Below are 72,089 nucleotides of genomic sequence, written 5' to 3'. Positions count from 1 at the left end.
TTAAAAAGTTACAAAGAGTTTACACACACACACACACACATACATACATAAATATACTAGGACATCATTCTGAAAATAGTCAGAATAGCATTCTCGGACCTTAAAACGTCGACATCTGATGAAAATTCGATTTTTGTAAATCGGACCGAAACCAATAACTTCCCGAATTTTTGAAAATTTACAATTTTCTTAGCGGGAAGTTAAAAATTTTTTTTTTTTTAGTTTTTTAGTGATTTCTCAGAAACAACTCGAACGATCGACTTCAAAATCTAATCAGCTCTAGAATTTCATAATACCCGTCGATTGCCGCCTTAGCTATCTTAATCGGATAATTCGTCCGAGAGTTATCGCGGGAGAAAGAAATGGTGAAAAACAGTTTTTTGCAAATATCTTTGAAACAACTGAACTAAACATTTTGAAAATCTAATCAACTTCAGAATTTATTGAAACGCGTCGATTGCCACCTCTACCATTAAAATCGGATGATTTGCCTAAGGGATATTGCGGAAAAAAGAAACGTTAAAAAACAGTTTTTTTGTGAATGTCATCGACACAACTGTACTTAAACAATTGCAAAATCTTATCAGCTCTCGAACAATAAAATACGCCGATTGCCGCCTTAACTATGAAAATCGGTGAATTTGTTCCTGGGATATCGTGGAAGAAAGAAATGCTAGCGAACATTTTTTTTTAAAAACAAGGGCACACACAAGTATTGTCGAGCTTGAAAATGTATCCAAACCAATGTTTTCAAGCTCAAAAAGCTCAAAAACAGCAGGAAGTTTTAGGGCTGGCCCGCAGAGTCAACCGACGCCAAGATTTTGTTTATAATTTTTAGGTTTGAAAAAAAATTGGAAATTTTAAGACGGCTAAATCGAGTATCATAAATATATGTTTGATATTTTTAATGCTTTTTGACATTTGAAAAGTAGGCATTCATGTTGGAAAAATATTGGAGGGAAGATTGAGATTAATTACTATCATCCTGAAGTTAGCAGACATTTAAAAATTTTTGAATTTTTGTTTTTCAACAAATTAATTGCAAAAAAATAGGATAAAAATATGCACATGTAGAAATTTATAAAAACGACAGGTGCAATTTTTTCAAATATTTTTTTGATGGTTTATCGTCTTAAAAAAAAATCCAAGAATTATTAGACGTTTGCTAACTTCAGTATCATCAATTATCTTTAGTAGGCATTAAATAAATAATATTAATTTTTGAAGAGTTTAGGACAAAGGATAAGATGGAGAATATATAAAACTTGAGTTAATTTTTACGTGTTAAAAAATTTGGTGGCCCTGAAAAGGGCCGTTTTCAACTCAAAGTTCGAAACTTGAGTATCTAATTATTTCAAATCGTCGCCTATACGAATAGTCAGCTCTAACTGTAAAATTAGAGTTCCGTCCGACAGTAGACGCAATAAGTCGGGCTCACTTCGTTTGAAGAAATCCCCGAGGTATATATAATTGTCGTAGTCTTTGAAAGGTTCAATTTCTGCAGGCAGTCGCAGTATGTTACCTTCTTCATCCACCACACAGCATTCGAGCTCGAAGCTGATTAAGGTATGCTCCGTTTTCAATGGAAGGATCCCCAAGGAGATCCAGTGTTCATCTTCTTCGTCGTGGCTAACCTCCACTTTGAAGCCCCAAACGTCGTTAACGCTGAGACCTGTAGAAAACTCCGTGTATAACGGAGTAATTGTCCCAGTCTCGTTGGTGTACAGAAGTTCGTCGAAGTTCTCCAGCGCAATGGTACCTGCACTTGTGCACGTTAAACTTTGAAAATCACAGTCCATGATGTTTCAAACAATCGATAGTAACTAAATGAAGAGTTTAAAGTGCGAGGCGTACAGCGCAACGTTTCAAGCGTAATGAGTGCTACTGACCGTGTGACATGTGTGTATACTTTGACCATCCCCTCCACTAAATTTTGACGTATTATCGGAAAGGTAAATTTTACCCCCACTCCTCAAAAAGGACCAATCATGACAATGTTGATTTTCTCTCTTCATTCCTAATTTTAACTAACGAAAATCGCGATATTGAATCACTACACTGTAAAAAATCACCGGGGTAAGTCCGAGCGGTGTAGGTGTTAAAATCGGCAGTGTTAAATTTCAACATCGAAAGCGGTGTGAAAATAACGCCGCCGCCGGTGTAAATATTCTAGACCGGTGTTAAAATATTTTTACTTACTTGATCACTCTACTTGTTAATAAATGATATTCTTTATTAATTTTCATAAAACAAGTCCATTTTTTACACCGCTCTTTTTACAGTATATGAAATATGATCAATATAAGTGAACTTTTTATAATGAATTGAATTCACACTGGCATATAAATCCAGCCAACAAGAAATTTAAATCCATATCAATATTTTTATTTTAAATTGTACTCAAGTTGGGACGTTGATGAAAATAAAAACATATGTACAAATTTTATATATTTCTAGACAAAATAAATCCGAAAATTTGGTACTAGGAATTTTCAATTATAATATATGAATATTTCGGGAGATTTCCTTGAAGTAACATTAAAATCAAATTTTAAATTTGTAATGATCAACTTTTTTTCGTTACCCAGGCTATTTTTCCCGCCCAGCCAACTATTCCCTCATTGGCTCGCTGATACCGACGTTATTACTACTGTTGTTATTTTACGTTAAAAATAATTAATCGATAAATGTTAGATATTTTTAATTTTCTTAGACATTTAAAAGCGGACATCAATATTAAAAAAATATTGGAGCAAGGATATAAGTTAAGGGAGACTAAGCTTTAATCGGTTTTTTTTTTAATTCTACTGATAATAATTAGTAGAAAATAAAATTGTCAACAAAAAAAAACCCATAACAATTTATGATAAATCTTACAGTTTCGCCGGAAAAGTGGAAAGATCTCGAACTTTACTTCAAGCTTTAATAACTATTGAACAGGTGGATTTATCAAAAAATGATGAGTGACTTTGTTTGTAAAGCGTTTAATTTCCTATATAGACATAAGAGTGCGCCGAAAATACGTTTTTTTTTAATTTTCATTATTAATACCAAAAATATTATTCTTTGTACAAAAAAAAAATTTTTCGGAAATCAAAAAAAATTTTAGCTTAATATCTTAGGCTCGCCTAATCCCGCTAAAGTTTGAAGTTGTTTAAAATTTTTTTTCAACACATTTTGATCGGAAATTTAATTCTCTACATAAAAGGTCCTATAATAGAATTACGTCAAATTAATAGTTACTGAGATAATTGCAATTTTGTTCTAGAAAATATAATTTTTCAAGATATGATCACTTTTTCAGGGTAAAATATAAATTTTATCATATAAATTTCATGGAAAATAAAATTTCTTACAAAATTGGTCCTCTGGTAAAAATTGAAATTTATAGTTATTCAGAAACTGGCAGTTTTATGTTTAAATAGTCACATTTCTCGTCATTTGGTGGTTTTTACTCAAAATTGCTATTATCTTTGTAACTATCAACTTTAAATAAATTTTTATTAGGTCTGTTTCGTAGAAAATTGGATTTCCTGCGAAATTTATGTGATAAAATTTATTTTTTACCCTGAAAAAGTAATAATATCTTGAAAAATTTCATTTTTTAGAGCAAAATTGCAATTATCTGAGTAACTATCAACTTTACGTAATTTTATTATATGACCTTTTTTGTAGAGAATTAAATTTCCGATCAAAATAAGTTGAAAAAAAATTTTAAACAACTTCTAACGTTAGCGGGATTTGGCGAGCCTAAGATATCGACCTAAAATTTTTTTTGATTTCCGAAAAATTTTTTTTTTGTACAAGGAAAAATATTTTCGGTATTAATAATGAAAATGAAAAAAAAAAGCGGATTTTCGGCCCACTCTAATAGACATGTCTATTGATCTATGCGATCTATTAATTTGTTAACGAGTTAAAACTATTCAAAGTAAATAAAAATTTTCCTGTGTTAGTTATATGGGAAATTGAATTTTTCAATGAGCTAGGCCTGTCATCGACGTAGATTTTTTGTTTCTTGCGCGACAATTTTTTTTTTTTTGTTTGTGTTGAAGTATGATTTTTGCCAAATGCACAAAAGTAAATTTTGAATCTATGTCGTCTTCTGTGATGACCGACCATTTTTTTTTAAAAGACGGACTAATAATTGTCAATTAATCATCAGAATCGGTCATAATTGGCGAGCTGATTAATCAAGCAACTCGTTTTTCATACAACGTTGTTTCAATATTTCTATCTCAAACTTTAAAAAGTCATTTCTTAAAACCAACAAGGCGTATAACAAGAAAATTATTTTTTTCGTTTTTATCCATAGATTTTAATTTTTTCAACATTTTTATATTGATTGAAGCAAAAAAAAATTTTTTTATGCGCCTTTTTGCTTCTGCAGAACCAAAAAAGCGTATAATTTGAGATACGCCCTTATGGTTTTAGTACCGAGATATAAAATTTGTACTTATTTATTTATTTTCATCATCGTCCCAACTTGAGTATAATTTAAAATAAAAATATTAATATGGATTTAAATTTCTTGTTGGCTGGATTTACATGCCAGTGTAAATTCAATTTATTATAAAAAGTCCACTTACATTGATCATATTTCATAGTGATGCAATTCCTCGATTTTAATTAGTTAAAATTAAGAATGAAGAGAGAAAATAAGATCGTCATGATTGGTCCTTTCTAAGGAGTGGGGGTAAAATTTACCATTCTGGTAGTTAGTTAAAATTTAGTGAAGGGGGTGATCCGTGTTTATATATGAGTCACACGGTCAGTAGCAGTCATAACGCTCGAAACGTTGCGCTGTACGTCTCGCAAGTTAAATTCTTTATTTAGTGACGATCAATTGCCTGAATCATCATGGACTGTGGTTTTCAAAAATTAAGGTGCACAAGTGCAAGCATCTTTGTGGTGGAGGACTTCGATAAACTTCTCTTCACCAACGAGACTGGGACAATTACTCCGATATACAGGAAGTTTTGTTCAGCCGTCGACGTTAACGACGTTTGGGGCTTCAAAGTGGAGGTTAGCCACAACAAAAAAGATGAACACTGGATCTCCTTGGGGATCCTTCCATTGAAATCGGAGTATTCCGAAATCAGCTTCGAGCTCGAATGCTGTGTAGTGGATGAGGGAGGTAACCTACTGAGACTGCCTAGAAAAATACATCCTTTCAACGACTACGACAATTACATATACCTCGGAGATTTCTTCAAACGAAGTGACCCCGACTTAATGCGTCTACTGGTGGACGGAAATCTAATTTTACAGATAGAGCTGACCATTTTTCTAGGCGACGATGCAGATAATTAGATACTCAAGTTCCCGAACTTTGAGTTGAAAACGGCCCTTTTCAGGGCCACCAAATTTTTTAACACGTAAAAATTAACTCAAGTTTTATATATACCTCAACTCATATCCTTTGTCCAAAACTCTTTTAAAATTAATATTTATTTATTTAATGCCTAATAAAGATAATTAATGATACTGAAGTTAGCAGACATCTCATAATTTTTTGATTTTTTTTTTTTTAGATGATAAATCATAAAAAAAAAATATTTGAAAAAAATCCACCTGTAGTTATTTTAATTTTCTACATGTGCATATTTATAAGTCGTTTCTGCAAAATCAATAAAAAACTAAAAAAAAAAATCTGAAAACCGTCTGACCCTCCGGGCCAGCCCCAAAACTTCCCGCTGTTTTTGAGCTCAGAGAGCTCGGAAACATTATTATTTGTAAATTTTTGAGCTCTTCGAGTTAGGCCGGTAAAACATAGCTTCACTGAAGAATTATAATTTTTGTCCGACGATATCTTTGGATGGAATGAACCGATTTGGACGTTCTTGGTGGCAATCGAAAAGGCTCAACAAGACATAAAACTGATTACATTTTGAGGAAAATTGGACAATCGGTTTATAAGTTATGCGCAGAAAATCAAATCAAAAAACATTTTTAATTTTTATTCTTCGTATAACTCGTGAACTACATGACTGATCTACCCCAAAATCTAATCGATTCTGAATTTTGGTGAGCCCTTTCGATTGCCACCAAGTACATTCAAATCGGTTGATTCGTTCCAAAGATATCGTCGGACAAAAAAAGTATACACACACACACACACACATACACACACGGACGTCCATCCGGGAATAGTCAGAATAGCTTTCTAGGACCTCAAAACGTTGACATCTGATAAAAACTCGATTTTTGAAAATCGAACTGTTTTACGAAAATTTGCAATTTTCTTTGCAGGAAGTTAAAAATAATTAAAAATTATTGCCTACATACAGCTTCCATATTTCAAAAAAAAATTTTTTTAAATCTACCACTTAAAGATCTCGAGTCAATGAACAAGTGGCAACTTTCAAATTTATGGTAACTTTATTATTACCCTAGATATCCCTAGCTAAACTAATTTTTCGTCGGATATCTGCTACTTTCAGGGTCATCTTTCATAAGACTATTAATTAAAAATATTTCACTAATTATATATATTCACCGATCAAACATACATTTACTCAAATGAATGCTATTACTCATTACTATTGAAATCATATAACCACATAAACATATTACAAGTTTGCCAAAGTAAAAATTTGAGCCAAAACGTAAATTCAAGTATTCTATTAGAAAAATCAATTAATAATATTGTAATTAACCTTCTACATCGAACGTATACTCGAAAATATCATTAATAATAACTATTATAGAACTTATGTTCATAACACTATTCTTTTTACTTTGAGATGATACTCAATTACACATAATGAATCATAGAGAGCGTGATATTGCCACCTTAGATTTGAAAAAAAAACCTCAGATTATTTAGTACAGTAAACAATGAAATAAGAGACAAAGATGAATTGAGAATCAAAAACTATTCATTCGATCCGAAACAAACACCACACGACGATATTCGAAACTGGCAATATCGAGCTGAAAAATTGGGGGAATTGACTGGATTTGCCATCGTGCTGCTTTGGAATTCGATCACGATTGATGATAAACCTGTCACAGGTTACATAAAAAAAAAATTGAGAATAGTCAAAGACATTATGAAGCGACTTCTGAATGCTTTGCCCCGAAAATTCACCAACGACAAAATACCCTGGGATGATGCATGGCGACTTTTCTGGATCGATTTGCCAACGTTTTTCTCAATGTAACAAATAATCGGTACCATTGACGAATTAAAACTCAAATACCATCGAACGATCATAAAATTAATACCATCCGTGGACTTGGAGCTTAAATTTGATGACTTTGACCCCGTGATAGATTTTATAAATATATCGGTTTCCCGTTTGGTGACGAATTATTTTTATAATTATCCGGCTTTTTTGGCAGACATAAGTAATCATAAATTTACTGATCTGAAAAATTATTTATCTCAAGAGTATAACAAAGGTGATAAAATTAGCGATGGAATCTATCAAGATTTATCAGCCGTGATGCATGATGACGTAATAAATTATAGTGAATTTTTCGGTCTTGTCAACTCGTTACAATTTCCTGATTTTTATGCTGTCGTTTGCTCGAGTCTCAATTTACCATCAAATCTGTACGATTTCAGCAAGAAACTGATTCCGAAACTTCTCCATCCGTCGATTAATTATACGACCCTTGGACTGATGTCCATCGACGCTATGAAAACTAGTCAGTATCCATATTGGGGCATCACGGGCATATTGGGTGTGTTTATATTCCCATCTGGTGGAATAAGTCTGTTCAAAACTGATAAATTTTCATTTTCCGTGAGGATTCAGCAGCCGCACAGAAAAAACAGTTAACTTGGTTCAAGAAAAATATTGTCTTCCGGATTTTTTTTCTTGATTCAATAAAAGTAAAACACTTGATTCAAAAACTTTTTTTTGGTTCGAGACAGTAAATTCTCTTGCTCCGAAAAAATTGATTTTTGAAGTGAAATTGAAAATTTCTTGGTTTAAGAAAAAAAATTCTTCGCTACAGAAAAGAAGTCATCTCTTGACAACAAATCAACGTTTTAAACGAAAAAAAGTTTAACTTCGGCCAAAAAACTTTTTCTTGCCCCAAGAAAAAAAATTTCTTACTCCGAAAACTCAAAGTTTTGAACGAAAAAAAGTTAACTTAGGCTAAGAAAAAATTTCTTGGTCCAAGGAAAAAATTTTCTTGCTCCAAAAAATAAACGTTTTGATTGAAAAAAAAAAATCCCTTGGGCCAAGAAAAAATCTCTTGGCCCAAGAAAAAAATTCTCTTGCTCCGAAAAATGAATTGCTTAAGTGCAAATAAAAGTTGCTTGGGTCAAGAAAAAAAAATTTCTTGCTCCAAAAGTTTGCTTTTTTAATAAAGACTTTAATTTTTCTCAGTCAAAAATGTATTCTCTCTTCAAAAGGTTGACGTGTGGATTTTTTTGATTTTTTTGTTTTTATTTGAAACGTAATTTTTTGTGATTTTTTTCCGAGCAAAATTATTCAAGACTTGAATTTCAAGTAACTTTAATATTAAATATTAAAGTCATGAATCATGATGTATTATAGGATATACTATAGTACAATTCCAAAGGGTACTTGTAGTTCTGTCAAATGACAGAAGAGTACCCGAACAAAATCGTAATGAATTTTGGAATATAACACTTCTGAAATAAATGTCTCACCAGGGACACTACATGTCGTAGGCGCGATCTCGTAGCGAGCACCGAACTACTCCCGCTGCTGATGTCTAGCACCGGTGACTTTCCCCTTCTCCATATCGATCTTTTCTTCCAAAAAATTTTTTCTCTTGGCTTAAGCAACTTTTGTTTTCTTGGTCGGAGAATACAAAAATACTTGCGTAAAAAGAATAGTACTTGTTCCGAGAAATTTTATTTTCTTCAATTAAAAAAATGCAATATTGCTACAAAAAAATAATTTATCTTGCTCCAAAAAAAATATCTCTTACTTTAAGAAATATAATCTCTTGAAACAAATGAAAATTTTTTGATTTAAGCGTGAAAATATGTTGACGTGAGAAAAAAAATTTTGATTCACGATAAAAATTTGAAGATAATTGTTTACTTGGGGCAAGTAAATATTTATTTTCCAAATAGATCAAAAAAAAATTCTTGAATCAAGAAAATTTTCCTTGATTCAAGTGAACTGTTCTTTCTGTGCGGGAATTGCGAGTTTCGAAAAACACAGTGGAAATGTTTATGCGGAAGCTTTGGGTTGGATCCAATTACGAAAGTTTTATTTTAAAGATCAATATTATGACGACTTTGTTGATTGGAATGTCTTAAAAAATGAACCAGGAATCATTTCTTATGCAGACGATGAATGTCTGGTGCTCGAGTCTTCAATTAAAAAATTTTACAGTTCAAAAAGTGAATGCAATTTTGTTGGGCGCTTGAAAACTTACTATCTTCTATTCTGGAGATCGAAATGCTTGATAGATAATTTAATTAATTGTCATGTGTTAGAAGTTGGGATCGTGACGGACAATGGATTGGAGTCGATTTATAGAATCGATAATCGATACGATGTTGCAGTTAAATTTCGGTATGATGATAAAAGCAATAGCGGTCTATTAAAATGTTCAATTGACCAGGCGATGGTAAAATTGACCAACGGGTGTGTTAGCATCCAACCGGGCGAAACTGTAACATTTAATTGGAGAATGCTGATTGACGATGGAGTTAAAAGTAAAATGAACATTGATGCATCGCATAATTTTACATTTGAGTATCGGGATTTTAGATATTTGATAGAGTCGCAAAACATGCTGGAGTATTTTACAGTCAAGCAGAATGATGAAGTTATCATGCTCGGGAGCTCTAATCCAACTGAGACAGACTCTATCGCTTATGAAGGTACTGTTTGAGATAGAGATATTGACACAATGATGTATGAAAAACGAGTTGCTTGATTAATCAGCTCGACAATAAAGACCGATTTTGATGATTAATTGACAATTATTAGTCCGTTTTTTGAAAACAAATGGTTGGTTTACACAGAAGACAACATAGATTTAAAATTTAATTTAGTACATGTGGAAAAAAATCATAGTTCAACACAAACAAAAAAAAATTTTCGCGCAAGAAAAAAAATTCTACGTCGATTACAGACCTAGCTCATTGAAAAATTCGATTTCCCATTTAAATAACACGTGAAGATTTTTTTTTACTTTGAGTATTTTTAACTCGTAAACAAATTAATAGATCGAATAGATCGACATTTTTTATAGGAAATTGAACGCTCTACGAAATAGGTAGCTAATTATTTTTTGATAAATCTACTTGTTCAAAAGTTATTAAAGCTTGAAGTAAAGTTCGAGATCTTTCCACTTTTCTGGCGAAACTGTAAGATTTATCATAAATTGTTATGGGTTTTTTTTTGTTGACAATTTTATTTTCTACTAATTATTATCAGTAGAATTAAAAAAAAAACCGATTAAAGCTTAGTCTCCCTTAACTTATATCCTTGCTCCAATATTTTTTTAATATTGATGTCCACTTTTAAATGTCTAAGAAAATTAAAAATATCTAACATTTATCGATTAATTATTTTTAACGTAAAATAACAACAGTAGTAATAACGTCGGTATCAGCGAGCCAATGAGGGAATAGTTGGCTGGGCGGGAAAAATAGCCTGGGTAACGAAAAAAAGTTGATCATTACAAATTTAAAATTTGATTTTAATGTTACTTCAAGGAAATCTCCCGAAATATTCATATATTATGATTGAAAATCCCTAGTACCAAATTTTCGGATTTATTTTGTCTAGAAATATATAAAATTTGTACATATTTTTTTATTTTCATCAACGTCTCAACTTGAGTACAATTTAAAATAAAAATATGGATATGGATTTAAATTTCTTGTTGGCTGGATTTATATGCCAGTGTGAATTCAATTTATTATAAAAAGTTCACTTACATTGATCATATTTCATATACTGTAAAAAGAGCGGTGTTGAAAAAGGACTTGTTTTATGAAAATTGATAAAGAATATCATTTATTAACAAGTAGAGTGATCAAGTAAGTAAAAATATTTTAACACCGGTCTAGAATATTTACACCGGCGGCGGCGTTATTTTCACACCGCTTTCGATGTTGAAATTTAACACTGCCGATTTTAACACCTACACCGCTCGGACTTACCCCGGTGATTTTTTACAGTGTAGTGATTCAATATCGCGATTTTAGTTAGTTAAAATTAGGAATGAAGAGAGAAAATCATCATTGTCATGATTGGTCCTTTTTGAGGAGTGGGGGTAAAATTTACCTTTCCGATAATTCGTCAAAATTTAGTGGAGGGGATGGTCAAAGTATACACACATGTCACACGGTCAGTAGCACTCATTACGCTTGAAACGTTGCGCTGTACGCCTCGCACTTTAAACTCTTCATTTAGTTACTATCGATTGTCTGAAACATCATGGACTGTGATTTTCAAAGTTTAACGTGCACAAGTGCAGGTACCATTGCGCTGGAGAACTTCGACGAACTTCTGTACACCAACGAGACTGGGACAATTACTCCGTTATACACGGAGTTTTCTACAGGTCTCAGCGTTAACGACGTTTGGGGCTTCAAAGTGGAGGTTAGCCACGACGAAGAAGATGAACACTGGATCTCCTTGGGGATCCTTCCATTGAAAACGGAGCATACCTTAATCAGCTTCGAGCTCGAATGCTGTGTGGTGGATGAGGAAGGTAACATACTGCGACTGCCTGCAGAAATTGAACCTTTCAAAGACTACGACAATTATATATACCTCGGGGATTTCTTCAAACGAAGTGAGCCCGACTTATTGCGTCTACTGTCGGACGGAACTCTAATTTTACAGTTAGAGCTGACTATTCGCATAGGCGACGATTTGAAATAATTAGATACTCAAGTTTCGAACTTTGAGTTGAAAACGGCCCTTTTCAGGGCCACCAAATTTTTTAACACGTAAAAATTAACTCAAGTTTTATATATTCTCCATCTTATCCTTTGTCCTAAACTCTTCAAAAATTAATATTATTTATTTAATGCCTACTAAAGATAATTGATGATACTGAAGTTAGCAGACGTCTAATAATTCTTGGATTTTTTTTTAAGACGATAAACCATCAAAAAAATTTTGAAAAAATTGCACCTGTCGTTTTTATAATTTTCTACATGTGCATATTTTTATCCTATTTTTTTGCAATTAATTTGTTGAAAAACAAAAATTCAAAAATTTTTAAATGTCTGCTAACTTCAGGATGATAGTAATTAATCTCAATCTTCCCTCCAATATTTTTCCAACATGAATGCCTACTTCTCAAATGTCAAAAAGCATTAAAAATATCAAACATATATTTATGATACTCGATTTAGCCGTCTTAAAATTTCCAATTTTTTTTCAAACCTAAAAATTATAAACAAAATCTGGGCGTCGGTTGACTCTGCGGGCCAGCCCCAAAACTTCCTGCTGTTTTCGAGCTTTTTGAGCTTGAAAACATTGGTTTGGATATATTTTCGAGCTCAAAAATGCTATTACTATTAAAAGAATCCAGAATCATTAATGAAGAAGCGGCTTTTAAATTTTTATTATCGATTATGTTCTCTGAAATATATGTGTTGAGGCAGAAATCAATGTTAGTGATCGAAATCAAGATTTGAATGAGTTTTGACTTAGGTCAGAGCAATAATATATGGAATATCCGAGAAAAACATTAAAGACTGGGTTTTTCAATTTTTTGCTGACAAACTAAGAAACAAGATTTATGACATTATCTGATGATCGGAAGAGACTATACAGAGGAAGAGTTGGTATGTTTTCAGACACATTTTAGCACATTATATTTTGATTTATCTGGAAAAAATAACATAAAATGTTATTTTTTTAACTTTTCAGCGCCGATATCTTTTGAACTAATCAACCGATTTTGACGATTGAGGTGGCAATCGGCGCGTTTTCTTGAATTCTAGAGCTAATTCAATTTCGAAATTGATCGGATGAGTCACTTCAAAGATAATCGAAAGAAATCGTTTTTTATCATTTCTTTCGCCAACGATATCTCTCGAACAAATTAACCGATTGAGATGGTTGAGGTGGCATTCAACGCGGCTTATAAATTTCTAGAGCTGAATAGATTTTGAAGTCGATCGTTCAAGTCGTTTCTGAGAAATCACTAAAAAACTCAAAAAAATAAATTTTTTTTTTTCGTATTTCGCCAATATTTTCAAGTCTGCTTGATCAAATAATCTAAAATTTTCAGGAAAGTTAAGGGCCAACAAGCTCTTTCGATTGTCACCTCAACCATCCAAATCGATTTATCAGTTGAAAAATTACAAAGAGTTTACACACACACACACACACATACATACATAAATATACTAGGACATCATTCTGAAAATAGTCAGAATAGCATTCTCGGACCTTAAAACGTCGACATCTGATGAAAATTCGATTTAACTAGCTCTAGAATTTCATAATACCCGTCGATTGCCGCCTTAGCTATCTTAATCGGATAATTCGTCCGAGAGTTATCGCGGGAGAAAGAAATGGTGAAAAACAGTTGTTTGCATATATCTTTGAAACAACTAAACTAAAAATTTCGAAAATCTAATCAACTTCAGAATTTATTGAAACGCGTCGATTGCCACCTCTACCATTAAAATCGGATGATTTGCCTAAGGGATATTGCGGAAAAAAGAAACGTTAAAAAACAGTTTTTTTGTGAATGTCATCGACACAACTGTACTTAAACAATTGCAAAATCTTATCAGCTCTCGAACAATAAAATACGCCGATTGCCGCCTTAACTATGAAAATCGGTGAATTTGTTCCTGGGATATCGTGGGAGAAAGAAATGCTAGCAAACAGTTTTTTTTTAAAACAAGGGCACACACAAGTATTGTCGAGCTTGAAAATATATCCAAACCAATGTTTTCAAGCTCAAAAAGCTCGAAAACAGCAGGAAGTTTTGGGGCTGGCCCGCAGAGTCAACCGACGCCCAGATTTTGTTTATAATTTTTAGGTTTGAAAAAAAATTGGAAATTTTAAGACGGCTAAATCGAGTATCATAAATATATGTTTGATATTTTTAATGCTTTTTGACATTTGAGAAGTAGGCATTCATGTTGGAAAAATATTGGAGGGAAGATTGAGATTAATTACTATCATCCTGAAGTTAGCAGACATTTAAAAATTTTTGAATTTTTGTTTTTCAACAAATTAATTGCAAAAAAATAGGATAAAAATATGCACATGTAGAAAATTATAAAAACGACAGGTGCAATTTTTTCAAAATTTTTTTGATGGTTTATCGTCTTAAAAAAAAATCCAAGAATTATTAGACGTCTGCTAACTTCAGTATCATCAATTATCTTTAGTAGGCATTAAATAAATAATATTAATTTTAGAAGAGTTTAGGACAAAGGATGAGATGGAGAATATATAAAACTTGAGTTAATTTTTACGTGTTAAAAAATTTGGTGGCCCTGAAAAGGGCCGTTTTCAACTCAAAGTTCGAAACTTGAGTATCTAATTATTTCAAATCGTCGCCTATGCGAATAGTCAGCTCTAACTGTAAAATTAGAGTTCCGTCCGACAGTAGACGCAATAAGTCGGGCTCACTTCGTTTGAAGAAATCCCCGAGGTATATATAATTGTCGTAGTCTTTGAAAGGTTCAATTTCTGCAGGCAGTCGCAGTATGCTACCTTCCTCATCCACCACACAGCATTCGAGCTCGAAGCTGATTAAGGTATGCTCCGTTTTCAATAGAAGGATCCCCAAGGAGATCCAGTGTTCATCTTCTTCGTCGTGGCTAACCTCCACTTTGAAGCCCCAAACGTCGTTAACGCTGAGACCTGTAGAAAACTCCGTGTATAACGGAGTAACTGTCCCAGTCTCGTTGGTGTACAGAAGTTCGTCAAAGTTCTCCAGCGCAATGGTACCTGCACTTGTGCACGTTAAACTTTGAAAATCACAGTCCATGATGTTTCAGACAATCGATAGTAACTAAATGAAGAGTTTAAAGTGCGAGGCGTACAGCGCAACGTTTCAAGCGTAATGAGTGCTACTGACCGTGTGACATGTGTGTATACTTTTACCATCCCCTCCACTAAATTTTGACGAATTATCGGAAAGGTAAATTTTACCCCCACTCCTTAAAAAGGACCAATCATGACAATGTTAATTTTCTCTCTCCATTCCTAATTTTAACTAACTAAAATCGAGGTATTGAATCACTACACTGTAAAAAATCACCGGGGTAAGTCCAAGCGGTGTAGGTGTTAAATTCGGCGGTGTTAAATTTCAACATCGAAAGCGGTGTGAGAATAACGCCGCCGCCGGTGTAAATATTCTGTACCGGTGTTAAAATATTTTTACTTACTCGATCACTCTACTTGTTAAAAAATGATATTCTTTATTAATTTTCATAAAGAACTGCCATTTCTTGTGTTTTATAATCTTTAAAGTTAATATTCCAAGCGGACGCAATATACCCCGCTTTTACACCGATATTATTCCGTTTTTACCCCAGTTACCCCGCTTTTACACCAATTTTACTCCGCTTTTACACCGGTTATCCCGATTTAACACCGGTAATTTCAACACCGGTGAATTACTCCTCCTACACCGGTGTTATTTTATTTTAACACCGGGTGGAGTTGAAATAAGTCCATTTTTAACACCGCTCTTTTTACAGTATATGAAATATGATCAATGTAAGTGAACTTTTTATAATGAATTGAATTCACACTGGCATATAAATCCAGCCAACAAGAAATTTAATTCCATATCAATATTTTTATTTCAAATTGTACTCTAGTTGGGACGTTGATGAAAATAAAAAAATATGTACAAATTTTATATATTTCTAGACATAATAAATCCGAAAATTTGGTACCAGGGATTTTTAATTATTAAATATGAATATTTCGGGAGATTTCTTTGAAGTACACTGAGAGAAAAGTGCTTAGTAACCTGAACTATTCAGCGACAGATATAAAACTATAGTCTCCTTAACCAATTTTTATTGTTACTGGAACTATATACTAGTATGAATCAGCACGAAAAAATAGTTACATTAACTAAACTTAAGAAACTATTTTTGCCTCATTATGGTCACTACAAAACTTCAATCTTTTTAAATCAAGACTTAGTAGTGAACACAATATTACCTCTATCATTGGGTCGATTAACATAATATAGATACAGTAACTATGTTAGCTTAGTGACTGTATGATAGTTGGTAGAAATAATTTTAATAGTTGACTCAACTAAGAGTTTAGTCGTCGTCTTATAGAACTGCATTTATTTAGTTTCTTTTACTACTGACAAAAGTATCAACCGTACTATTTCATCTTAGTTGTCTAAACAACCAATTTCCAGTTAATTTAATAATTATAGAATATTTCTGCTAAATAATAATCAACTGTAAAAAAAAATTCAAAGGAGAATATAGTTATGGATATCCATAATATTTAGTTTCCCTGGCTATAAATTCCGATCCTTATGCCAAAAGTGCGTACTGCAAAATATACGCCTTATTGGTTCTGCTGAGCCAAAGAAGCGTATCAAACATTTTTTTTGCTTAGCAATTCCGAATTGTTAAAAATGTGAAGATCAATTAAAAAAGTGAAGAAAAAAATTTTTTTATACCAAAAGGGCGTGTAAAAATTTTTTGTTGTCAATCAATTCGGAATTATTTATTAAAATGAAAATCAATCAAGATAATTTATATCTTTTCTCCCAATAAATTTTCCTTTTAGCTTAAACAACTTATTTTTTTTTTTTTTTTTGGTTGAAACATACAAAAATTCTCGCGTTAAAAAAATAGTAGTTATTCTGAGAAAATTTATTTTCTTCAAACTAAAAAATGCAATTGTTACGAAAAACTAACATATCTTGCTACAAAACATATCTCCTATATTAAGAAATTAAAACTCTTTAAATAAGTAAAAATTTTTCGATTTAAGCGTGAGAATATGTTTACTTGAAAAAAAATATTTCGATTCGAGATAAAAATTCAAGATAAATTTTTACATGTTACAGAAGTTTTTATTTCTTAATATTAGATATTTTTTTGAAGCAACATGTAATAGTATTTTGTAGCAATCTGCACTTTTTTGTTTAAAGGAAATAAAATATCTCGGAATGAGTACTATTATTTAACGCAAGAACTTTTTATGCTCCAACCAAAACAGAATAGTTGCTTAAACTAAGGGATAAATTTCTTGGGAGAAAACATCTATATGGAGGAGAGAGAAGTCACCAGAGCAAGGCAACAGCATTGGGAGTAGTTCGGTGCTCGCCACTAGATCGCGCCCACTTTTTGTAGTGTCCCTGGTAAGAAATTTATTTCAGAAGTATTATATTCCAAGCTTGAGAACAATTCTGGCATTAGTATTTCTCTGTTATTTGACAGAGTGACTAGTATCATTTTTGATTGTAATATAGTATGTACTAAATTACATAATGACATTAATGTTTAACATTAATGTTTCCTAAAATAATTTTTGTAATAATAGAAAAACATCAAGTACATTTAATGTAATAGAAAAAAAATTTTCTGTATTTATCATATAAATGTTGGCTATTAAAGAAAAAAGAATTCAGTAACAATAAAACAAAATTTGCACTACAGATCGCTAAATAAATTTGTTTCTTGCAATACTAAATTATGGCAATGGTAACTATGAATGTTTAGTTACAATAAGTCAAAATAGTACATTCTCAGAAAGTTCGATTTTCTAGTGAGTACATCTAGACACAAATACTTATTGCTACTATTATAAATGATCTGAAGAACTAAGTGTACATTATTAACATCACAATAATCTTATTGTTTATTAGACTAAGAATAAATTGCTTACTACAATATAAATTATAGTTATGTTAACTTTAAACTGATAGTAATAAAAACTTTCCCTAAACTAGTTATGTTCATTATTGCTATCTTAGTATATGTAACTAAAAATATTAAGAACGACTATGTAGTCGTAGAGCACTTTACTGTGGCGTATTAGTTACTGAAACTGACTTGAATAGCTGAGTCGTCTGTGAACTACGATTCCTTAGTTCAGAAAACCGATTTTTGCTCTCAGTGTAACATTAAAACCAAATTTTAAATTTGTAATTATAAACTTTTTTTCGTAACCCAGGCTATTTTTCCCGCCACTCAACTATTCCCTCATTGGCTCGCTGATACCGACGTTATTACTACTGTTGTTATTTTACGTTAAAAATAATTAATTGATAAATGTTAGATATTTTTAATTTTCTTAGACATTTAAAAGTGGACATCAATATTGAAAAAATATTGGAGCAAGGATTTAAGTGAAGGGAGACTAAGCTTTAATCGGTTTTTTATCAAACTCTACTGATAATTATTAGTAGAAAATAAAATTGTCAACAAAAACACCTGTAACAATTTATAATAAATCTTATAGTTTCGCCGGAAAAGTGGAAAGATCTCGAACTTTACTTCAAGCTTTAATATTTTTTGAACAAGTAGATTTATGAAAAAATGATTAGAGACCTTTTTCGTAGAGCGTTCAATTTCCTATAAAAAAATGTCTCGATCTATTCGATCTATTGATTTGTTCACGAGTTAAAAATACTCAAAGTAAAAAAAAATTTTCCCGTGTTATTTAAATGGGAAATCGAATTTTTCAATAAGCGAGGTCTGTAATCGACGTAGAATTTTTTTTTTTGCGCGAAAATTTTTTTTTGTTTGTGTTGAACTATGATTTTTTTCCACATGCACTAATAGTCCATTGGCTGAAGAGGAAGTCCCGTAAACATATTGTTGGCACCGGGTTAATCCAACTGTTTCTTATGTATTTTGGGCCAAGGATCACGGAAATCGGGTCCATTTTGTTCAAAAGTGGTGCAAACAATTGTTTATAACAATTTAATTGTTTAAATCGAAATAACTCCCAAACAGCTGGTTTGTTGGGGCAGCGTAGAGGAAAAAAAATGTTCAGAATAAAAAAATACACAAAAGAGGTATCATGTGTTTTTTTTGCATCTCAAATATTTCGCGAGATATAATAAAAAAACGAGCCGGCGCTCGGACCTCTCCCTCGCGCACTACCGACTGCCTATGCGCGAGCTCTCTCTCCGCCAAATCGCGTCAGATGCTGGATAGGCCGGAAGTTTTTTACATTATAAATAAAAAAAAAAAAAAAAAAATCGACGAATTGTCGATACTACCAATCGACAGCATTTTTTATAAAACACATTTCTGTCGTATCCACAAAAGACTTTTTTTTTTTTGTTCACAAATATTATAAACAAACGGTTTTTCTCAAAGTCCGAAATAAGTTTAAAAAATCGAAAAAATATCGATACTACCAATCGACAGCTTTTTTTTCGAAACAAATTTCTGTCGTATCCACAAAAGACGTTTTTTGGTAATATCGACATTTTATCGATTTTTTGAACTTATTTCGGACTTTGAGAAAAACCATTTGTTTATAACATTTGTGAACAAAAAAAAAAAAGTCTTTTGTGGATACGACAGAAATGTGTTTTATAAAAAATGCTGTCGATTGGTAGTATCGACAATTCGTCGATTTTTTTTTTTTTTTTTTTATTTATAATGTAAAAAACTTCCGGCCAATCAAGCATCTGACGCGATTTGGCGGAGAGAGAGCTCGCGCATAGGCAGTCGCTAGTGCGAGAGGGAGAGGTCCGAGCGCCGGCTCGTTCTTTTATTATATCTCGCGAAATATTCGAGATGCAAAAAAAACATATGATACCTCTTTTGTGTATTTTTTTATTCTGAACATTTTTTTTCCTCTACGCTGCCCCAACAAACCAGCTGTTCGGAAGTTATTTCGATTTAAACAATTAAATTGTTATAAACAATTGTTTGCACCACTTTTGAACAAAATGGACCCGATTTCCGTGATCCTTGGCCCAAAATACATAAGAAGCAGTTGGATTTACCCGGTGCTAACAAAATGTTTACGGGACCTTCTCTTCGGCCGATGGACTATTTTGATTTATCCAGAAAAATAACATTTTATGTTATTTTTGTAACTTTTCAGCGCCGATATCTTTTGAACTAATGATCCGATCGTGACGTTCGAGGTGGCATTCGGCGCGTTTTATTGAGTTCTAGAGCTGATTAGATTTTTAAATTGATCAGATAAGTCACTTCAATGATAATCGACAAAAACCGTTTTTTATCATTTCTTTCGCCAACGAATTTTCTCGAACAAAGTTAATTTGTTAATCGGTTAACGATTAAGATGGTTGAGGTGGCATTCGACGTGGCTTATAATGTTCTAGAGCTGATTAGATTTTGAAGTCGATCGTTTAAGTCGTTTCTGAGAAATCACTAAAAAACTAAAAAAAAAAATTTTTTTTTTTTCGTAATTCGCTAATATTTTCGAGCCTGCTTGATCGAATGAACTGAAATTTTTAGGAAAGTTGAGGGCCAATAAGCTCTTTCAATTGCCACCTCAACCATCCAAATCGATTCATTAGTTCAAAAGTTACAAAGAGTTTACACACACACACACACACACACACACACACACACACACACACACACACACACACACACACACACACACACACACACACACACACATACATACATAAGCTCGGAAATAATTCTGAAAATAGTCAAAATAGCTTCCAAGGACCTCAAAACGCCGACATCGGATGAAAACTCGACTTTCGAAAATCGGAGTGAAAACAATAACTTTCCAATTTTTCGAAAATCGTCGATTTTCTTAGCGGGAAGTTAAAAAAGTTACTACATATATCAGGAGACACGGTAGTGTCTCGCGCCAAGTACACGTTCAAACACATGTATATGTGTGAAGTGTCATGGCGCGAGCCTACCGTGTATCTATACCGTAGACATAGTCGTTTTTGGCTCTTTTTAGCTTTCATTTTTATCAGGAGACACGGTAGTGTCTCGCGCCAAGTACACGTTCAAACACATGTATATGTGTGAAGTGTCATGGCGCAAGCCTACCGTGTATCTATACCGTAGACATAGTCGTTTTTGGCTCTTTTTAGCTTTCATTTTTAAAAACTTTTTTCAAAATAATAAATTTTCAGAAAATTCCTTCTCTATTCGAAAGATAATTGATTGTTCGTCTTAAAATTATAAAACTTTATTCATTTTAGTTATGAGAACTAATTTAAATAATGAAATTAGGCCAGCATATACTATAGCACCCCCAATTTAGACACTTTTATAAATTTTTTCATGCAAAAAGGGCACTGCCAGAGAAAAAAAGTTGTAAGAAATGCCATGATTCAGTAAAACATTGAAAATTTTTTATAGCAATGGTTCATTTTTGCGCCACCAGCGGTGCTTCAGTCTGTATTATTTACTATAGTTTAATAGAGTTATATAGAAATTCTGATATAAAATTCAAACAATCCGTACTTAAATTATCGATATCATATCAGGAGATGACGATCAATAGAATGTAAGAACGTTTTAGATTTCAATGATACAAATAAATCCTTGTTAATGTCTAAGATAAATTTTTTTTATTCATTTCGATTTCAAAGTTTACTTGTATTTTTTAAATGTTTCCTGATTTTGCATACATATATAGATATATACCGATACTACAGAAATACCCCTGATAGCCAGAGTTTCTGATCAAAAAGTTGGTGTACCTGAGTTGCGACCAACTTGACGAGAAGTTGTCGACAACTTTCAGCTTGTGTAACTGTTGCCGACAACTTGGCTATAAGTTGCTCAGCCACTTGGCAACAATCTACTGCCGCAACCTATCACGAAGTTTCTGAGCAACTTGTAGCCAAGTTGTCGGTAACAGTTACACGAACTGAAAGTTGTCGACAAGTTGCTCGGAAAGTTGTCGTCAACTTATGGAAATGCTGACTTTTGCGGCCAACTTGGCGACAGGTTGCGGCAGTAGATTGTCGACAAGTTGCGGGCAACTTGGCTATCAGGGTCTATTTGTAGGTTGCTAAAAACTTTTTTTTTTATTTTCTTAAGTTCTATCTAGTTATATCCGCTAGGTGGTATCAAAATCGTATAATCTTTAGCGCGATGACAGATACAGATGCTCCAATAGTTACTTTAGCTTGAAATTGACAATAATTGGATGTTGAAATTGCTTGAAATTTTCTGCCTGAATTTGCTGACAGTTTGACAACAAAAAGTGGAAAGAAAAATTTGCGGTTAATTTTTTCTCAATTTAAAGGTTAATTTTTACTACAAAAAAAAAAAATCCGTAATGTTTGTTCTTACCATTTTAGAAGGTAAGCATATTTATACATAAAATTGTCTACAATTTGAGGATAAAAAAATACTTAACAATTTTTCAAGTCGAATTAACAATAAATTGACATAAAATTTGCCTGAAAATTGACAACTTTTTTCTAGTCAACTTTTGAAGTGAATTTGCATTCTCATTCGGGCAGTAAATTTACGTCAAATTCAATAGCAAGTTGCATACAAATTATCGTCAAATATGGAAAAGTCCGAAGTTGACGGGAATTCGACAAAAAGTTCAACGAAACTTTTGTAAGTAAATTTTTGCTAAAGCAAACTGCTATTAGGGTGTTGTCATTGGCTGTCTTTGACCGAAACTCCCTAATAGCACAGTTTGCTTCAGCAAAAATTTTCTTGAATTTTTCTTCAAACATCCGTCAACTTCGGACTTTTCTGTTTTTGACGACGATTTGCATACAACTTGCTAAACAATTAGACGTCAATTTACCACCCGAATTAAAATGCAAATTCACTTCAAAAGTTAATTAGAAAAAATTTTTCGTAAGTTTTCAGACAAATTTTTACGTCAATTTATTGTTAATTTGACTTGAAAAATTGTATAGCATTTTTTTACCGTAGAATTGTAGACAATTTTATGTATAAATTTGCTTACCTTCTGAAATGGTAGAAACAAACATAACTGACTTTTTTTTTATCGTAAAAATTTACCTTCAAATTGAGGAAAAATTAATCGCAAATTTTTCTTTCTAAATTTTGCTGTCAAATTGTCGACAAATTCAGGCAGCGAATTTCAGGCAATTTTAATATCAAGTTACTGGTAATTTCAAGCTAAAGTGGCTATTAGGGTATGCATAAGGGTCATTCCATGTCAAATCGACCAATAGTTGGAATCGACCCCTTTCGATTTGGACGAATTTCGGTCAGAAGTTTTCTCTCATCATATAACGAAGTTCTGCCAAGGGAAAGAAAATAAAAAAATTTTTTTCAAAAGTTATGCAATTTTGAAAATTTCACTAATTGTCCTGTTTCTTAAACTTATTCTTCAAAGATCTCGAAAACTATTACAATTACTCTAATGATCTGAGCTAGGCAAAAGAGTCAATAAAAAACTTATTAATTAATAAGTTTTTTATTGACTCTTTTGCATTAAAATAAATTTTTGAGCCTTAAAATTGAAAATTACAAGTGAATTTATCATTGTTTTATTCAGTCAATGCCAAAGAAAGAAAATTTTTTTTTTCCTAAAATTCAAAAATTTATATCTTTTGAACAAAAAAAAACCCCTACTTAAAAATTTTAGGATCTTTTGAAATCAATTAGAGGTACTCTAGAAAAAAATTTGATCGAAAAATTTGATGGCGGTCATCGACTTTTGCAATTTTGGAAATTTCAAAATTTTCCCAAAAAGCGAATTTTTGAAAAAATTTTTCAAAAAAATTTTTTTTTGGTACCTTTAAGTATCCTCTTTAAAACCTAGCTCAGATCATTAGAGTAATCGTAATAGTTTTCGAGATCTTTGAAGAATAAGTTTAAGAAACAGGAAAAGTAGTGAAATTTTCAAAATTGCATAACTTTTGAAAAAATTTTTTTTATTTTTTTTCCCTCGGCAGAACTTCGTTATATGATGAGAGAAAACTTCTGACCAAAATTCGTCCAAATCGAAAGGGGTTGATTCCAACTATTGGTCGATTTAACATGGAATGACCCATAAGGATATACATATACATATATATATTCTAATAGCCACTTTAGCTTGGGACTGACAATTATTTGTCAATTGAAATTACCGAAATTTGCTGCCCAAATACGCCTACAATATCAAAGCAAAAGTTGGAAAAATCAACTTAATGTCATTGTCTGACGGTAACACTTGTAGTCAAGTTGAATACAAGTTACAGACAATTTACTGTCATTTTAACCGTAACTTTGCTCTCCAACATTTTCCTTCAAGTTGACTTCAGAATATCGCAGTGGCTTGAAGTTCACTTGTGGTTATGGTGGCTATCAGGGTACTTCCCTAATAACCACTTTAGCTTGAAATTGACAGTAATTTGACATTGAAATTTCCTGAATTTGCTGACATTTTGACAGCAAAAATTGAAAAGAAAAATTTGCGGTTAATTTTTCCTCAATTTAAAGGTTAATTTTTACTACAAAAAAAAAGTCTGTAATGTTCGTTCTTACCATTGCTGAAGATAAGCGAATTTATACATAAAAATTAATTAATCAGGTTATGATATTGAAATATCCAAAAATTCCCTTAGAATCCACTCAACTGCGATAAAAACCGCATAGAATCCTATAGACTGTATTGGTTTCTATGCGGTTTTTGTCGCAGTTGAGTGGATTTTATGGGAATTTTCGGATAGGGTTAGCAGTACAAAATTACTACAATTGTTAACAAACAATTTTATTGTTTCGACAAGATAATACTATAAACAATATAGGCTCACTTGTCTTAAATTATAAATCGATTTCTAATAGTGTATATCAAAATCATTAACAATCAACATAACAAAAAAAAAACAAATCCTACCAAAAACAGATTCTCTGTATAAAATCGCGCCAAGTACACATTTAAAATTTTTTACAATTAAGAAAAGATTCTTTTTACAAAAAAAATAACTCAAATCGAAAAAATACCAAGTACCTAATATAATTCGGAATCATGAAAAAAATTTTCATAGAATTGAAAAAAAAATTGAAAAAAAAAATTTCAATGTACTTGGTGTGCCTATAAACTGGAAAAAAAAGAAAATTAAATTTTATTAGAAAATAATTTATATGCAAAATCAATTCTCGAAATTAATTTTGCTTGAATAAATTAAGTAATGCACACCAAGTACATTGAAATTGTTTTTTTCAATTTTTTTTTCCAATTCTATGAAATTGTTTTTCATGATTCCGAATTATATTAGGTACTTGGTATTTTTTCGATTTGATTTATTTTTTTTTTGTAAAAAGAATCTGTTCTTAATTGTAAAAAATTTTAAACGTGTACTTGGCGAGATTTTATACAGAAAATCTGTTTTTGGTAGGATTAAAAGTAACAGAAATAATAATAATAATTACTATATTCCATAAAGAAAATGTGATCCTACCAAAAACAGATTCTCTGTATAAAATCGCGCCAAGTACACGTTTAAAATTTTTTACAATTAAGAAAAGATTCTTTTTACAAAAAAAATAAATCAAATCGAAAAAATACCAAGTACCTAATATAATTCGGAATCATGAAAAACATTTTCAAAGAATTGAAAAAAAAAATTTCAATGTACTTGGTGTGCATTACTAAATTTATTCAAGCAAAATTAATTTCGAGAATTGATTTCGCATATAAATTATTTTCTAATAAAATTTAATTTTCTTTTTTTTCCAGTTTATAGGCACACCAAGTACATTGAAATTTTTTTTTTCAATTTTTTTTTCAATTCTATGAAAATTTTTCTCATGATTCCGAATTATATTAGGTACTTGGTATTTTTTCTATTTGATTTATTTTTTTTGTAAAAAGAATCTTTTTTTAATTGTAAAAAATTTTAAATGTGTACTTGGCGCGATTTTATACAGAGAATCTGTTTTTGGTAGGATTTGTTTTTTTTTTGTTATGTTGATTGTTAATGATTTTGATATACACTATTAGAAATCGATTTATAATTTAAGACAAGTGAGCCTATATTGTTTATAGTATTATCTTGTCGAAACAATAAAATTGTTTGTTAACAATTGTAGTAATTTTGTACTGCTAACCCTATCCAAAAATTCCCATAGAATCCACTCAACTGCGACAAAAACCGCATAGAAACCACTACAGTCTATAGGATTCTATGCGGTTCTTGTCGCAGTTGAGTGGATTCTAAGAGAATTTTTGGATATTTCAATATCATAACCTGATTAATTAATTTTTATGTATAAATTCGCTTATCTTCAGCAATGGTAAGAACGAACATGACAGACTTTTTTTTTGTAGTAAAAATTAACCTTTAAATTGAGGAAAAATTAACCGCAAATTTTTCTTTCCAATTTTTGCTGTCAAAATGTCAGCAAATTCAGGAAATTTCAATGTCAAATTACTGTCAATTTCAAGCTAAAGTTGTTATTAGGGAAGTACCCTGATAGCCACCATAACCGCAAGTGAACTTCAAGCCACTGCCATATTCTGAAGCCAACTTAAAGGAAAATGTTGGAGAGCAAAGTTACGGTTAAAATGACAGTAAATTGTCTGTAACTTGTATTCAACTTGACTACAAGTGTTACCGTCAGACAATGACATTAAGTTGATTTTTCCAACTTTTGCTTTCAAATTGTCGGCGTATTTGGGCAGCAAACTTCAGTCATTTCAACTGTCAAATAACTGTCAGTCCCAAGCTAAAGTGGCTATTAGAATATATATATGTATATGTATATCCTTATGCATACCCTAATAGCCACTTTAGCTGGAAATTACCAGTAACTTGATATTAAAATTGCCTGAAATTCGCTGCCTAAATTTGTCGACAATTTAACAGCAAAAGTTAGAAAGAAAAATTTGCGGTTAATTTTTCCTCGATTTGAAGGTAAATTTTTACGATAAAATAAAAAGTCATTTATGTTTGTTTCTACCATTTCAGAAGGTAAGCAAATTTATACATAAAATTGTCTACAATTCTACGGTAAAAAAATGCTATACAATTTTTCGAGTCAAATTAACAATAAATTGATGTAAAAATTTGCCTGAAAACTTACAAAAAATTTTTTCTAGTCAACTTTCGAAGTGAATTTGCATTTTAATTCGGGTGGTTAATTGACGTCTAATTGTTTAGCAAGTTGTATGCAAATCGTCGTCAAAAATAGAAAAGTCCGAAGTTGACGGATATTTGAAGAAAAATTCAAGGAAATTTTTGCTGAAGCAAACTGTGCTATTAGGGAGGTTCGGTCAAAGACAGCCAATGACAACACCCTAATAGCACAGTTTGCTTTAGCAAAAATTTACTTACAAAAGTTTCGTTGAATTTTTCGTCAAATTTCTGTCAACTTCGGACTTTTTCATATTTGACGATAATTTGTATGCAACTTGCTATTGAATTTGACGTAAATTTACTGCCCGAATTAGAATGCAAATTCACTTCAAAAGTTGACTAGAAAAAAGTTGTCGTCAATTTTTAGGCAAATTTTATGTCAATTTATTGTTAATTTGACTTGAAAAATTGTTAAGTATTTTTTTATCCTCACATTGTAGACAATTTTATGTATAAATATGCTTACCTTCTAAAATGGTAAGAACAAACATTACGGATTTTTTTTTTGTAGTAAAAATTAACCTTTAAATTGAGAAAAAATTAACCGCAAATTTTTCTTTCCACTTTTTGTTGTCAAACTGTCGGCAAATTCAGGCAGAAAATTTCAGGCAATTTCAACATCAAATTACCGTTAATTTCTAGCTAAAGTAACTATTGGAGCATCTGTATCTGTCATCGCGCTAAATATTATACGATTTTGATACCACCTAGCGGATAGAACTCAAGAAAATAAAAAATAAAATTTTTAGCTACCCACAAATAGGTATTTCTGTGGTATAGGTATATATGTATCTATATATGTATGCAAAATCAGGAAACATATAAAAAATACAAGTAAACTTTGAATACGAAATGAATAAAAAAAATTCATCTTAGACATTAACAAGGATTTATTTGTATTAGAGGTGGGTAGTTCCGGGAACATTCCGGATTGAACCTGGAACGTTTCCGGAGCGAAAAGGAACTAGTTCCTGGAATCATATCCGTGGAACTATTTAACGTTTTTAATTCTCATGAAGGTTCAGTATTTAGAACGTAGACATACAAAATATTCTATTATACACAACATTATGCTATGCGACTCATGTGTTTAAGGCGCATTCAGGGCGAACTTCATTATTTTATACTAAATAGAGAATGAATTATGATGGTATTCAACTCAAAGTTTCATAAGAAATCATCAACCAAAAATTATTCTGCTGCTTTACTGTTTGTTGGTGATGACGGCAGTGGTGGACAAAAAAGAACTAGTGAGTATACTAAAGTGAATTTTAAGGAACGATCGGATACGTATCCGACAAAAGACATAGTTCATGGAACTAATACAGGTCCGGAACTACCCACCTCTAATTTGTATCATTGAAATCTAAAACGTTCTTACATTCTATTGATCGTCATCTCCTGATATGATATCGATAATTTAAGTACGGATTGTTTGAATTTTATATCAGAATTTCTATATAACTCAATGAAACTATAGTAAAAAATACAGACTGAAGCACCGCTGGTGGCGCAAAAATGAACCATTGCTATAAAAAAATTTCAATGTTTTACTGAATCATGCACAGAAAAAAAGGAAATCTTGAAACAAGAAATAAAATGTCTTCGAAATTTTTTTCTTGAACCAAGCGAAATTTCTTACTTTATTGAAGTAAAAAAATTATTTGGATCAAGAAATTATTTCCTTCGCGGAAGACATAATTTTCTTAGTCTAAAACATAAATTCTTTAAACCAAGAAAAAACTTTCTTGGTCCCAAAAATTTTTCTTTTGGTTCGAGAAGATTTTTTTTTCAATTCGACAAATTTTTTTTTTGGCTGAAAATTGTTACGTTTTTAAGTCAAGAAAACATATCTTGAGCTGAAACGAAAAAGTTTTTGAACCATGAAAAATAACGTTTTAAACCAAGAACAAACTTTCTTGGCCCAAGAAAGTTTGTTCTTGGTTTAAAGCATTATTTTCTCGGGCCAAGAAAGTTTGTTTTTAACTCGAGAAATTTGTTTCTTGTCAAAAGACTGTTACCTTATCGAGTCAAGAAACAATGTCTTGAGCTAAAAAAAAAAGTTTTTGTACTAAGAAAAAAAATTTTTTAAACCAAGGAGAAACTTTCTTGGGCCAAGAATTTTTTTATTTGTCGCAAACAAAAAAAAAATTTTAAGCCAAGAAATTAATTTCTTCAATTAAGCAAATAAATCTATCGAGCTAAAAAATTTTATTTTTTTTTGTTTCATTTTTTCAATGAAGAATTTTTTTTTTGTTTAAATATTACAAACAATGCTGTGAAGCAAATAAATACTATATCAGAAGCATTCATGAGGGATGGGCAAGTTTCGCAATAAGTTAAATATTTAAACAATTATCGCTTAACCGAGGAATCGAACCCAGATCGATTCGGCGTCACGCGAGAGCTTTACCAACTAAGCCACCCAAGCCTTTGCTAGGCCACGTTTACTTTGCCCACATATACTGAACCACGCTGGCTTATGGTCAGTCACATTTTTAAATCCTAAACCCAGAATTAATATTACAAATTTTATCGCCAATAATTTAGAAAAATGTTAGTTTTGACATTTTACCAAAATACTGGACGGATTGTATGAATCGTTCATAAATGAATTTCGACATAAATATAAAAAAGTTAAAAATAAAAAAAAAAACAAATTTAATTACAAAAAAAATTGAGAAATTATTCAAAATTATTTAATTACATTAATCAATTAATTTATTATAATAATATAATTTGGTTATTTAATTTTTAATTTATTTAAAATAAAAAGGTGAACTCAAAATCCATTTGCTGCGCTAGTGTGAGAAAGAGAGAGAGTGGGGAGTATTCATTCCTTCGGGTGCGAAGGAGGGAGCATCTATGAGTGAGAATCCAAGAGAAAACTTTCTTGGCTTGAGACTCTAGTAATCTTGGTTTGAGATTTTTCGTGTGATTGGTCAGAGAAAGTACACTATACTCAAACCAAGAGTTTAAATTTCTTGAATCAACTCCCTTTAATTTTAGTTTGAGTTTGTACCGTTTATTGTTTCAAAACATCATAGTTCTTTAATTAAGTGTATAACTTTCTCGAACTTAATATTTTTATTTCTTGGTTTAAGTAAGTAACATACTCAGGTTAAGAAAAATTATTATTAAACTAAAAACTGCAAGTTTTTAAAACAAGTAATTCTATTATTGGACCAAGTATGAAATATGTATTGGCTTAAGAATTTTTTTTCTTAATTGAAGATTTAAAATTCAAGAAATTATTTCACTTCGTTCAAGAAATTTCCGGTTTTCATTCCACTCGTTGAAAAATTTCTTGGTTGAAGAAAAATTTTCTTGAGTCAAGATTTTTTTTTTTCTGTGTGGCATTTCTTACAACTTTTTATTCTCTGGCAGTGCCCTTTTTGCATGAAAAAATTTATAAAAGTGTCTAAATTGGGGGTGCTATAGTATATGCTGGCCTAATTTCATTATTTAAATTAGTTCTCATAACTAAAATGAATAAAGTTTTATAATTTTAAGACGAACAATCAATCATCTTTCGAATAGAGAAGGAACTTTCTGAAAATTTATAATTTTAAAAAAGTTTTTAAAAATGAGAGCTAAAAAGAGCCAAAAACGACTATGTCTACGGTATAGATACACGGCAGGCTCGCGCCATGACACTTCACACATATACATGTGTTTGAACGTGTACTTGGCGCGAGACACTACCGTGTCTCCTGATCATTAATCTATCGATATTTTGAGCTCTAAAAATCGTGACTGATACTGAGAATATTGACGACAAGTATTATAAAATTTATTATTTAGAATGTTCAAATTCCCCATATTGATACCTGGATTCCGGGTTATAATTTCAAACACTGATTATTAAAGTTCATTTTTTTCCGTGTAATTGTAACTAAAGTCATTATATATTTTACTTCGATTTCCGAGAATTGAAATTTCATCAGATGTTGACGTTCGGAAGTCGTAGGAAGCAATTGCGATTACGTCAGAATGATGTCAAAGTGTCTGTACGTGTACCCCCATGAAAATAATTAAAATATATATATGTTGAAATATATGAAAAATACATAATTTTATTATATTTTGTTTTCTTATGTCGTTGATTCAATTAAAAATAGGAGAGCCTGGGGCACGAAGGCCCTCCTCAAAAATTAGGTAGAAAATTTGTTTTTTACTTTCCGTCGAGTTATGACCTCTATAATGTTTTTATCATACTATAGGCCAATATGAGATATGTGGGGCAAAATGGACCACTCAAAAAAAATAAATTATTTTTTTTTTTATTTTCCGTCAAGTTAATTCCCATATAACAGTCTTGTAAAAGTCTAGCGCAAGCCTGGTCTCAAATCTCCTAGTTGTCTATGTCTTTATATGACCCTATATCTTGCTGCAGACACTGGCCTAAAGATTTATATTTCAAGTCTTGCGCAAGACGTTAAAAAACTTTGTGTAATGTTATACTCCAAGAGTTGTACAAGAATCTTGAACATATCTTGCCCAAGATCTATTGATCAAGTTAACTTCGGCAAATCTTACACCAGAAGCTATCTGCAGATGCTTGGGCATATCTTGCGCCAGATCTGCTCAATACGTGTCATATTACACTGTCCATCTCACTCCTGTCTCTCTCACTTTATCCCCTCTATTGGCACACGTTACCAAAGCTCAGCGGTACTCAATTGAAATTCTATATATATTGAAAACTATATATAGAGCATGTTCAGAAACACACTCTGTAGTCCATCGGCTGAAGAGGAGGTCCCGTAAACATTTTGTTGGCACCGGGTAAATCCAACTGTTTCTTATGTATTTTGGGCCAAGGATCGCGATAATTGGGTCCATTTTGTTCACAAGTGGTGCAAACAATTGTTTATAACAATTTAAATATTTAAATCAAAATAACTCCCGAACGGCTGGTTTGTTGGGGCAGTGTAGGAGAAAAAAAATGTTTAGAATAAAAAAATACACAAAAAAGGTATCATGTGTTTTTTTTGCATCTCAAATATTTCGCGAGATATAATAAAAAAACGAGCCGGCGCTCGGACCTCTCCCTCGCGCACTAGCGACTGCCTATGCGCGAGCTCTCTCTCCGCCAAATCGCGTCAGATGCTGGATAGGCCGGAATTTTTCTTGACTTGGTTCCCGAAAACGTTTGTCTTCAAAAATATTTTCTTGACTCAAGATAACTTTTTTTTCTGTGTAAGTTTTTTACATTAAAAATCATAGAAAAATAAAAAAAAAATCGATTAATTGTCGATATTACCAATCGACAGCATTTTTTCTGAAACGAATTTTTGTCGTATCGTCAAAAGACGTTTTTTTTTTGTTCACAAATGTTATAAACAAATGGATTTTTTCAAAGTCCGAAATGGGTTCAAAAAATCGAAAAAATGTCGATACTACCAAAAAACGTTTTTTGACGATACGACAGAAATTCGTTTCAGAAAAAATGCTGTCGATTGGTAGTATCGACATTTTTTCGATTTTTTGAACCCATTTCGGACTTTGAAAAAATCCATTTGTTTATAACATTTGTGAACAAAAAAAAAAACGTCTTTTGACGATACGACAAAAATTCGTTTCAGAAAAAATGCATTTGTTTATAACATTTGTGAACAAAAAAAAAAAACGTCTTTTGACGATACGACAAAAATTCGTTTCAGAAAAAATGCATTTGTTTATAACATTTGTGAACAAAAAAAAAAACGTCTTTTGACGATACGACAAAAATTCGTTTCAGAAAAAATGCATTTGTTTATAACATTTGTGAACAAAAAAAAAAAACGTCTTTTGACGATACGACAAAAATTCGTTTCAGAAAAAATGCATTTGTTTATAACATTTGTGAACAAAAAAAAAAAACGTCTTTTGACGATACGACAAAAATTCGTTTCAGAAAAAATGCTGTCGATTGGTAGTATCGACAATTAATCGATTTTTTTTTGATTTTTCTATGATTTTTAATGTAAAAAACTTACACAGAAAAAAAAGTTATCTTGAGTCAAGAAAATATTTTTGAAGACAAACGTTTTCGGGAACCAAGTCAAGATTTTCTTGAGCCAAGAGAATTCGTTGTGGTTGGAGAAGATTTCTACTTTATCTGAGAAAATTTAGGTCTCCAAAAAAGATTTCTTGAATCAAGAATATTTACCTTCAGTCAAGAATTTTTTTTTTTTGTGTGTAGAAAAATTCCGGCCTATCCAGCATCTGACGCGATTTGGCGGAGAGAGAGCTCGCGCATAGGCAGTCGCTAGTGCGCGAGGGAGAGGTCCGAGCGCCGGCTCGTTTTTTTATTATATCTCGCGAAATATTTGAGATGCAAAAAAAACACATGATACCTTTTTTGTGTATTTTTTTATTCTAAACATTTTTTTTCCTCTACACTGCCCCAACAAACCAGCCGTTCGGGAGTTATTTTGATTTAAACAATTAAATTGTTACAAACAATTGTTTGCACCACTTTTGAACAAAATAGACCCGATTTCCGTGATCCTTGGCCCAAACTACATAAGAAACAGTTGGATTTACCCGGTGCCAACAAAATGTTTACGGGACCTCCTCTTCAGCCGATGGACTATTACTGCTGATTTAAAAAAAAATATCTCCCATTTTACGTGTCAACTTATAATAAAATCATTACAATCTATTACTAACTTTTTTTTACATATTATCTTTTGATATTCATCCGAAAATCATCTGAAATTCATATTTTTGTCAAAATATCACTTACACATGATATTCAGCTGATCACCTGTGAATTACCGGCGAAATTCCGCAATTTTTTACACGGGTGATGTTTAAAATTAAAACTCGAAACCTGGATGTCAATATAAAGAATACATTTTATAATACACATCATAAATTTTTAATTTTCAAATTACAATTTTTTAATTCCAAAAATTAATTTTTCCTGTATAGACAATAAATTTTAATATTTATTTTATAATTATGTACGTTTGAATTGTAAATGAAAGAATACCTATTCAAAATGATACTATTTACTGATTACCGTCATTATGTTCTTTGTTGCCTCTTAATGTACACAGGTAATTTATTTCCGTATACTTTAATTTTCAGGAAATTTTAAATCTATTATTTGAGATTTCGGCATAAATATATAATGACAAACTTATTTATTTGCCATTTGGTCTTTCACAGGAATAGTAATTACGTTCACACGTGAATATGCAGACCTTAATGACCATAATATTGTGAGTTCTAAGTCTAATTACCTTTTCCTAATTACATCAGGTACATTTCTTCAGCCCCAAACTATTACTTTTTAATTACCCCCATACCCATTGTTGTGACAATTTCTTTTGTTATAAAATCCCTTAAATTTTAGTGTCTTGTCAATATTTCCTCACTTTATTCTCGAACTTCGTACCCAACAGTTCGTCTGAGAATATTTCAAAAGTTACGGAAAAAACCAAATTGTGTTATTTCAAAGTGCTTAAGCTGTTCCAGTGCAGAGTAAGAAAGTTTCCAGTGAAGTTAAATTAACAGTGAAAAATTGTGAATAAAAATGGGTCAAAAGTGGTATTTCAACAAAGAAGAGTTGAAGAACTCTCCTAGTTCCAAGGATGGCATCAGCGCGGAGAAGGAGCTAGATCACAAACAACAAGCCGCTTACCTTATAACTGATTTGGGCAAGCGGCTAAAGTTGTCAGAAGTCTGTGTGCACACTGCCATTGTGTACATGCACAGATTTTTTATTCACCATTCATTAGCCAAGTTTCACCGGTATGAAATTGCCACGGCAGCGATTTTTCTGGCGGCAAAGGTGGAAGAAGAGCCACAAAAATCGCAGGCGGTCATCAGCGCTCTTCATGTCTGCCTCAACAAATACGAAGTTCACCAACTGAACACTACTTTTGCCGAGAACCAGGAGAAGGTCAAGGCACTCACTTCAAATGAGCAACTTCTTCTGGGAACACTTGGATTCAAGATGGGGGTTAGTCACCCTCATCATTACATCAAGAAATTCTGTGGGGAAATAAAAGCTTGCAAGGAACTATGCAAGATTTTCCTGCAGATGGCTAATTACACTTTACAGATGACGTCAATGTGCGTGAAATATAAACCGGCAGTTGTGGCGTCATTCTGTATTTATTTCACCATCCAATCATCGCAGTGGAAGATTCCCCAAGTCATAGACGGGAATCTATGGTTTTGGCTCCTCGACACCAAAGTGACCTTCGATTTACTGATTGAGATGGACAGGGAGTTCAAAGCGGTTTTAGATAAAATGTCACCCAGGATAAAAAACCGGGTGATGGGATTATTTAAAAATCCATCGGTCAAAGTGACTGCAGTGAATCGGATAGCGACGACCCCCAGTTCATCGGATCCAGAAATTGTTTCCGGTAACCCTGAAGTCGAGAAGCCAAGAACTCGACGAAAAATCAGCTATCACGAGTATCGTAATAGACTGATGAAGAAAAAATCTGAATCAGATGGATCATCGACTTCTTCACCTCCTGATGTAGAAGTTCAGGATAATTCCATTGGAAGTACCTGCCAGCTTGTACCCTCAACTGAAGCGGATGTGGACCACAGCCGTAAGCGTCAAAATAATTACGACATGGGCAGTATTTTGTGTTCTGCTAAGAGACGTAAGCTTTTGTAATTTCAATAATTTTTTAATTTTTTGTACATAATTATTTATCATCCAGTTATTTTTTATTGTAAAATATTATTGTAGGTTTTATTATTTTCATAAATTAAATATTAAGTATTTCATGTAAATAGTAAATAGTAAAATAGTAAATTATATTTTAAAAATTTACTTTTTATTTAATAAGTTTAATATATTTTTTGTAAATAATTGAATAATAATGTAATTAAAATTAATGATAATGCACCATAGACTTAATCATGTCTTTTGAAAAATAAAATATTAATAAAACGAAATCCTCTTTTTGTTTTGATTTTAATATAATTAATTATTTTATATAAGTAATTTCATTTTAAGAGTAATAATTAATTTTTATGACAGTAAAGTTAGCGAACATCTGACAATTTTTTAAACTTTGAAATAATAAATTAAAATGTTTACAAAATAAAAAAAAAAAAATTCATATTTAGACAATTCGAAATTCAGTAGATGCATTTTTTAAAAATTTTATTACTTTACTTATTTAATTTTTTTAGATGTAATTAAAAAATTGTCGGATGTCTACTGCACTTACACTTAGTTAATTTTTCCAAATTAAATTTTTATAAAATTTTTTAATGAATGCAGAATAAAAATCAAAAATTTAATTCAAAATATCACTTTCTATTTATAAAAAATACAAATTATCTTTAAATAAAAAATTTAAAAAAAAAATATGATCCTGAAGTTAGCAGACAGTTAAAAATTTTCAAATGTATTTTTCAAGAATTTAATTAAAAAAAAAATAATTGCTCATATATAAAATTAAAAAAACTATAGGTGCAATTTTTTAAAATGTCATGTTTAAAAAAAAAATTCAAAAATTAGACGTCGGCTACTTTCAGTGTCATAAATAGGGCCAAGATTTTCGCTTTAATTTAAAATCAAGCAATAATAAATACTGGTGTCAAATTTTTGAAATTACGGAAAAAATATTGGTTGTCGAAAAAAATTTTTTAAGCAAAAGTCCTAGGAAATTTAATTAAAAAAAAAAAATGTCTCTTATTATTTTTTCTTAGGACTAAAAAGAAAGCCGTAATTTCAAAATTAAGATTTCCACAATTATCAACAGTTTGAATTATTTATATGAATATTAATTTTAGAATTACGGTGAAAATATTGGCCGTATAAACAAATTTTTTGAGTAAAAGTTGTTCAGAATTTAATTAAAAAAAGAAAATGTCTTTTATTATTTTCTCTTAGGACTAAAAAGAAAACCGTAATTTTAAAATTAAGATTTTCATAATTCTTAAAAATTAAAATTATTAAAATAAATGAATAGAAACTTTATTGATATAAAATTCTTGAATTTTGAGGTCGGGAAGAGAAAAATCGGTTTATTAGTGGAAGCAGACAAAAAATATCGAAATATATTTTGAAAATTATGAATTTTTAACTTCCCGCTAAGAAAATTGTAAATTTTCAAAAATTCGGGAAGTTATTGGTTTCGGTCCGACTTACGAAAATCGAATTTCCATCAGATGTCGACGTTTTGAGGTCCTAGGAAGCTATTCTGACTAATTTCAAGATCATATCCGAGTGTATATATGTACGTACGTACGTACGTATGTAAATACCTGTATCTTTTGAACGGATGAACCGCTTTTGAACTTTAAGGTGTCATTCGACGCGGATTGTCAATATCTTGAAGCCGTGAGACAATTGAGCTTGATCGGTAGGGCTCGTTCAGAGATATTCCAAAAATAAAATTTTTTCAAAAATGTTTTTTTTGGATAACTTTTAATGTGCTCGATGGATTGATTCCAAAATAAACTGGGCTCTAGAGCTTTATAAGCAGCGTCGAATGCCATCTTAACCATCAAAATCGGTTTATTCGTTCAAAAGAAACCGTTGTCGAAAGAATTAAAAAAAAAAATTTTTTATTTTTTTTGAAATATCTCAAAAACGACTCGATAAATCGAATTCAAAATTTGATCAGCTTTAGAATTTGATAAAACGCGTCGATTGCCACCTCAACCGTCTCAATCGGTTTATTCGTTTGAGAGATATCGTTGAAGAAAAAATGTTGAAAAACGTTTTTTTTTCGAAAACAACAGCATACAAACGTATTGTCGAGCTCGAAAATGTATTCACAATAATGTTTTCGAGGTTCTTGAGCTCGTTAACAGCGGGAAGTTTTGGGGCTGGCCCGCAGGGTCAACTGACAGACCGATTTTTTTTTCATTTGTTGCTTTCATTTTATACTCAATACTCTAATTCAGTATAATAAATTGCGATGTAGCCAGTAAAAATTTTTAAAATAAATTTAAATATGTTGCTTTGTCAAAATTACAAATTTTATAATGCCGTCATGCTATACAATACGTATAGTAATTTTTCTATAAAATATTACGTGAAAAATACCGTAAAATTCTCCAAGTGTAGATTGAAAAATTAAAATTATTTTATTTTATTATTCCTGTAAGTAAATTAATTACACTTGAGTACCCAAGATGTCAAAGAAAATCATCGAGTGTCAAAATTTTTATCACCGAAAAATTCCATATAATTTTTATAGGCCACCGAAAATTATACAAAATTTTTCTCGTGACTTTGATTACATTGTCATTGCATTGCAGATACCGACGCAGTTATTTTTCTGATTATTTTGCATTGGTAACTGCGAGCCGCTCACAGATGAGAAAATTTTTCCTCCACTGCTAAATAAGTTCTCATTGGGTCGCCAATACCGATGCGACTATTATTGTTGTTATTTTTTTCAGAACTAACTTCTAACATAGAGGGATTTTTTTTAACAAAATTTTTTAGCTAAAATGAAACACAAACACTAAATAAATATAAAAACACAAAATTAAAACATATCAATAAACTTTGTAAAGTTTGCGAGCAAACGGGTACAAAATAATATAACTTAAGAAACATAAACTATGTGACAACAAACATGTAATAACTAAAATGATAAATAAAGAGAATTTTAAAAGTAAAGTAACTTTTAACAAAATTTCATGTAACTCTTTCACTATTCTTTCTGATTAACCACAACTCAAATTTTACCACCAATCTTCCCACACGGAAAATTCATATATGCGGCATATATTCAGATTTGCCCGAATATATACGGATATATAATTTTTCCGTGTGGGTTTCCCGACGGAGATTCGGGAGATCCGAACCCTGGTCCATCTTCACCATACCCGGTAAACTGGCCGCATACACCTTCAATCTTCAAGTCTTTTTAAGTAAAAAATGAACTTAAAAAATTGCCCGTGTAAAAAAGTTGCGGTATTCCACAGGTAATCCGCTGAATATCATGTAGAAGTAATATTTTGACACAAATATATGGATTCCAGATGAATTCCTGATGAATACACAAAATAGTATAGAAATATAGTTTTAGTGATAGATTGTATGAAAAATTTTATTACAAAAAAAATTTTTTTTTACGGGGAATTTGGGGGTTTTTTTAGCGAAGTGATCTCGGAGTGACGTGGATTTTATGTCATCCCCAACTCACTCCTGTCCGGAGTTTCAACATTTCAATGAATTTATATTAAACTGTTAAACACTTCGCGAATTTTTTTTTAGTGTATTGACCTAAAAGAGCTTTAATTGGTAAATTTTTCAAATTCATTTTAGTTTAGAAAAAAAAAAAAATTTTTGTAGAAAATTTTTTTTTCCAGGTGGTCCATTATGCCCCAGATATCGCCGATCAGCTTAAAATATCAAAAATAACATGATTTGACCGAAAATAAAAAAAAAAATTTTACAAAATTTTTGAGGGGGGCCTTCATGCCCCAGGTTCCCCTATTACTTCGTTATAGTCCATCGGCTGAAGAGGAGGTCCCGTAAACATTTTGTTGGCACCGGGTAAATCCAACTGTTTCTTATGTATTTTGGGCCAAGGATCACGATAATTGGGTCCATTTTGTTCAAAAGTGGTGCAAACAATTGTTTATAACAATTTAATTGTTTAAATCAAAATAACTCCCGAACGGCTGGTTTGTTGGGGCAGTGTAAAAGAAAAAAAATGTTTAGAATAAAAAAATACACAGAAAAGGTATCATGTGTTTTTTTTGCATCTCAAATATTTCGCGAGATATAATAAAAAAACGAGCCGGCGCTCGGACCTCTCCCTCGCGCACTACCGACTGCCTATGCGCGAGCTCTCTCTCCGCCAAATCGCGTCAGATGCTGGATAGGCCGGAATTTTTCTACACAGAAAAAAAAAAAAATTCTTGACTGTAGGTAAATATTCTTGATTCAAGAAATCTTTTTTGGAGACCTACATTTTCTCAGATAAAGTAGAAATCTTCTTCAACCAAGACGAATTCTCTTGGCTCAAGAAAATCTTGACTTGGTTCCCGAAAACGTTTGTCTTCAAAAATATTTTCTTGACTCAAGATAACTTTTTTTTCTGTGTAAGTTTTTTACATTAAAAATCATAGAAAAATAAAAAAAAAATCGATTAATTGTCGATATTACCAATCGACAGCATTTTTTCTGAAACGAATTTTTGTCGTATCGTCAAAAGACGTTTTTTTTTTTGTTCACAAATGTTATAAACAAATGGATTTTTTCAAAGTCCGAAATGGGTTCAAAAAATCGAAAAAATGTCGATACTACCAAAAAACGTTTTTAGACGATACCACAGAAATTCGTTTCAGAAAAAATGCTGTCGATTGGTAGTATCGACATTTTTTCGATTTTTTGAACCCATTTCGGACTTTGAAAAAATCCATTTGTTTATAACATTTGTGAACAAAAAAAAAAAACGTCTTTTGACGATACGACAAAAATTCGTTTCAGAAAAAATGCTGTCGATTGGTAATATCGACAATTAATCGATTTTTTTTTATTTTTCTATGATTTTTAATGTAAAAAACTTACACAGAAAAAAAAGTTATCTTGAGTCAAGAAAATATTTTTGAAGACAAACGTTTTCGGGAACCAAGTCAAGATTTTCTTGAGCCAAGAGAATTCGTTGTGGTTGGAGAAGATTTCTACTTTATCTGAGAAAATTTAGGTCTCCAAAAAAGATTTCTTGAATCAAGAATATTTACCTTCAGTCAAGAATTTTTTTTTTTTGTGTGTAGAAAAATTCCGGCCTATCCAGCATCTGACGCGATTTGGCGGAGAGAGAGCTCGCGCATAGGCAGTCGGTAGTGCGCGAGGGAGAGGTCCGAGCGCCGGCTCGTTTTTTTATTATATCTCGCGAAATATTTGAGATGCAAAAAAAACACATGATACCTTTTTTGTGTATTTTTTTATTCTGAACTTTTTTTTTCCCCTACACTGCCCCAACAAACCAGCTGCTCGGGAGTTATTTTGATTTAAACAATTAAATTGTTATAAACAATTGTTTGCACCACTTTTGAACAAAATGGACCCAATTTTCGTGATCCTTGGCCCAAAATACATAAGGTACAGTTGGATTTACCCGGTGCCAACAAAATGTTTACGGGACCTCCTCTTCAGCCGATGGACTACTGGAAGAGAAATATTAAACTCCTGCGTTCAGAAATATCCTCTAGTCGAACCATAGATGCGATTAAACATTACAAAGGTACTAATCACACTTGGATAGGTAATTTTTCACCTCCAGAGTGTATTTCTGAACACGCCCATAGTTTTAAAACGGAGAGATTCAATATTTTTGTATTGATTGAACTATATATTTGTTAATAAATTACTTTTTTGCAAGGCGTACTTTTCGATTAGTTAATAAAATTTATTATTGAGTGTAAAATAAACAAAATTATTTAAATTTTCAATTAATTTTAAAAAGAAAACTATCTTTAAATCTCAATTGCTGTTTAAAAAATACAAATTTAGGTTCATTAATCAAAGATGTATTATTTTTAAACTTAATAAATCATACTATATCGTTAATGAAAATTAGTTTAAATAAAACTTTTATACTTACAACATTCAGTCAGTTTTTTTTTTTTTTTTTTGACACGTGGACAATAAAAAGTATTTCTATTTTAACGATTAATTCTTTAGTTGAAGAATTAAACACTTACGTTCAGTAATTTCGTGAAAGTGTTATACCCCTAATTAGTAATTAAAATAATTTTTTTTTTAAATGCACTCGAATATAGTTTGAAAAGACCAATATTATCGATGTTATGGACAATTTTATTATGAGCTTATAAATATGCAAATCGATCTTGAGATTACTTACGGCACTTATTATTTAAAAAATAAACTCCATATTGAAAAAGGTTTTTCGTCAAATTATAATTTCAATTGAGTATCGCTGAGCTTTAGTAACGTGTGCCAATAGAGGGGATAAAGTGAGAGAGACAGGAGTGAGATAGACAGTGTAATATGACACGTATTGAGCAGATCTGGCGCAAGATATGCCCAAGCATCTGCAGATAGCTTCTGGTGTAAGATTTGCCGAAGTTAACTTGATCAATAGATCTTGGGCAAGATATGTTCAAGATTCTTGTACAACTCTTGGAGTACAACATTACACAAAGTTTTTTAACAAGTCTTGCGCAAGACTCGAAATATAAATCTTTAGACCAGTGTCTGCAGCAAGATATAGGGTCATATAAAGACATAAACAACTAGGAGATTTGAGACCAGGTTTGCGCAGGACTTTTACAGGATTGTCTTATGTACGTCGTCTTGAACAAGCCTATGTAAAATCTATCAGAAGGGTCTTATGAAAAGTATCTTGACCAGCAACTTGTAATGGAAATTTTTACATGGGTATACTAGGCGGAATTTGAAAAAAAATTTTTTTCTTATTTTTATAACGAAAAACTAAAATTAAAAATTTTCGCGGGTATCTTAAATGGGAAGGATGACCCCTCTCTGTGGTAGCTCAATTTTAAAGATATCTGGCTGAAATTTGGTGAAAATTTTTTTTATAATATAAAGTAATATTGAGCCCATAAGACGTTAGAAAAAAAATCGTTCGATTTTTTTTTGGGCACTTGTACACAATTTAACCGATTTTTGTGTAATCAAACAAGCGTAGACATATCTTAATGCGAGTGAACGAGTCGAAAATAATAGATAAATCATAAAGTACTCTGAGCGCTTTTGTTGTGGTGTGCAAAAAAAAATTTTTCTACGGTCTAGATTCGTGAGTTTGGTGTAATTTAAAAATTTCCGCTTTAATAAATATAAAATTTTGTTGAAAAAAAATGTAGTTTTCAAAATCAAAAATTAAAAAAATAATTGAGTATATTTGAGGTAAAATTAAATATTTCCGGTTCTAAATTATTGAATTATTTTGTTTTAGAAATAAAAAAAATTTTTTTTTAATTTTTTGAAAATGATATTTAAGAACATGGCTTTTTGTTCCGAAACAAACTTTTTTCTGTCACACACATATCAACTCCTAACATGATTTATCCAATACAGGTAAAATTGAAGGGTGCAGTTATTTGGAAAAGAGCATTGATAATATTTTATAGTCACGAAATATCTCGATTTTAATTAGTTAAAATTAAGAATGGAGGGAGAAAATCAATATCGTCGTGATTGGTTTTTTTTAAGAAGTGATGGTAAACTTTACCTTTTTGGTAATTGGTTAAAATTTAGTGGAGGGGGTAGTCAAAGTTGACATATACGTCACACGGTCAGTAGCAGTTATTACGCTCGAAACGTTGCGCTGTACGCCTCGCAAGTTACATTCTTTATATATTGACGATCAAGTGTTTGACACATCATGGACTGTAATTTCCAAAATTCAACGTACACAACTGTACACTCCTTCGAACTGGAGTACTTCGACGAACTCCTCTTTATCAACGATGCTGGGACAGTTAGTCCGATGTTTATAGAGTTTGCTTCAGGTTTCCACGTCAACGACGTTTGGAGCTTCAAAGTAGAGGTTAGCCACGACGAAGAAGATGAACACTGGATCACCTTGGGGATCCTTCCATTGAAATCGGAGCATTCTGAAATCAGCTTCGAGCTCGAATGCTGTGTGGTGGGTGAGGAAGGTAATTTACTGAGACTGCCTGCAAAAATACAACCTTTCCACGACTACGACAATTACGTATACCTCGGGAGTTTCTTCAAACGAAGTAACCCCGACTTATTGCGTCTACTGGTGGACGGAAATCTAATTTTACAGATAGAGCTGACTGTTCTTCTATGCGACGATGCAGATAATTAGATACTCGAGTTCCCGAACTTTGAGTTGACAACGGCCCTTTTCAGGGCCACCAAATTTTTTACACGTAAAAACTAACTCAAGTCTTATATATACCTCAACTCATATCCTTTGACCAAAACTCTTCCAAAATTAATATTTATTTATTTAATGCCTAATAAAGATAATTAATCTCAATCTTCCCTCCAATATTTTTCCCACATTAATGCCTACTTTTCAAATATGAAAAATTTCTATCATATATTTATGATACAATCTCCAATTTTTTTTCCAAACCATTTCAATTATTTATGCGCATAAAATGCTAATAAAAAAAGAAAAAAAATCATATTTTTGTTTAAATAAAACTCTGACGTAACCCAGTTTTTTAATTTTCAGGCGAGAGTAGAGCATATCTACGCTCGCGCTTAAGGCATGCAATGTATGATTTTATTTTATTTTGTTTTCTTATGTCGTTGATTCAATTAAAAATAGGGGAGCCTGGGGCACGAAGGCCCCCCCTCAAAAATTAGGTATAAAAAATTTGTTTTTTACTTTCCGCCGAGTTATGACCTCTATAATGTTTTTATCATATTTTAGGCGAACATGAGATATGTTGGGCAAAATGGATCACTCGAAAAAAAAAAATTGTAACGAAAAAAATATTTTTTTTTTATTTTCCGTCAAGTTAAATATTTTGTTACAATTTTTGTTTTTTTTAATGGTCCATTTTACTCCACATATGACATATTGGCCTAAAGTATGATGAAAACATCATAAAGGTCATAACTTGACGGAAAATGAAAAAAAATTTTATATTTTTCTTTTTGGGGAGGGGGGCCTTTGTGTCCCGGAAAAAAAATGTTTTTTAGATTTTTTGCACAATTTCGACTGATTCTTTTGAAATAGACGGAAAATAAACGAATTTAATGGTTAAAAGCCACAAAAAGAAAAAACGGGCTTAAGGGAGCCTTCGTGCCCCAAGCGCCTCTATCAACATTATTATTAAGAGAATAAGGATTTTTTACTTTCTATTAACAATCTAAAGCATTTAAAAATGAAATACGTGCATAAAGCAATCAAGAAAATTTTATTTTTTCGATTATTTGTTTTTTTTTTATTGATAAAAGCTAAATTTCCATGGATTTTTTACATAAAAGACATAAATAATATTATTTCAAGTAAAGCATTGATACCATTAGTTCAATAATCAAAAACTTGTTCATCTGGTGCAACAAAATTGAAATTCGATATATCAACAGAATTTATATAAAAACCAGCGAAAATGCCAACTGATGACTGTCGATTTAACCACTATGACCGTTCACGATTGACTCAAATCATTCTAATTGAAAAACATCGACAGCCGTTTTGTCCAGTGAGACGACTTGAAGTACTGGAGAGGAATGGCGCTCTCTCCATGGTCCGCGCGACTTAACCAGGCGGTGATCACTTCTGCCCCCCACCATGCCCAATTTTGTCAGACTTGGTCGAGTTTAATTAGTAAATTTGACAAAACGAATTTTCCCAAAATTGATTCCGCTAATTTGGTAACCTTGTGGATATCAACAATTAGTATAAATAACTATAAAAACTCTAAAAATTGTAAGACAGCACTTTTAAGTTGGTATGGAAAAACTGAGTCAGCTGACAAAATTGAGTCCCATACAAAAGCATTGAGTGATCACCGCCTGGACTTAACATTCATTATTTTAAGAAATTAGAGTATAACATTTTCTATCAATCTCTATTTTTTAAAATGCCAGCCTAATAAATACATGTAAGATATATTTCTTCTAATAAAAGAGAGAGTAAGAGCAGAAAAGGAGAGAGTTTTCAACTAAAATATTTTCCAGCGGGCGGAATGAAAACCGGAAATTTTTTAAACGAAGTAAAATAATTTCTTCAATTTCGTCAATCTTGAAGTTGTCACGATTGGAGATCGTGATGGGCGTAGGTACGAATTTTCGTATAAACGTATTGAATAAAAGGGTACTTACATTGATCAAGGTCTAGTTCGTATGCCCGGCTACCGTTAACCAAATGCTCAGTTTTATTCTGTTTATATTCAAATCGCGCCTACACAATATTGTTGAGGACAATATTGATAAGACCCAAAGCGATTTCCAATCTATGAGCGTGACTTATTTAATTTCACAATCAAACGTCGAGCGGTAAACGTAAGATTGTGTACCCCCTACTGTTAACTATCTGTCTGAGCGGCTAAACAGGTAGAAAATAAGGGATAAAGGAAGGTGGGCTGCCGAAAAGCCTCGAGAAGCTAGTATTCCATTGCTAAAGTAAAATTGTCTAAGAAATAATGTTTTTCAAATGTTTATGCTCACGAGTAATTATTTATTTAGGATCAAATATACTCAAAATACAAAAGGGTTACAAATATTTAAAATAGTCAATGTAAAATAAAGTGTGTCATGCATATGTTTTATAATCAGGTTCAAAATATATAAAATAATAAAAGTATAATGATTATAATGGTTAAAACTTACCCTAAACAGGTTTAGGTGAGGTGTCAAGACTGTCAGCAGTAACACAGGACACTTATACACACGCGCTCTCGTGGCTAATTAATATGATTCTAATTGATCGATTTATTCAGTTTGTTTTAATTATTTATGCGTTTCAAAATCTTCGTAGTTTATGTAAAATATAAATTGATAATAAGTCTTCGCGTTTTTCGCGGTAAAATAAAATGTAAATTTGTTTGTAAAAACTTCGCGTATTTTCACGGTAAAATATAATTCTTTAAAATCTTCGCATTCTCGCGGTAAAATATTATTCAAAATCTTCGCGTATTTTCGCGGTAAAATAATTCTTTAATCTTCGCTTTTCTCGCGGTAAAATATTCTTTGATTCTTCACGTTTTTGTGGTACAATTCAATATTAAAATAAAATAAAATGATTAAAATAAGATGAAGAAAATCAGCGCTACCGGTGCTTCCGATTGATATTAAATCACGACTTACGACGATCAAGGTCCGGTTCGTATGCCCAGCTACCGTCAACCGAATGGTGAATTTAATAACACGCCAATTATTCTCCTGAGACTAGTAGAAAATGATATACCGATTATTCGAGTGCTTACGTCGATCAAGGTCCGGTTCGTATGCCCAGCTACCGTTAACCGAATGCTCAATCGGGACATCAATCCTCTAGCCACGAACACTGTCAAGTATCCGGAGTTCAGTATGGTTCAGAGTTTGAATCCCAAAAGAACTGATGAGCTAAAGTCCATGGTCTTTTTATATGGTCTTCACCTATGAAAAGTGGTGGTAACTTGTTCCCATACGAAAAGACTCGGACCCACTCGAAAGTTCTAGGCTCATGAACACGTGTGATCCCTGGGAAATAGATTTTGACTATTGAGTAGGCCGATGACCTGGCGCCACTCTGCCGCCGAGGAAACCATAAATTTTGGTAGTTTCCATCAGCTTTCTCTAATTTCCAAGAATCACATGCAGGTGCACATGAGTTGGGTGGTCTATAGTTTTTTAAGAAGAAAATCAAAGAAAGACTACCGCTCCTATGCTTAGATTCTTAAATGGGAACGGATACATAAATTTTAAAAGTACGTTAAGTAAAAATGATGAAATTTAAAGGAAAAAGAAATCGATAATACGCGTGGTCCATTAGTACAACACGACCTAATTGTAAAGCGTTGACAACGCTCAGGTAGGTATATTGGTCCGGTACGACTGCTGGCGTCAGTAAGTCGGACGTCATAAAAAAGGTCTAAGTGCAAGAGATCTTAGTGTGTACTTATTTGGGATGAAAAATAATAAAATTTTTGAATGTAGCAGCCGTGACAAAGTAAAAAAAAAATTCTTAAGCCGAAATATATTTTATACTCGGTCTAATAATAGAATTACTCGTTTTAAAAGCTTGCAATTCTCAGTATAATAAACATTTTTCTTAACCTAAGTATTACGTTACTTACTTGAACCAAGAAACTATGACGTTTTGAAACAATAAACGATATAAACTTGAACTAAAAATAAAGGGAGTTGGTTTAAAAAATGTAAACTCTTGGTTTGAGTAGTGTACTTTCTCTGACCAATCACACGAAAAATCTCAAACTAAGATTATTGAGTCTCAGCCAGGAAAGTTCTGTCCTGAATTCACTCATAGTTGCTTTCTCCTTTGCACCCACGAAACGAATACTTCTTACTCTTTTTTTTTGTGCTGGCGCAGTAAACGAATACTAAGTCCATATGTTTATTTTAAATGAATTAATGCAATTATATAATATTAAATAATTGCTCATTTTTCTTTTGTACCTGAATTCAATTTATTAACAAATTTTTTTATTTTTATGTCAAAGTTCATTAATGAACGGATTCATATGATCCGTCCAGCATTGTGCTAAAATGTCGGAACTAAAATTTGTCCAAATTATTGGCGATAATATTGAAAATCTAAATTCTGTGTTTGGGATTTAAAAATGTGACTGACGATAAGGCCAGTGTGGCTCAATATATGTAGGCAAAGTTAACGTAGCCTAACAAAAGCTGGGATGGCTTCGTTAGTAATGCTTTCGCGCGATGCTGAATCGGTCTGGATTCGATTCCTTCACTAAGCGATAATTATTTTTCTCAATTTGTTTTATGTTTTTAACTCATTGCGAAACTTTCCTATCCCTTAATAATGCTTCTAATAAAAGATTTATTCGCTTCACAATATTGTTCACAAAATATTTTAACAATAAAAAAATTGTTTCGATAAAAAAATTACAAAAAAAAAAAAATTTTTGGTAGCTCGATGAATTTATTTGCTTACTTGAAGAAATTTATTTCTTGGCCCAAGAAAGTTTGTTTTTGGTTAAAAGAATCATTTTTCATAGTTCAAAACTTATACTTGTTCTAGGTCAATACATTTTTTCTTGACTCAAAAATGTAACAATCTTCAGCCAAGAAAAAAATTTCGCAAATAAAAAAAAAAAATGTTCTCGAACCAAGAAAAAAATTGTTTGGGCGGAGAGAGTATTTTTTTGACTTAAAGAATTTTAGTTTCAGACTGAGAAATGATGTCCTTCACGAAGGAAATAGTATTTTGATCCAAATAATTTTTTACTTTAAAAAAGTACAAAATTTCGCTTAGTTCAAGAAACAAATTTCAAAGACGTATTATTTTTTGGTTCAAGATTTCCTTTTGTTCTGTGCACATTCACACACAGATGATATTCTAAACATAGTCAGAATAGCTTCCTAGGAACTCAATACGTCGACACCTGATGGAATTTCGAATTCTGGAGTAATAACAATAATTTTCCGATTTTTTCGGAAATTATTGATTTTCTTAGTGTGAAGTTGAAATTTTTTTTGTTTCAACTTTTAACTCGAGTAACTGACTCCAAAACATGCATTTGGAGTAGAAGAATTTCCAAAATAATAAAAATTACTTGAGAGTAATTTACGTTTGAATGATTTGGTGGCCCTGAAAAGGGCCGTTGTTAACTCAAGTTCTCAACTTGACAATTTTAACGCTTAGACGTTAATCTTCTTTGCAAACAAAATCTCGAACACATGTTGGAGATTTTGAGCCATAACGACAATTTTATCCTCCTCATTGAAACAACGATAGCAGTTGGTAAAAATCAACCGTACGTCGTTGACGAATCCATCGATCGACTTGTACTGCCGTTGGTCCAGCTTCCGAAAGATGGTCGTTAGATCCATAGGAACTTTTACAATGTCCTTGTAATTATCGGGACCCCAACATTTGAAATTGAAGTCCCTGTAAAATGGCCACGCATATGACTCATGCCACGGAGACAATAGCTCTTGAACTATCTCGCAGCAAGTGATAAATACTTCTCCGCAAAGTTCTTGAACTTCTTCACTGTCCTTCACCATGTTTGGAATACTGATAAAGCAACTTTAAGAAAATAGATCGCTGGACACTTCAATCTATACGTCTGATGAGTGACTGATAGATTCTAGCTAATGCCAACCAAATCAGTCAACTTCATGAGGTCTAGATCGGTACCAGCGAGCCAATCACAGTTAAGCATGAGTAGGAGAGATGGCAGCTTGTATTTCATTGGTTATCAACAAATCAACTTCCAATCAGATCGAATGAGACATGAGCTGCCACCTCTTCTACTCATGCTTAGCTGTGATTGGCTTGTCGGTACCGATCTAGACCTCATGAAGTTGAAAGATTTGGTTGACATTATGTCTCATTCATCTGTTCATCATTGACAAAGTTTTCATAGACGTAATAGTCTAGTCGAGAAGTTGATTTTCTGCACGGAAAAAATTATAGACAATAATTGTAGTTCGACTTGTAATTATTTATGTTATAATCAATAACTAATGTTGTTTCAGTTAGTAAAATTATGATTTTAATGTTTAAACTGCTATAATTAACAGTCAATCGTTGAAATATACTGCTTGACTATTTAAAATCTTTACTTTAACCTGAAAAAACTACAAGACACTTGTCAAAAAAATGCTTATGAAATAAAAATTTTATTATCTTTATAGCTTAATTCTAGGAGTTTTATTTACTATAAGTATTTCATTGAAAAGCATCAAAATTTTAGTATCGTTATACATGAAGTACTAATTATTGGTAATATTAAATATTTATTACTGTTATTACTTTTATATAATTAATACAAATCTAGTGTATAAGTTGTGACGTTACATTGCCGAGGGGGTGGAGTTGAAAGTTGGAGTACGTGGGAGTCTGTGTGTTAGAGAGAGATTACGTGAGTATGTGTGTTGAGATGAGTGTAGTAGAGAATGAGTTGAGGATATGGAGTATAAATGTGTATGGTAAGACAAATGTGTGATAGAGGACGTGTACGGTATGGGGTTATGTTTTAGAGTGTCTGTGTGATGGAGCGTAGATTTAACGGCGGAGGTCTAGCTGTGTCGCGAATAGTGGCCAAGATAACGTGCTTCCCGACCAGTGATGACGACTAGGCCCAGGCTTAGCCCTCGGGGTTGACATGGTGATCACGGAGTTGCGACTGAGATGTCGCCGCCCCTTCGTGGTGGTACCCGGAGTTAGCTGCGGTACGTGTACGGTTATTGGGGATGGCAGTCCTCGTTTGCGATGCTCGAGGAAGCCAACAATTCGCTAACTTCGGATATCACGGGGGGTGACATTACGGGAAGGCCTGTAAGTCTACGGCTTGTATGTTTGTGAAGGTAAAAATGGATGGAGAAGCGAGAATGTGAGATTGAAAGAGATGGAGTGGAGTAAGCAAGTTAGAGTGGGAGATTATCGTGTAACAGTTGTGCGAGTACCGTTGAGAAGAAAAGTTGAGACCTGGCGTCGCTCGTGTACGAGTCGACCCAGTAGTCGAGTTTGGAGTTTTAGAGTAAGCGGGGGTGGGTCGGAGATTCGCTATGGTGGACCTCGACTGCCACCCGAGACTTCCGTCGTTTTGGAGCCTGTGGCCCGGTGTATAGTGCTCTTGAAGCCGTCTGTCGCATTAATTAATTATCGTGAATTATCGCATTATTTGTTCATATTTTATTTTATATCTTATCTAGTAGTGTATAAAGCTTGTGATTCGTCGCCGTCGAGAGGTTCCCGATGTCTTGCCCAGGTATTTATTTGCGTGATGGACCGCGGGTCTGTTGGGCCCTCCGCGTCATCTTCAGTATAATTTTATTTAGTTTTGTTTCACTATTTTATGACTTTTATATTAATTAATTAATCGGCTTCGTTCGCATGAAAAGAACTGCGACCCTCTCTCCACAACCTAGCATACTAAGCGCATTACGACATGCCGCTACCACCGGTCATGTCTCTCATCTCCAAATGGTATAGTTCTTAGGTTTTAATTTTCGTGTACGTTTAGACCGGTTGCGGTTATCGGGGAAATAAAAGTCGGCTGGCGCCGTCAGGATCTAGAGGAGATGAGAGTGGTGATTAGTGGGCGGAGTGTAACGTAGCCCGATTTTGAGTAATTTGAGTTTTGAGTTATTGGGTAATTTTATTGAGTAAAGAATTTTTGAGTAATTATTGGGTTTAATTGAGTATAAGAAAATGTAACGTTACAAATTGGTGCCCCACGTGGGGTCCACAGTTAAACGAAGCCGTATTTTTTTTTGTTGTCAACATTTATTTTGTTTATCAGTGATCCAGTTAAAAATTTCTTTTTTTATTTAGTTTCGAATTTATTTTGTTGATCAGTAGTCTTACTGAATTCTTGGAATTTATTTTATTTTATTTTATTTCATTTTACTTTATTTTCCCTTCGAGATTTATTTTGTTTCCGTTATTGATTATTTTAATTTTAAAATTTTATTTTATTTTGCTCGATGAAGTTTTTTTTTGTATCGATTTCTTTGTCGAGTATGAGATTTCTTTTGTGGGTACGACGTAGGAACCTAAAAATAATATTTTAAACCTGTGAATATTTTTTCGGCGAATCATGACGTAATGATAGAAGTATTCCGGTGTGCGACTGCGTACTCAGGCAGACCCGGCTTCGGTTGGCAACAGCCGGAAGACCGCGAAACCGGACCGAGGTGCGAGACGACTATGCTCCTAAAATCTAAATGTTTTTCAATTTTTTCAAAAAAATTATTTTGCCATATTGTTGCAGAATGCTGTTTTCGTCATTTTTTTATGTTCTAGAAAAAAATTGAAATGAAAATAGTATATTACACTACAAGGGAAGAAAGTTGAAATTCCTGCCTCGAGTGATAAGATGCCCGAGGCGATAAGATGCCCTCGAGTGATAAGATGCCGCATCATGACACACAGGGCAGGGCTTTCAACTATTTTCCCGTGTGGTGTATACGATTTTTCTTTATACCTGGTCGAAAGTACGTTTATTAATTATATTTTTGAATACTATAAACAATACAACCACGTTTTTTTATTTATTTTTTTCCTTTTGGCTATCGTCCCAATTTGGCCACGTGCCAGTTACTATTGTATTAATACAACCACGTTCTGCCTTCAGCTGTCAGGTCAGTCATGTTTTTTTTATTTGCTCCCTATTGACGCGCCTCTTTCGGACAAACATAAAACTTTAATTTTTTTCTGTCTCTCTTTTTTTTTTTGTTGCGTTTTTGATGCCTGCCCCGCGACATTTGAGAGCACGAGTGAAGCGAGTGCGTCTGATCGGCGGGGGCAGGCATCAAAAACAAAACAAAAAAATGACATAATTATACTTATAAAAAATAAAAAATAATTATTTTTTTTCGAACGAAATTAATTTGTAACTCCACCAGTAGAGGAAAATAAGACTTGAGGCCTTAAAATTAGGGAGGGAAGTGCGTACTTTCGACTAAGGTATAAAGAAAAAAAAATTGTTTATCACAAATTTTCAAATAAAGAAATGAGTAAATTGTTGACGAAAAAAAATTTTTTTTTTTTTCCATAATATTTAGAAATGCACATTATGATTTTTAAAATAAAAACGATTCCTCAATTATTTATTCAAATAATCAAAATATGAAAAAAACGATTATAAACATTAAGATATTGTTTTTGAGAAAAAATTTTTTTTTTAAAATCATTATTTTGTTACGCTAACAATATGGTGACAAAAAAATTTTCAAAAATATCTAATTAATCCATTTAATAATAAAAAATTTTTAAACAAATGGCATAAAAAAATTTAAAAAGTAATCATATAATGCCTAACAAGGATATGTAATCAGTACTAGCTTAAAGCAAAAAAAAAAATTATTTAACATACATTATTTGAATTTTTAATTTTTTTGTTACTTCAAAAATTAATAACTAATGAAATAAAAATATTTTATAAACTTTTATCACGTCATCTTGTTGAGTATGTTTGTAAAAAGGGCTCCAAGACACAAAAAATTTATAGATTAATTATTCAAACTTTTACACCGCCTTTTAAGACAACACATACCCGTAAAAAAAATGTTAATTAACAATCGAATAACTTTTTGAAAAATGGTGATACAACTTTCAGTACCGTGAAATCATATTCTTTAAAGTGTCTAGATGACACCAATATTTTCTCAAATTTTTTAATTAATATTTAATAGCATAAAAAAATTATTTATCAACTACGCTCACTAGAGCGGCGGAGCGCGCATGCTTCACTTGCCGCGCAAAAGCCGATTTTCAACGTTAAATAAAAATTATAAATATTGGAGCTACAATTCGGGGAACCGAGAACTTTTTTACTCAAATTTCCTGCTCTTTCAGAAACTTTTTTATCATTTGAGCTATCACTTATACTTTTTTTGATTTTGCCAAAAAGCAAGACGGCTAATTTTTTTATTAGTTATATGTAATTAACAATTGTAATTTTCTTTTGCAAAATAAATCCAAAAAAAGTTTTTTTCGGGACGGCATTCCGGATCGTTTAAGCCATTAACCATATTTTTAAGAGACTTGTAACTATTTTTCGCATGTTCTCATCTTCTCGACTAGACTATTATGAGTAATGACTGTATCAGAACATTTTCAGGTAATTTGTCCTTTAAAATAATCCCATTTGTCATTATTGTTGAAAATAAAAATACTCATTAGAGTCTAGACTATGGAGATAATGAACTGGGAATTTTCACACATTAGACTGACTACTTAAAATTATCAACAAGGTCGAATCATTTAGAAGTATTCAATGTTAATTAACTTCTTTGAAGACCGGGACAAAATAGAGTTCTTCTGAGTCAGAATATTGAGACTACTCCTCATGAAAAAAATTGATAAACAATATATATGTTAATATATTGTATTGAAAGCAGTACATTTATTAATATACAGTATGATGTATATTTTTTATATAAGTGCAGGAATTTTTTTAGAGAACGATTGGTTGTTTAACAAAGCTATCGAAGGCCTCGTTGAAGAAATCATAAATGGTGGCAGATCTACGAAGCCGGAGAAAGATTCACCTGCTGATCCATCTCCCGATAACCATATTTTGGATCAGCCACCGCTGTACCGATGCCAGTTCAAACCCTGTCAAAAGGTGTTTGTACATCGGATTTCTTGGCGTCGCCACTGCATCAGGCATCTTTTAAAAAAATTAAAGTGCACGAAATTTATGTGGCGGTCGCAATCACCAGAATCAAGATTGAGATGCCATCATAAAGTGAAGAAGAAACGATTATTGAACCATTCCTGTAAACCATCCCAAAAAAAAAAGGAAAAAAAAAATCTTATTTCTGCATTGATCCTGAAAAATTCAATGACCAACATATAAGAACATTAAAATTTTAGTGATTATTAGCCTTCAAACCCAAACGGCCCTTTTCAGGGTCACCAAATATTTTAAAACGTATGAAACTATTCAAGTAAAGTTAATTTTACTTTAATATCATCATTGTTATTATTATTATGATTATTATTATTATAATTATGATTATGCATTGTTCATTACATTAATTTTTTTCCAGCTTGAAATACACAGAAAGAAAATTCCACTAAAATTTAATATGTTAACATCGTAATTGTGGACTATAATTTCAGTAGCATCGATTCTCAAGTGTCACTTTTTCTTTAAAAAATTTTTTCATTGCTTATAATCGTTTTTTCAATATTTTGATTTATAAACAATTAATTAATAAATTATTTTTTCCATAAAAAACAAAATTGGCACTTCTTCATAGGTTAACAGAAAAAAGTTTTTTTTCATGAACAATTTTATTGTTTGTTAACTTATCAATATGATATTAGCAAATTCAATCAAATGTATTTTTTTCTAGAGCTTGAAAAAATAACAAAATCAGATACTCCTGACTAGAAATTGTCCCAATACACATATTGAGTCCCAATTGATCATTGCTGTAGCATGCCCAGAAGCTCTACCCCAGTCGGTACCCGATCGGGATCTTGTCGGGATATCCCAATGCCATAATTAGTTACCCGACATCAGTTTTTTCTGAGTGGGACCTAATTGGGAACTCACTGGGATATACCAATGCAAAAATAAATGACTTATAAGATCAATTTTAAAAGAATGTGGAACGACTAAAAATATATTATCATATTATTTTTTGTAGAGAATTTAATTCCCTACGAAATTATACTAAGCGGAATTTGAAAAAAATTTTTTTTTCACAGTCTTAATAATGAAAAACTAAAATTAAAAATTTTCGCGGGTATCTTAAATGGGAAGGATGACCACTCTCTGTGATAGCTCAATTTTAAAGATATCTGGCTGAAATTTAGTGAAAATTTTTTTTATAATATAAAGTAATTTTGAGGCCATAAGACGTTAAAAAAAAAAGGTTCGTTTTTTTTTGGGACACTTGTACGCAATTTGACCGATTTTTGTGTAATCAAACAAGCGTAGAGATATCTTAATGCGAGTGAACGAGTCGAAAATAATAGATAAATCATAAAGTACTCTGAGCGCTTTTGTTGTGGTGTGCAAAAAAAAATTTTTCTACGGTCTAGATTCGTGAGTTTGGTGTAATTTAAAAATTTCCGCTTTAATAAATATAAAATTTTGTTGAAAAAAAATGTAGTTTTCAAAATCAAAAATTAAAAAAATAATTGAGTATATTTGAGGTAAAATTAAATATTTCCGGTTCTAAATTATTGAATTATTTTGTTTTAGAAATAAAAAAAATTTTTTTTTAATTTTTTGAAAATGATACTTAAGAATATGGATTTTTGTTCCGAAACAAACTTTTTTCTGTCACACACATATCAACTCCTAACATGATTTATCCAATACAGGTAAAATTGAAGGGTGCAGTTATTTGAGAAAGAGCATCGATAATATTATATAGTCATGCAATATCTCGATTTGAATTAGTTAAAATTAAGAATGGAGGGAGAAAATCAATATCGTCGTGATTGGTTCTTTTCAAGGAGTGATGGTAAACTTTACCTTCCTGGTAATTGGTTAAAATTTAGTGGAGGGGGTAGTCAAAGTTTACATATACGTCAAACGGTCAGTAGCAGTTATTACGCTCGAAACGTTGCGCTGTACGCCTCGCAAGTTACATTCTTTATATATTGACGATCAAGTGTTTGACACATCATGGACTGTAATTTCCAAAATTCAACGTACACAACTGTACACTCCTTCGAACTGGAGTACTTCGATGAACTCCTCTTTATCAACGATGCTGGGACAGTTAGTCCGATGTTTATAGAGTTTGCTTCAGGTTTCCACGTCAACGACGTTTGGAGCTTCAAAGTAGAGGTTAGCCACGACGAAGAAGATGAACACTGGATCACCTTGGGGATCCTTCCATTGAAATCGGAGCATTCTGAAATCAGCTTCGAGCTCGAATGCTGTGTGGTGGGTGAGGAAGGTAATTTACTGAGACTGCCTGCAAAAATACAACCTTTCCACGACTACGACAATTACGTATACCTCGGGAGTTTCTTCAAACGAAGTGACCCCGACTTATTGCGTCTACTGGTGGACGGAAATCTAATTTTACAGATAGAGCTGACTGTTCTTCTATGCGACGATGCAGATAATTAGATACTCAAGTTCCCGAACTTTGAGTTGACAACGGCCCTTTTCAGGGCCACCAAATTTTTTACACGTAAAAACTAACTCAAGTCTTATATATACCTCAACTCATATCCTTTGACCAAAACTCTTCCAAAATTAATATTTATTTATTTAATGCCTAATAAAGATTATTAATCTAAATCTTCCCTCCAATATTTTTCCCACATTAATGCCTACTTTTCAAATATGAAAAATTTCTATCATATATTTATGATACAATTTCCAATTTTTTTTTCAAACCATTTCAATTATTCATGCGCATAAAATGCTAATAAAAAAAGAAAAAAAAATCATATTTTTGTTTAAATAAAACTCTGACGTAACCCAGTTTTTTAATTTTCAGGCGAGAGTAGAGCATATCTACGCTCGCGCTTAAGGCATGCAATATATAATTTTATTATATTTTATTTTCTTATGTCGTTGATTCAATTAAAAATAGGGGAGCCTGGGGCACGAAGGCCCCTCTTAAAAATTAGGTATAAAAAATTTGTTTTTTACTTTTCGTCGAGTTATGACCTCTGTAATGTTTTTATCATATTTTAGGCGAACATGAGATATGTTGGGCAAAATGGATCACTCGAAAAAAAAAAATTGTAACGAAAAAAATATTTTTTTTTCTATTTTCCGTCAAGTTAAATATTTTGTTACAATTTTTGTTTTTTTTAATGGTCCATTTTACTCCACATATGACATATTGGCCTAAAGTATGATGAAAACATCATAAAGGTCATAACTTGACGGAAAATGAAAAAAAATTGTATATTTTTCTTTTTGGGGAGGGGGACCTTTGTGTCCCGGAAAAAAAATGTTTTTTAGATTTTTTGCACAATTTCGACTGATTCTTCTGAAATAGACGGAAAATAAACGAATTTAATGGTTAAAAGCCACAAAAAGAAAAAACTGGCTTAGAAGGCCTTCGTGCCCCAAGCTCCCCTATCAACATTGTTATTAAGAGAATAAGGAATTTCTACTTTCTATTAACAATATCTAAAGCATTTAAAAATGAAATACGTACATAAAGCAATCAAGAAAATTATATTTTTTCGATTAATTTTTTTTTTTATTGATAAAAGCTAAATTTTCTTTGATTTTTTACGTAAAAAAAATAAATAATATCATTCCAAGTAAAGCATTGATACCATTAGTTCAATAATCAAAAACTTGTTCATCTGGTGCAACAAAATGAAAATTCGATATCTCAACAGAATTTATATTGAAACCAGCGAAAATGCCAACTGATGACTATCAATTTAACCACTATGACCGTTCACGATTGACTCAAATCATTCTAATTGAAAAACATTGACAGCCGTTTTGTCCAGTGAGACGACTTGAAGTACTGGAGAGGAATAGCGCTCTCTCCATGGTCCGCGCTTGATAAATGTATTATATTTAATGGTTCATTTTACCCCACATGTCACATATCGACCTGAAATATAATAAAAATATTATAGAGGTCATGACTTGACGGAGAATAAAAAAAAAAATTTTTTTTCAATTTTTTGGGGAGGGGGCCTTTTGTGTCCCAGCAAAAAATAGTTTATACGATTGTTTGCACGATTTCGACTGATTTTTCCGAAATAGACGAAAAATGAACGAATTTGATGGTTAAAAGCCACAAAAAGAAAAAACTGGCTTAGAAGGCCTTCGTGCCCCAACCTCCCCTACACGGAGAAGAAAATATAGTAAATTTTACTAGAAAATATAAGAATAATTACTAAGTTTAGATAGCAATCTTGAAACGCTTATGATTTATATGAAAAATTCATAAACAGATTAGCATATTTTACAAGTCGTTTAGTAAATTTTACTATCCCGTTTAGTGAATTTTACTGTTTCAGAATGGAAAAAATAAAATTAAATTTTCAATAGTTTTTCAACTTTTTATTATTATTGATTATTATTAATATTATTTCTGTCATCTGTATTGATGTTGGTGTGGATTTATGTTTTTTCAAAAATCACTTGATTCAAACCGTGATTCGAACCCTGAGCTCCCGCGCGCGAGTCCTTTCCAATGTGTGACGGCCCGGTGTGTCCTTTAATCAAGTTTCAGAACTTGTAATACATCTTTGTATATGCTATCCACACCAACTTTGAATTTTATCTATACATAGTAGAATTTACCATAAAAAATACATTACGTATAGTAATTTTTAATATCTTATTATGTAATTATTACTAACTAGTAAATTTAACTAAAAGTTTAGTAATAATTACAATACAGAATGTATTTTTTCATATCTGTTAGTAAATTTTACTATAGTATTGTAATTTTTACTATACTTTTTTTTCCGTGCATCTACATTATTATTGAGAGAATACGGATTTTTTACGTTTAAGAAAATTTTATTTTTTCGATTATTTTGTTTTTTCATGGATAGTAGCTACATTTTCTTTGATTTTTTAAGTGAAAGACATAAATAATATCATTCCAAGTAAAGCATTGATACCATCAGTTTAATAATCAAAAACTTGTTCATCTGGTGCAACAAAATTGAAATTCGATATCTCAACAGAATTTATGTTAAAACCAGCGAAAATGCCAACTGATGACTATCGATTTAACCACTATGACCGTTCATGATCGACTCTCATCATTCTAATTGAAAACATCAACAGCCGTTTTGTCCAGTGAGACGACTTAAAGTACTGGAAAGGAATAGCGCTCTCTCCATGGTCCGCGCATGAAAAGTGGTCTCTCCATGGTCCGTGCCACTTAACATTAATTATTTTAAGAAATTCGAAAATAACATTTTCTATCAATCTGTATTTTTCGAAATGCTAGCCTAATAAAAATATCTAAGATATATTTTTTTTAATAAAAGAGAGAGTGAGAGAGAAAGAGAGAGTTTTGTCTCTCAACAGAAGATTTCAATAGATTAACGACATGTAAGTTGATTTTTTTCCCAAGCTCTGGGGGCGATCACTGGCCGGTAGACCTTAAGTGGAATTAAATTTTTTGCACATATCTGTTATCGTTTGTTTTATTCAAATATAAAAAACTATAGTATTGTATAATAGTAACGATTACAACTCCGTTATAAACTCAAGAAAATTTTCCTTCAACTAAGATATTTTCCAGCGGGCAGAATAAAAATCGGAAATTTTTTGAACGATGTAAGAGAATTTCTTCAATTGTCAATCTTGAATTAAGAAAAAAATTCTCAAGCCAGAATATATTTCATACTTGGTCTAATAATAAAATTACTCGTTTTAAAAGCTTGCAATTCTGAGTATAATAAACATTTTTCTTAACCTAATTATTACGTTACTTACTTGAACCAAGAAACTATGACGTTTTGAAACAATAAACGGTATAAACTTAAACTAAAAATAAAGGGAGTTGGTTCAAAAAATGTAAACTCTTGGTTTGAGTAGTGTACTTCCTCTGACCAATCACACGAAAAATCTCAAACTAAGATTATTAGAGTCTCAGCCAGAAAAGTTCTGTCCTGAATTCACTCATAGTTGCTTCCTCCTTTGCACCCTAAGAAACGAATACTTCTTACTCTTTTTTTTTGTGCTGGCGCAGTAAACGGATACTAAGTCTATATTTTATTTTAAATAAACTAATGCAATTATACGATATTAAATAATTTCTCTTTTTTTTTTTTGTAACTAAATTTGTTTTTATTAACAAATTTTTTTTATTTTTATGTCGAAATCCATTAATGAACGGATTCATATGATCCGTCCAGCATTGTGCTAAAATGTCGGAACTAAAATTTGTCCAAATTATTGGCGATAATATTGAAAATCTAAATTCTGTGTTTGGGATTTAAAAATGTGACTGACGATAAGGCCAGTGTGGCTTAATATATGTAGGCAAAGTTAACGTAGCCTAACAAAAGCTGGGATGGCTTCGTTAGTAATGCTTTCGCGCGATGCTGAATCGGTCTGGATTCGATTCCTTCACTAAGCGATAATTATTTTTCTCAATTTGTTTTATGTTTTTAACTCATTGCGAAACTTTCCTATCCCTTAATAATGCTTCTCATAAAAGATTTATTCGCTTCACAATATTGTTCACAAAATATTTTAACAATAAAAAAATTGTTTCGATAAAAAAATTACAAAAAAAAAAAAATTTTTGGTAGCTCGATAAATTTATTTGCTTACTTGAAGAAATTTATTTCTTGGCCCAAGAAAGTTTGTTTTTGGTTAAAAGAATCATTTTTCATAGTTCAAAACTTATACTTGTTCTAGGTCAATACATTTTTTCTTGACTCAAAAATGTAACAATCTTCAGCCAAGAAAAAAATTTTGCAAATTAAAAAAAAAAATGTTCTCGAACCAAGAAAAAAATTGTTTGGGCGGAGAGAGTTTTTTTTTGACTTAAAGAATTTTAGTTTCAGACTGAGAAATGATGTCCTTCACGAAGGAAATAGTTTTTTGATCCAAATAATTTTTTACTTTAATAAAGTACAAAATTTCGCTTAGTTCGAGAAACAAATTTCAAAGACATCTTATTTTTTGGTTCAAGATATCCTTCTGTTCTGTGCACACCCACACACGGATGATATTCTAAACATAGTCAGAATAGCTTCCTAGGACCTCAATACTTCGACACCTGATAGAATTTCGAATTTCGGAGTAATAACAATAATTTTCCGATTTTTTCGGAAATTATTGATTTTCTTAGTGTGAAGTTGAAATTTTCTTTGTTTCAACTTTTAACTCGAGTTACTGACTCCAAAACATGCATTTGGAGTAGAAGAATTTCCAAAATAATAGAAATTACTTGAGAGTAATTTACGTTTGAATGATTTGGTGGCCCTGAAAAGGGCCGTTGTTAACTCAAGTTCTCAACTTGACAATTTTAACGCTTAGACGTTAATCTTCTTTGCAAACAAAATCTCGAACACATGTTGGAGATTTTGAGCCATAACGACAATTTTATCCTCCTCATTGAAACAACGATAGCAGTTGGTAAAAATCAACCGTACGTCGTTGACGAATCCATCGATCGACTTGTACTGCCGTTGGTCCAGCTTCCGAAAGATGGTCGTTAGATCCATAGGAACTTTTACAATGTCCTTGTAATTATCGGGACCCCAACATTTAAAATTGAAGTCCCTGTAAAATGGCCACGCATATGACTCATGCCACGGAGACAATAGCTCTTGAACTATCTCGCAGCAAGTGATAAATACTTCTCCGCAAAGTTCTTGAACTTCTTCACTGTCCTTCACCATGTTTGGAATACTGATAAAGCAACTTTAAGAAAATAGATCGCTGGACACTTCAATCTATACGTCTGATGAGTGACTGATAGATTCTAGTTAATGCCAACCAAATCAGTCAACTTCATGAGGTCTAGATCGGTACCAGCGAGCCAATCACAGTTAAGCATGAGTAGGAGAGATGGCAGCTTGTATTTCATTGGTTATCAACAAATCAACTTCCAATCAGATCGAATGAGACATGAGCTGCCACCTCTTCTACTCATGCTTAGCTGTGATTGGCTTGTCGGTACCGATCTAGACCTCATGAAGTTGAAAGATTTGGTTGACATTATGTCTCATTCATCTGTTCATCATTGACAAAGTTTTTATAGACGTAATAGTCTAGTCGAGAAGTTGATTTTCTGCACGGAAAAAATTATAGACAATAATTGTAGTTCGACTTGTAATTATTTATGTTATAATCAATAACTAATGTTGTTTCAGTTAGTAAAATTATGATTTTAATGTTTAAACTGCTATAATTAACAGTCAATCGTTGAAATATACTGCTTGACTATTTAAAATCCTTACTTTAACCTAAAAAAACTACAAGACACTTGTCAAAAAAATGCTTATGAAATAAAAATTTTATTATCTTTATAGCTTAATTCTAGGAGTTTTATTTACTATAAGTATTTCATTGAAAAGCATCAAAATTTTAGTATCGTTATACATGAAGTACTAATTATTGGTAATATTAAATATTTATTACTGTTATTACTTTTATATAATTAATACAAATCTAGTGTATAAGTTGTGACGTTACATTGCCGAGGGGGTGGAGTTGAAAGTTGGAGTACGTGGGAGTCTGTGTGTTAGAGAGAGATTACGTGAGTATGTGTGTTGAGATGAGTGTAGTAGAGAATGAGTTGAGGATATGGAGTATAAATGTGTATGGTAAGACAAATGTGTGATAGAGTACGTGTACGGTATGGGGTTATGTTTTAGAGTGTCTGTGTGATGGAGCGTAGATTTAACGGCGGAGGCCCCCATGGAAAAAATATATATCCTGAGATATATATGGAGATGTATACAAATATATATCCGAAAATATATGCAGATATATATGAAGCATATATGCGGCATATAAATTTTTTGCCCACTTGCATATATCTGAGCATATATCCATATATATATACAAGTATATATCTACAGATATATCCTTGGGTATATCCTTGGGTATATCCGGGGATATATCCCCGGATATTTCTGCAGATATACCCAAGGATATATCTGCAAATATATACTCGCATATATTCCCGGATGCTTTAGCTGTAAATATCTATGTATATGCTGCGAATATCTGAGGATATATGCAAGTATATGTCACTGAATATATTACTAAAGAATTTTTTTTTACTCTATTGGATATTCGTTCTTAAAAAAACTTCGATTTGCTATAGTTAATATATATTTATTTATATTAAATATAATACAATTAAATAGAAAATAGTATGTAACATTTATTTTGTTTGTGAAGATAAATTAAAATTGTTATAGAGGTCGTTATTATAATTATTTGAAAGTATATTTTTAAAAAATCATATCCCAGCGAACTATGATCTGACAGTACTGAGAGTTATTGAAATGAGTGTAATGATTGCGTAATAAAACATCAAAAATTAAAATTATGGATTTGTATTCTTGCCATAAGTTTGTCTTAAAAGTAAAAGCAACAAAAGCGTTTCCAAAGCTGCTGAAAAGTGTATTTTTTGTCATTTGATACCAAATCCAATTTCAAACATATCAAAAAATTGTTTATTTTTGAAAATACTTCAAGTTTGAAGTTTTTAATATAGTCACACGATCCATGCATTGCTTTAGTGATATTTTATTCATCTCTTAAGTTAACATCTCAATTTTATTGGGATGTTTACACGCTACGGAAATCTGATAATTAGGTGATGATAAAAATGTAACTTTTTGATTTATAATTGTCGCGGCAACTGCTGTTAAATTTTGAATAAGGTTGAGAAAATATAAATGCTCTAAACGTATTGTGTTAAATTGGTCACTGCGGTTTTTCTTAAAATATTTACCGAGCGCAAAAAGTCTCGGGTTATTTGACATTGATATCAATATAAATGTTTCAATTTCAAAAATTTCATCATTTGTTAAAAGAACGGTGTAACTATTACGCTTATGGACTTTTATGTATTTTTTACTATGTATTATTTCTCCATTTATTAAAATGCGTTTATAGTATTTGATAGAAGATTCTTTGTCACAATTAATGTTAGTTCTTTGTAATGCTAGATAATGTTCCATCGGTAACTCCTTTCTTATTTTGGATTTACCTATCAGACCTATGTTTTCCACATAAGTTGATACTTTAGGTTTTTTCTTTATATTGGTTAATTTTTGGAGTAGCTTGCGTTGACTGGCTGTTAAATCTGCTTCCAACAAATCTTGTAATTTTTCCAGCGCAATTTGGGACCGAATCGATTCAAATATTTGTTGATCAGCGCTGTTTGAACTTTTTACGATTTTTTTTATAAATTGGTGGTAGTTCTCATAACAGAAAGCGCTATGAGACCAGAGAGGACCCCAGTTGAGAACACTTTGTGCTAAGTGAGTGAGTAAGTGAACATTAAACGATATATGTTCTCTGCCATACAATGTTTCAATATCTTTAACAAATCTAAAGAGACAGCGCTGTGCATAGTAAACTTCAGTTTCTAGAATAGATGTTTTAAGTAACAATGAAATGGCCTCAACTAACAAACTCCAATGCTGCAAATATTTATTTGGTAAGAACGAGTTTAAAACTGGCAAACTGTAGAATAACAGCCATATAACCAATTCATGTGCTCCACGAAAGGTTTTTGATCCTCGCAATTCAGGTCTTTCAACTGAATCACATACACCCATCAGAACTCGGCATTTTTTAGAGTACATTGTACCGTTTTTATTATAAGTGAATCCCTGACTCATTAATTGCTCAACTTCAATAACAAATGGCTTGACGTACTCGTTCATTATAGGTTTTTTCGAACCTAAATATACGCTCACTAGCATAATGAGGTTCTTACGTTTTTGTGGATGAATTTCATTTACAGTACATACAATAGGCGTGATCGATGTTGACGAACTTTTAAATAATGGAGTTCCATCGATACTAAAATTTATACTGATCATATTCTGTAGTTCTTCATCTGTAAAATGTTGTTTGTAAAGATGTCCATCTAAAATATCCTCTACTGCATATGAACAGTTTTTTTCACGATTAATAGAATAGGACAAGTCTTCATGATGACGCTCACAAAATTGTTTTAATTGTTCAGTCAAAGATAAATATAAAAAAATATTACCAGATTGTTTGTTTTGTGATAAATTTACGTCAAGATTACACCTATTACAGAGTAAAGTCTGCTCTTCTTGAGATCCATCTATGTCTAAATGATCATTTTCCAAAATTGATTCTTTACCGATATAGCTCCTGCACGTAGGACAACAGTGGTGAACATCAATGGGTACTGTAAATTTGTTAACTATATTTTTCAAATAATAAGTTGAAGTGAAATTAAGCGGTTCATCAGTAATAACGTCTATCAACTCAGCTACATGAGTAATTACTTCGTGATCTAAATTTTTACGAATTTTTAGAGCTAATATTAATAAAGACCGAATCAACACGTCTTTAGGAAAGCTACTTGTATCCTGTTCACTGTTCAAAATCGGTATGAAATCGTGAGCACTTTCCTCTTCATGAGAATCGTTTTGTGAAGCTGAAGTAGTTCCTACATTATCCTGGCTATCTTGCTGGAAACTAGGTATATAATCTTCACCGTCACTTCCGGAAGAACCGTCTGATTCTTCTGTATTTTCAGTAGAAGAATAACAGTAATTATGATAACCGTCATCTGACTGATCACTCTAAAAAAGTGAAAAAATATGCTGAAAATTATATGTCTTACAAATCAAATTATGAAAGTATACCTCATTTTCAGAAATATATTCTATTGGCGCATCAAGATTAACTTGCTCAAGCACTGTGTGATCACACACAGATGGAGGTCGATGAAATTCATTATCAACATTTCTATTTACAAATTGATCCTCACATTCATTCTGAATCCCCTAGGATTTATTAAAATAAAAATTGTCGTACTTGTTAACAATTAAAAAGATTAAATTTAACATTAACTCAAATATTTAATAGTTATGTGTAAAATTAAAGTTTAGTATTCCAAAATTTCTTCAATAAACGCACTACAAATTTTAGAAAAATTAGAAGTTTATTCTTTTATAAAACAATTAATTAAATAAACGCCTACATAAGTTGTGAAAGCTAAAGAAAGAATCTGTACAGAGATATTGGACAACAACAAAGACGAACAAACAAAAATTTTTTGGAGTTACGTATCATTAAAAAAAATTTTATTTACTTATTAAATTGACAAAACTCATACAATAAAAAAAAAAAATAAATAATTATTGAAATATCTAACTATTTATGAATATTTTAATTATTACTTATTTTTGATTTATAATTGAAAAAAAAAAAACATTTACAAAAATATATGAGCTAAAAGAAAATGTGAGACATTTAAAAAATTAATTGCAGAAGTAGTTATCAAAACTTGTAAATTACATAATAAATTGATCATTAGGAGTAGTTGTTTGCAAACGAAAAGAGATAAAGTTGAGGAAAAATTATTGAAGATTGTATAGAAAAAAATAAACGATAAAAAAAGTTTGTAACCGAAAATTTTTTCTGACATAAGTCAATTTTCAGGTCAGAAGTTGGTCATAAGTTACATTAATCATAAACAATATTATTAAAAGCAATGGCTAAAACTTACATTGACTATGGGATTTTCATTTGGATCATCAACACAATCAAAATTACCGTTTCTATTAATAAATAAACAGATAAAAAATTATATCAAATAATTGATTTTTATGAATAATTTATAAAAATATGTATAAAAATATTTTATACCTGAAATTTATATTTCGAGCTTTCTCCGTTGCTTTCCAATGATTTTTTGTTCGCTTAGGAATGCTGTAACTGGTACCATGATTAAGATATTTTTTATATGGCCCGCGTTTTTTGGGTGCTTCCATTATTAAACAGTGAATTAAAAGAAGCTTTTCGGTTTAAAAAAAAGTGAAAGATGTAATGCAACTGAGAATATTTGTATGAAAATTATATAAATTTATAGCACGAGGTCAACCTAAAGCAAGTCGTAAGATACTGAAAATAATAATTCAGTTTATACGCTTGATTCATCAGCAACAGAAGCTACGATTCCATTTTCAGAAAAAGTAGATTTAATAAAAGAAATTTAATTGTTAAAAGTTGAATTGATGAACTGCACAAATCAGTAACTTTTTTTTTATTTTAAATAAACTATAAACAAAAGCATTGAACATAACCACTCTAGAATTTGAAATTAAATGATTTAATATTTAACCACTAGAGTGAGCTACCTCTTAAAAATAATACATAGGTAAGATCCACAACAAGGTAAAACCTTCGGAACCAGCACATCGTTGTTTCTACTAAAGTTACCAACTGACTGTTTAAAATGACAAAAATTGCATAAGTTGTAAATAACTATCTATGAATTATTTCCAAATTATAAAAACTAGAAGAAGTATATGACAATATATGCAATATTTTTTACAATTTTTATAATTAAAATTATTGAAAGATACAAAAGTTAATTTTTTTTTTTTTACCGCCAAATAACATATATTTGTGGTGATGCTTTCAACGGATAAAGCCGCCATTTTCGTTCAATCTTAAAAGCATTCTTGTGGTGTCCTTCGCTGTTATTTAATAATTGTGAATGTGATAAAAACTTATAATTATGAGGTAATTATTATTTCTAAGGTTACTTATTTATGTTATATATATGTATACATATATATAAATACATATTATTTATGTATTTATATACATACGTATATACTTATTTATGTGTATATATCTATATATATATATATATACATGAATTTTTTTTTTATATCACAAAAAAGACATAGGTTATTATTTTGACTTTTGTTTATTGCATTGTAGTTAATCAAGTGGTACAAGTGAGCATTTGTTGTCTTGAAGTTAAGAATCGGTTGCTGTTTCTAAGAAAATTAACTTGAAGTCAGCAAATATTCAATTGTATCGCTTGAGTACATGTTCAATACTGCAGTATTATAAAACTAGAAATAATGAAAGTTTGTGTTATATTTTTATCAAAAAACATTGGTAGAAATTTCTTTACAAATAATTTAAGCATTACTTGTTAATTAATAATGATAATTGTTTTATTTCAGTGTTGCCACTAAGTTTTTAGCTTTAATAAAATGGGTCGGTGGGGTAGACGACAAAAAATATACCTCCGGGATCCAATTAGAACACATAAAAAACTTTGAGTACGAAAAATTTCAGAACGATGAATTGGACCCAGATAAAGTCTATGTTGTCGAGTGGCATGACACAACCAAAGAACCACTTGGGGGATGGGTCTGCTATAACGCCAAAGTTATCGCCGTGTCAAGTAACTATTGACTTTTAACATAAATTCAATAAATAACAATTCAATTATTACCTCTAATAAGTATTAATAAATAAGTAGAATAATATTTACTATACTATTATATTTTTCATAGAGTCAATCGCAACATTGAATAAAAAATTGCAAGCTTTGGATGGTGTGCAGTCACCAAAACGAGTTGCAAATAAAATAAATTTAAATATTTGTAATGCCAGTACGTCAAGTGATGTGCAAGAAATTGATGTCAACGAAGGTGCTGAAATAACTGAGGTAAAAAAATATTTACGATCAAAAATTCGATTTATACATGGAAAAAAAATTATAATAACTTTCCATTATCAGGTCCCGGCTTTTGGCTGCGATGGTGATCAAACACGAATAGATAACGAAGAAGTAACCAACTCTACTGAACACTTGAAAAGTGTTAATGATGCAGACATTATTTTTATCCCTCCTAATGATGACAATTCTCGTAAGGTAATTGTAACTTTTTTTTCATTTTTGTTAATAGCTATCAGATCACTTGAATTTAATATTAAATATTAGTATTAAATAATAATGATAAGGTCAACATAATCAAAATTTATTTGAACTTGACTAATAATTTAAACAACAAATGTCTTTTTTAACCAATTTATTTCTAACTTACAGTCCCTAGACGATCCACCAAATGTTAATGGACCTGAAGAAACACCTGAGAAAATTAGAGAGGTGTCGAGTGATTCTATATTCACTCAAGTTGTAGATAAACAGCAGTATGTTACCATAGAAATCTTGGAAAAAGGTATGAATTTAATAAAAATGTATATATTCGTAATTTTATTTTTTTTTTCAATCGATATGAAAGATATTTAAAATTTCGAATAAACTATTTTAGCTTTAAAGGACGTAACTCAAAAATTATTGCCAGCTTCAAGTAACTCGGTGTCTACTGACAGCCAGCCAAATGTCTCGTTGCATGGAAAAAATGATAGCAAATTGGAACAATCTCATCAAGAAAATTTGGTAATAATTTGGTTATGAAATTTCTTTCTTTTATAGTTCTTATATTAATCAATTTGCAAGTGATGAATAAATTTTTAAATTAAAGAAGGAAATAGGAAATCCGGGATCCAATGTCTTCATCACTGAGACCCAGTATGATGCATGTCGTCATACTAACACAGTAACCGCTATGACAACTGCATTACTGATGTCAGTTTTTCCTCATGACGTTTTGCTTGTTAGTAATTGCAAAGGCGGTGCACCAAAGAATGCAAAAGACAATACAGTTCGTCATCAGGCTTTAGATGAGAAAAAACTGAATGCTATGAAAGGTACGATATTTATTTACGTTTATTATTTGGCCCTTATCCTTCAATATTTTAGAATACACTTCTCTACTGCTGTCATAATCTATGAATTTTAATTTTTAGAAACTGTGAAACGTCGTTTCAAGAGTGCGTTTAAAGAGAGTGACTTTAATAGAGCTATTAATGTTAAATGTAGCAAACATAGAAAAATTGATCGTGATTCAAAGGTAAATTACGAATAATTTATTGAAATTTTGTCGATTTATTTTAAATCTTATTTGATTGTTTTTTATTTTTCTTTTTTCATCTAATGTATATATTTTGGTTTCAAATAGGTACCGAACGTTCAAGATAACCATAATAATAATGAAGATCAAGAATAAACCAATTGCGATGATTCCAAATTCACTATTTTAATTTTGTATTTTTTATTACGCAACCATTATACTTATCTCAATAACTCTGAGTATTGTCAGTTCATAGTTCGCTAGGATGTGATTTTTTTTTAATACATTTTCAAATAATTATAATAACTTCCTCTGTAACAATTTTGATTTTTCTTCACAAACAAAATAAATATTACATACTATTTTCTATTTAATATAAATAAATATATATTAATTATAGTAACTCGAATTTTTTATAAAACGAATATCCAACAGAGTTGGAAAAAAAAATTTTTTACGAATACATCAGTAACAAGTTTTTAAATAATTGACAACTGAAAAGATCCAGTTCATAATTATTAAGAATCGACAGTTAAAGTAATTAATTACACGCAACTCTGCTATTATAGCATATACACTGTTATATGTAGTTGTAAATAAACTTATTTTAATTTTTTGAAATTTTCTCGTATATATGTATTCAGTGACATATGCTTGCATATATCCTCAGATATTCGCAGCATATACATAGATATTTGCAGCGGATGCATCCGGGAATATATACAAGTATATATCTACAGATATATCATTGGGAATATCCGGGGATATATCCCCGGATATATCTGCAGATATATACTTGTATATATACTTGTATAAATATTTGGATATATACTTGTATATATATTTGGATATATGCTCAGATATATGCAAGTGGGCAAAAAATTTATATGCCGCATATATGCTTCATATATATCTGCATATATTTTCGGATATATATTTGTATACATCTCCATATATATCTCAGGATATATATTTTTTCCATGGGGGGGGGGGTCTAGCTGTGTCGCGAATAGTGGCCAAGATAACGTGCTTCCCGACCAGTGATGACGACTAGGCCCAGGCTTAGCCCTCGGGGTTGACATGGTGTTCACGGAGTTGCGACTGAGATGTCGCCGCCCCTTCGTGGTGGTACCCGGAGTTAGCTGCGGTACGTGTACGGTTATTGGGGAGGGCAGACCTCGTTTGCGATGCTCGAGGAAGCCAACAATTCGCTAACTTCGGATATCACGGGGGGTGACATTACGGGAAGGCCTGTGAGTCTACGGCTTGTATGTTTGTGAAGGTAAGAATGGATGGAGAAGCGAGAATGTTAGATTGAAAGAGATGGAATGGAGTAAGCAAGTTAGAGTGGGAGATTATCGTGTAACAGTTGTGCGAGTACCGTTGAGGAGAAAAGTTGAGACCTGGCGTCGCTCGTGTACGAGTCGACCCAGTAGTCGAGTTTGGAGTTTTAGAGTAAGCGGGGGTGGGTCGGAGATTCGCTATGGTGGACCTCGACTGCCACCCGAGACTTCCGTCGTTTTGGAGCCTGTGGCCCGGTGAATAGTGCTCTTGAAGCCGTCTGTCGCATTAATTAATTATCGTGAATTATTGCATTATTTGTTCATATTTTATTTTATATCTTATCTAGTAGTGTATAAAGTTTGTGATTCGTCACCGTCGAGAGGTTCCCGATGTCTTGCCCAGGTATTTATTTGCGTGATG

At 31.7% G+C, this 72,089-nt stretch overlaps 1 protein-coding gene and 1 pseudogene across 1 annotated transcript; both read left to right on the top strand.

The window, feature by feature from the left end:
• Positions 1–6,691: 6,691 nt before the first annotated feature.
• On the top strand, positions 6,692–9,879 carry LOC130669678 (uncharacterized; annotated as a pseudogene).
• Positions 9,880–34,480: 24,601 nt separating this feature from the next.
• LOC130670376 (cyclin-T-like) lies at positions 34,481–35,584 on the top strand. Its single transcript, XM_057473779.1, has one exon. The coding sequence runs from the start codon at positions 34,481–34,483 to the stop codon at positions 35,582–35,584; it is 1,104 nt and encodes a 367-aa protein (XP_057329762.1).
• The last annotated feature ends 36,505 nt before the right edge of the window (positions 35,585–72,089 follow it).

Source organism: Microplitis mediator, chromosome 6 (assembly GCF_029852145.1).
Source record: "Microplitis mediator isolate UGA2020A chromosome 6, iyMicMedi2.1, whole genome shotgun sequence".
NCBI lineage: Eukaryota > Metazoa > Arthropoda > Insecta > Hymenoptera > Braconidae > Microplitis > Microplitis mediator.
This window is presented reverse-complemented; position numbering and strand designations above follow the sequence as displayed.

Coding starts and splice junctions, on each gene's coding strand:
- LOC130670376 (XM_057473779.1), top strand. CDS start 34,481: ATGGGTCAAAAGTGGTATTTCAACAAAGAAGAGTTGAAGAACTCTCCT.